Source organism: Argiope bruennichi, chromosome 5 (genome assembly GCF_947563725.1).
Source record: "Argiope bruennichi chromosome 5, qqArgBrue1.1, whole genome shotgun sequence".
Lineage (NCBI taxonomy): Eukaryota > Metazoa > Arthropoda > Arachnida > Araneae > Araneidae > Argiope > Argiope bruennichi.
In genome coordinates this window covers 102,435,655-102,507,743 of record NC_079155.1, presented here as the reverse complement: position 1 = coordinate 102,507,743, position 72,089 = coordinate 102,435,655, and the positions used below count along the sequence as shown (strand labels likewise).

The 72,089-nt window shown below is 30.5% G+C and overlaps 1 protein-coding gene across 2 annotated transcripts; it reads left to right on the top strand.

Moving 5' to 3' along the window:
* Nucleotides 1-43,747: 43,747 nt before the first annotated feature.
* On the top strand, nucleotides 43,748-67,250 carry LOC129969262 (uncharacterized). Of its 2 annotated transcripts, none has more exons than XM_056083735.1 (2): nucleotides 43,748-43,913; nucleotides 63,642-67,250. In XM_056083735.1, exon 2 carries the CDS (start codon nucleotides 63,743-63,745, stop codon nucleotides 64,157-64,159), a length of 417 nt encoding a protein of 138 aa, XP_055939710.1. In that variant the 5' UTR covers nucleotides 43,748-43,913; nucleotides 63,642-63,742; the 3' UTR covers nucleotides 64,160-67,250. The 2 variants fall into 2 exon arrangements, with proteins under 2 accessions (XP_055939710.1, XP_055939711.1); XM_056083736.1 differs by lacking the exon at nucleotides 43,748-43,913 and adding an exon at nucleotides 52,974-53,210.
* Nucleotides 67,251-72,089: the final 4,839 nt, after the last annotated feature.

The following is a 72,089-nucleotide window of genomic DNA, read 5'->3' as shown; positions in this document are numbered from 1 at the left end:
CCAAAGCCGTTTTAGACACTTTTGGACAGATCTAATCCTATTGCACTACTGGACAAGACAACATCAATAATGAGAGCAGTGTTCTTTTAGCTCAGGCAGTAGCTATTTTAAAATCAGTAAATAAAAAGGGATCATTTTGACGAAATCTTTATACCGTCTCTTGCTCAGTACTTGTGGCATAGAACTAAAATGAAAATTTAATTTTTTTTTTTTTTTTTTTTTCGGAAAATGCTTTACTCCAATAAATAAATGGTTTCGAAAAAAAATCAAAATTAAAACTTTAGCTTGAATTGATAAGTCAAACACGCGTTATTTAAATTAACTATAATTAATAATTTTTTATGAATACTGATTAATAACTTTTAATTTAAAGTGTGATTAAAAGAACAGTTATTTGGTGCAAATATTTAAAAAACAATAATAAAAGTATTTGTTAATAAAAAGATCGTGGATTATGGATCTCTATAAAGCTCAAACCGCTTTCATTGTTTCATCAACTATCTAATTCTCTTTCATTGTTGAAAGTTAAAGAAGAAGGGTTTTTTAAAATATTGGTGTAGTTTCCGAGAGGGATAAAAATATTGAAAGAACGCTACTGGGAAATTCAAAAGATAGATGAACCGAGCGTTTGCGTTTTTAATAATGATATGATGTCATGGGATTGATTTCCATTAAATTTATGTGCAGAGTGAGCGAATCGTACGTAAGATAAATAAAATAACGCTGCTTTAATGTCTGATAACTTTCCGGAATCATGAAGTTATTTCTGTATGAATAAAATTAAATATAACCAATATTCTTGACGAACCAACTGGTCTCAGATTTTTCTCATTGGTGAGAAAAGGACTCAATAATATCAGGTTACCCTATATTAACATGGACAATTTAAAAATATATGAAAATTAAAAGATTCAGCCTATAATATTTAAACCTGAGTCTTTGGGAAAATATATATTTACGCTTTAAATTGGCTTATAAAATATTTGTAATAATTATTGCAGAAATTACAAGCTGACTGGTGTCCATTCCCTGTTAGCATAAAATGTCGAATTACGAAATGTCACAACATGCCGGTATCTTCGTGCTATTGGCCGGCAATCAGAATGTCGAACAAAGCAAATTCGTGGAGATAACGGACAATATCTTGTACTAATAGGGTTACAAAGTTCCAAATGCACTATCAACAGAACATACAAAAAAGAAATTAAATTTTTTTAAATATCTGATAATTTGAGGGAATCATAAACATGAAATTATATCTACAGATTTACCGAAATTAAATATAGCAAATATTCCCGGCCAAAAAACTGGGCGCCTAAGTCGACTAGATATTTCCCTCATTGGTAGGAAAAGGTCTCGGAAACATTATATTAACAAGGATAGTTTAAAAACCAATAAAAATTAAAAGGTGCATCCTATAATAGATAAACCAAAGATTTTGAAACTCATTTTAAGAAAGCATATAAAACCCTTTTTTCCAATAATTATTTCAGAAGTTGCAAAATGAAGCAGGGTTAAAATTGAGAAAAATTACTAAAGTTTGACAAATCATTATCTGATTAAATATTTTAAGAACTGATTAATTAAAAATAATCAATAGCAAAAGTGTCACAGTTGCCTAGAAATGGAACCTAATACGGCATTAGCAGATTCATGTCGCATATGTTTAGTAATGCTTGCTTTAAAAAAAAAAAAACAGAATTAGACGCTTTGCTTACTAGACAGGAGCTTAGATTTGATCTCGAGGTCAAAAATTGTTTAATTCCTGAGAGTTGCAGAATTCTTGTAGATTATGCCTGAAGTTTTTGGCAGTGTCTATGTGAATCTTTTAAAGTAATTTTCTTTATTAAATCTTTTTTTTTTTTTCGCCTCACAGGAAAGGAGAAATAAATTCATAATATCTGGCAGTTAACTTCTGGGAAAACTTTGCTGCTTCAAACATTACATTACTTTTAACCGTCACTGTAACTATTGTTGTGATTTGACGTAACAGTAATTTAAAAATCACAATGCTCATTGGGAATTTTTTTGTACGTGGTCCGTACAAAAATTTAATTTTTGTATTTTTTAAAGTTTAATCCCCTGAAAATTTTTATCGATTTCATAACATTTTGCACCTTTTTTTACGCAACTTTGTAATTTACAGTATATGTCTGTGATCAATATTTAAGGAATAAAAGCCGCGGTCAAGGTTTTTGAGACATCCTGTATATACATAAGCATATTTTAAAATTCAATTTAAATCCTACTTAACTTTTAAATTTTTATCTTAATGCAACCCATATTAACTTAATTCTAAAATGTTTTCTTATTCTCTGATCCAATTCCACCTTTTTTTTATTTTAATTAATATTACACGAGCTCTAAAATTGCTGAAATCGACAAGTTCCCACACTCCAAGTGAAGAGATAAAAATCTGTCGATCTAAACAAATTCTTTTAAAAGATCCCTATTATTCTCTTACCTAAATCGACACATGTAAGGAAATCCCTGTCAGAATTTCACAGTATATAATCATGGGGATAAATATTTCGTTGGCTCTTTTCTCTTTCCGCTCTTGTATCGCTTGTGAACGGACGCCAGTTCGTCCGCGCTTCTTGTGCATAAATTATGCCTCCCGGGATGTAATAAAAGCGAAATTAAAAATACAAAGTGTTTTCAACCACGAAACTGCTTTAAAAATATGTGTTTTACATTGTGTATATACAATTACTATGATTTCATAATTTTTCAACTAAAAATTAGCATTATTTAGTAAAATGATAATTTATATGAATTTAATTTCATATTGAACCAAAGAAGAAAAAATTTTAATATTTTGTGATAATTCCTTCATTCCTTTTCCAATCGTTTTAATAATCTAGTCCATCTTCTTATACAATTTAAATGTGCTTTTTCAAGATAATGTATTTATAGAATTTGAATTAAAATTGACTTTTTGGATCTATACTGAAACCTGAATACATATGTAAATGTAGTCAATATTGTTTTTGCATATTGATATTTTCAGAATAGTCATGTCTCCTTTTATTGCATTTATATTAAGAATTTTTGAAAAAATATTTAGCATTTTCACATTTTTATATTAAGTATGATCTGTGATATGATCAGTTTTGAAAAAAAAATTCATACACTTCTTGAAATGTGTATTTTTTTTTTCCGAATGTATATTTGTTGTAATAAATGTACTGGTATTGTTCATATGGTGTCTAAATATGTAATAAATATGTAATCAATATATTGTCTATGTTTCTTAGATTATTTTTTAAAAAATAACGCCGAAAAATATTAGGTATAAGTAACATGAAGGCATGTTAAAAGATATATAACAGGATGTCTATTCTTATCATGGCCCAATAGCTAATTTCTAAGCCGTTGAAGACATGCATATAATTCCAATTGAAAAAGTGCTTTAAATGATAATTAAACTCATGTTTCTTGTTGTTTGAGTCAATAAATGAACTTTTTAAAAAATACGAAATATTTTTATACGATTCTTTTGTATCAATCACACTTAATGAAATATTCTTAAAGCTACAGTTTAAATTAAAAAAATCAATTCTCCTGCGACTAAAACTGGTCAGTTATTAAACATTATTTAGACGAATTTTACAGATAAATTTGGAGATCTTAAGGCACAGAAAAGGAGATTTTAAAGAACTTATTACTTCGACAGAGATCTTAAAGAATATTTTTTTATAATTTTTATTCTTAAAGATGTTTTTTTTTTTTTTTAATTAGTCACTTTTTCCAGAACAAAGATAGCAGTTGAAATTAAAATCCCTGTTTAAAACATTCTAAAGTCGTTATCTTTTTCACATTATTTTGAGGTGATTATTCGGACATTACTCTAATTTAAAATACGACCAATCGAAATACCTTTATCTCGTTGATTTTCACTTGTTTGACTAATGAATTCAAGTATCTGCTTTCTTTCCTTGGCAAAAATGCTGAGGGCTTTTTTCTTCATGGATTTGGCAAACAGCCAAGTTGGGAAATCAAGGATTAAAATTATTTTTTTAATTCTTACTTGATGATTTCGGTATTTTGCTTTTCACCTAAATATTAATAGATTGAATTTAGTTTTGTCAATCAAGTTTGATGAACTACATTTTATTACAATAAAAGAAAATTCTATTTTTAGCCGTATTTGTACATTAAACATAGAGCATTCTTGCTGGATAGCGAGTTTGTAAAAAGGCAAAATTAATAAGCTAATAAAATTGACGAATTCGTTCCTATTTTTACCGCTGGAGGTACTTTCAAAGTTTTAATTTGCGATTTTTCTCAAAATTGGAGAACGAACTTGAAATTGTAAATTAATACGAATTCTATTGGGTTGGCAACTAAGTAATTGCGGATTTCACTCATAGATGGCTTCAGTTGAATTTTTAGGTTTGCAGACGTAGTACAAATGTAAAACACATTTTGTTATTTGATAGTTGACAATGGGGTCAATTCACGGTCACGTGTCAGGTACCAAACAAACCGTTTCTGTTCAATTTTCAACCGTTCTGCGCATGACGGGATGTCTGCCGATAACGTTGATGAAACCATTGTTTAGTAATTGTTACGCAAGCCGATCAACCATTAAAAACTTCTGATTTTTTTTTTTTTTTTGAAGATATTATTTTGAATTATTTTCTCCAAATTTTCGTAGTTATATAATTTTATTTCTTATCTTAAAATTTTAATTAGTATTTTCAATGGAATTATTGTTTTTGCATAATTAATTAACGTCGCTTTTTAATTCGTTTGGTGCTGCTTTATTCTTTCCTTTCCCAAATCCTTTTTTATCTGAAGGATACATTTTGACAAATGACTATGGCAGTGTTTTTTAAAAATTACATATGTTCTTTTTTTACATATTATTTAAATATTATTGAATGTTGAATCTTATAAATATAGTTATTTTTAAAAATAAATTATTACTCTTAGATAAATTAATATTTTAAAGCTTACTAATAAAATTATTGCATTTTTTTTTCTTATGTAATGATTTTTATTAATATTGAAACTTTGATGTTATCAGTTTGCTCAGAGGAAAGAACATGAAATTCAAATTAGTATATATTGAATAAATTATGTTTACAATTTCAAATTATGAAATATAAAAAGTATAGATACCTTTTTTTAAATCTATGCAACTTATGAATCAGTTATTTCATTTTAATTTGTAGAGATCATTAAAGGAAAACAAACAAAATTACACTTTCATATTTTTTATTTACACATTACAAAAAAAATAGAGAGAGAGATAAAATATATATGATAATTATTTGAAAAAATATGATCAAATGGATGTTTCAATGTACTCACTAATACAAAAAACTATTTATCAACATTTATTTTTCTAGACACTTAGAAAAAATATAAACACAGTATGACAAGAATGTCAATGTAAATGATGAAATCAAATTTATTCAACAGAAACATTCTAAATACTAAACAACAGGGGTTGTTTTTTTTATCATGAATAAAAACATGTTGAGCAATATACTTTTAAAGCAGAACATTTATTAATTTTTTTTAAATGTTAAAGTTACATTGATAAAAATCACATTGAATGAATATCATAAAATAAAACATACAATACAGTTAATTTAATAAACAAGAATAAGGTCATGATATATATATATATATATAAAAAGAGAGAGAAGTTAAATAGGATATAAAGATGAGTTGGAAGAAACACTTTTATACTTTTACAGAATTTTATAATTCAAAATTGATATGTTAAAAAAATAGAAAGAAAAAAAAAAGTGAAACATGCATGTAGCAATGAAGTTGGGAATAAAAATTATATAATAAATGTTGATATGGAAATTGATTTTCAATGAAAAGACCTGTATTTATTAAAACAGAAATCACTGAGGTGCACAATGGTATAACATGATATTATGATAACAGTCAATTTCAGTTTAAATACAATAAACTATTGACATTTCATTTTTAACAATAGAAAAGTTATTTGATATAAATTCACTTTGAATCCATCACAAATCTGCAAATGTAATTAGAAAACTAGTAATAATGCTTTCTGGTGTCATCCATTTTGTTATTAGACATGACTACCCAGCAATAACTGAATAACATGAATTACTAAAAGATAAAGAAAACTTTAGGGTTCATAATAAAAAAGTAAAACCTCATAATGCATTTTATTATAATGCCAAAAACTAAAAATCAAATGCAAAAATTATTTGACGTTAATTAATGGTTTTTATACTTAACTGATTTATATACTTAATTAAATGACATGTGTTTTCAACACTTAAATATATATATATTTCTTGTATATAGCATTCAATTTATCAAATTAAGAGCACATTTAATAAAATACATCAATTACATATATATTATAACAGTCAATAAGAAAATTCAATTTTCAGTAGTTAGTAAAGATTTCACTTATTAAATAAATCTTTAAGAAATTTATTCACTTCCACCTAAGTTTAGCATTATAGCAGTTTTTATTTCTGCAGCAGGAGTTTGTGTACTTACATTAATTAAATTTAGATAAGATTTTTTAGAAAATGCAATGTAATATTCATGTAAACCTTTTAAAACCTTCTAAGCATATTCAAAATTATCAGAAATTTCATCAAATGTGAATTAGAAATGCTCTCACGATTTTGTTTGTTTTTGTTGGAAAATCGCTTACTGATTTCTTTTTTTTCGAAGAATTTTTCTAAAAAATTACTGAAACATTTGCAATTACTGGAATTCCATTTACGATTTAATAAATGAACACACACTGAATGAATTCTTCAAAATGATCGAAGCATATCACCGACTTCGAAGGCTTGAAAAAATCTATACCAAAGGTACCAACCCTAGGCAGGATTGTTCAAAGGAAAATAAGAAAACATTTTATCATGATAGTCACTCTTGTGTTTCGCATTAAAGCAACCATCAGCACACCAGTATTTCCTCGTTTAACACATAATAAGAGGAAAGAAAATGACTCAAAAATTATAACTTCAAATGTAAACAAAAAAATCCGCTCCATACTCGGAGGAGAACGTTAATGGCAGACTAATCGACGAAAGCGGTGGGGATGAAACTTAAATGCCATGCGCGGATAGCTCATGACATGTGACTTTTACGTCACATGAATTGACCCCATTCAGCTGTCAATCAGTAAAAAAAGTTTTTTGATGGGTTGCATAGTTTTCGTTTGGTGTTCGTTGAAAAATGGAAAATCAAAAGGAACATTTTCGTCATATTTTGCTTTTTTATTTCTGCAAAGGGAAAAAAGCATCGCAAGCTCATAAAAAATTATGTGCTGTTTATAGTGACGAAGCCTTAAAAGAACGGCAGTGTCAAAATTGGTTTGCCAAATTTCGTTCTGGTGATTTTTCACTCAAAGATGAAAAACGCTCTGGTCATCCAGTTGAAGTTGATGACGACCTAATCAAAGCAATAATCGATTCGGATCGTCACAGTACAACACGTGAGATTGCAGAGAAGCTTCATGTATCACATACATGCATTGAAAAAAAAATCACTTAAAACAACTTGGCTATGTTCAAAAACTCGATACATGGATTCCTCACGAACTGAAAGAAACGCATTAACAGCTGCGATTTACTGTTTGTTTGTTTGTTTCTTATGGCACTTGCCACTGACAAGCCCACTGTTACGAAGACAGCGATTTAAGCCTGAGGGGGACGTCTCTTATTTTTTATAGCAGCGCCAACTAGGGCCAAGAGTACGACTTTGCCACTCGCGCATCACTCATTCGCTTGCACAACCCCTTTTTACAGGAGGGCACATTCACACATCTCACAGATAGAACAACAGAAGAACAACCATCCCCAAACCGGGACTCGAACCCGGGACGCCCAGATCACGGGGAAGACGCGCTACCCCTATGCCAGGACGCCGGCTGCGATTTACTAAAGAAACGTAATGAAAATTATCCATTTTTAAAACGACTGATAACTGGAGATGAAAAATGGGTTGTTTACAACAATATCAAGCGGAAAAGATCGTGGAGCAGGCCCGGTGAACCAAGTCAAACAACATCAAAAGCTGATATTCATCAAAAGAAGGTTTTGTTATCAGTTTGGTAGGATTACAAAGGAATCGTCTACTTTGAACTCTTACCACCCAACCGAACGATCAATTCTGATGTCTACATTGAACAACTAACGAAATTAAACAATGCAGTTGAAGAAAAGCGGCCCGAATTGACAAATCGAAAAGGTGTTGTATTCCATCATGACAATGCAAGGCCACACACATCTTTGGTCACTCGGCAAAAATTATTGGAGCTTGGTTGGGATGTTTTGCCATCTCCATATAGTCCTGACTAGGGATTGCAATACCGGTATACCGGGATACCGAATACCGGTATTTTGAGCCATTTGTACAATTTTGTAATACCGGTATTCACAAGTTTAAATACCGGTTTTTCGGTATTTACTAGAAATTTTTAAAATTTCTCCACTATATGTTCAGGGATCGCGAATATAGCAAAATAGTATACATTTTTGTTTTTATGTCTCCCTAAGAGGCGAAATTAATTAGCTAATTAATGGCTTAATTAATTGCTTAAATCTAAAGTAGAGAAACATGGATTATCCCTGAAAGAAGATATTGTATTCATAACGACTGATGGAGCAACAGTTATGAAAAAAGTTGAAAAGTTGATTGATGCAAAGCAGCAGTTGTGCTATGCACATGGAATTCAATTAGGAGTAATAGATGTATTATACCAAAAAAATAAAGAACAGAAGAATCCAAATACTGTAGATATAGAAATTTCGGATTCCAACTTTGAAGAGAGTAAGAGTGAGAGTGATATTGACAATGAAGATAATGACAATGTAATTGTTGAAGAAGATATTGCTAATGACGATGAAATATTAATCTATCAAGAATTGCTTCCTATAATTTATAAAGATAGAAAAATTGTTAAGATATTTAAACGTTCCCCTGTAACAAAGGATATATTACTAAAATATATACTAACTGAAAATAAAACAGAATATATGTTAATATTAGATTCTAAAACACGTTGGAACAGTTTACTCCTAATGATGGAACGATTTTTGAAACTGAGAAATCCAATCCAAAAAGCAATAATCGACTTAAACCTGTAAATTATTTTTTCAGATAGTGAATTCGACTTAATATCCAGAACTATATCAGCTCTACTTCCAATAAAACTGATTATTGAGGCATTATGTCGGAGAGATTCTAATAACAGCTAATGCAACAATAAATTTCATGTTGCAGTCACTGAAGGAACAGCACACATCACTATCTAAAGATTTATATATTACATTGAAAAGTCGCACAGAAGAAAGGCATACCGAAATAGAAAATGTCTTATGGTATTTACATAATTATAATGATTTTAAAAATGAAAATAAAAAAGAAGAAAAGAAACTAACCAGTTCAAATATGATTAAGTTTAGAGTAAATTTTCTTAAAATTTTTTACCCACAAACCTATCTACATTCAGAAGAATTCGGTTCAGTTATCGAAGATTATGATGTCACTACTGTCGATAGAGAAAAGGAATTGTCTCTTGAAAAAAAATTAGAATGAGCGATAAATAAAAAAAAAAATTCAACGAACCAAAATACAATACAGAAATCAGCTATATCCAAAACCATCCGACAAGAAATCGATTTATTTGAAGATGAGGCATTTAGAGGTAAATACTTGGGAAAAAGTATATCGCGCATTGTTAACAGTACCACCAGCTAGCATAGATGCCGAAAGAGCGTTTTCGACAGCTGGTCATTTTTACACAAAATTACTTTTCAGGCTTAATGACAGTACAATGGATGCATTATGTTTTTTTAAGATCACATTTCAAAAATTTGTAATAGTACCACAGACTGAATAGTGATATTTACACTTTTTTTTGTGATTCAAATAAATAAGATGTTCCTTTACTTTTTTGTGATTATATACTGTTATAACTTATAAGTTACAAATTATTTTTTGTGATATTTAAACTCCCTAACAAAACTGGCAAATAAAACAAAGAAACACCTGTGTTTTCTTTCTTTTTCTAAAATTTCTAACACCGGTATTAAAACCGGTATCCCGGTATTAAGATTTAAACAATACCGAATACCGGTATTGAAATATTGGTCCGGTATTGCAATCCCTAGTCCTGACCTTGCACCATCTGAGTACTTTTTGTTTCGATCTTTACAAAACTTCTTGAATGGTAAAAATTTCAATAATGATGATGATGTCAAATCGTACCTGATTCAGTTTTTTGCTAATAAAAACCAGAAGTTTTATGAACGTGGGATTATGATGCTGCCTGAAAGATGGCAAAAGGTCATTGATCAAAATGGGCAATACATTACAGAATAAAGTTATTTAATTCCATGAAAAAATTGTCTTTGATTTTTTTTTAAAAATCCGCAATTATTTTGTTGCCAACCCAATATAAATCTATAACACCGAATAATTCTATTTCTAAAATTTGTAACACCGAATGTCTGCTTAACTCCTTCCAATAAGAATTAAAATTGAAATATTTTAAAACCAGCGGAAGTGGTTTCCCCAAAACTTTCTTGCATACTGTCTAATGAAGGTATTATCCCAAGAGACGTCTTGTATGGCTTTGATGTACAGCAGTTACGAAATAATAATCTTTGGCGAGATTTAAGAATTTTTGCTGAATCTAACGTAACATTCTTTTCGATATTTTTGGCGTTTAATCTCTGGCAAGCGACTAATAGTATTCGGAAATCGAATTTATATGAAGTGCAAAAGATGGTAAAGCAATGCAGTAATAATTTGCTATCCAATATACAATTCTTTCACCTTGTTTCTATTTGATATAAAATTTTTTAATTTTTTTGATTCACTCTTTTGTATAATACTAAACGATAGCCACAAGACTTTTGTTTAGTTGGTTGGTTGATATAACAGCAATCAACGCATTTATTGTGTTAATACGATTATTTAAAAACTATGCGAAAGGTAAATCTTTCCAAAGGAGGTTATTTCTTCGAGATCTAGCAATTGCCTTTTAAAAAAACCATTAATAGCAACGATCAAAGTATACCGCCGTGCAGAAAATGTGATGAAAACAGACACCTACCAAACTTTATTGGTGCATTCTTTGTGCTAGAGCACTCGATAAATAAATTACTAAGAAATGCCTCCAGTTCATTTGTTTGTAAAAGTCATGTCAATATCATAACAGCAGCAATCTATATCTAAACTTATTATAAAGCACAATGTGTGTAGGTGTATTGGCGCTCTACAAGCCAGTCCGTTTGACCTAGAGCTACCAAATTTGGCATATGTATACCTTGGAGGTCGGGAATATGCACTTAGAAGCGATTTTTTAATTATAATTTTAATTAATTAAACAACCGACGTTTTTCCGCTATAACTTTTGAAAATATTACAGCACAAAATAGGTTTTTACAATATATTGAAGTTCAAAAAATAATCTTCACTGATACTAATGTTTTGACCTGTAAATTAATTTTCTATTTTTAATAAATTTTTAAAAAGATAATTTAATTATATTTTTCAATCATCTATTTCGCACAAAATAAAAATAAAATTTAATCTGCACGAGCATAGTAAAAGTTTAGCTTTTATTAACATGTTGCCATCACATTTACAAAAGCTCTGATTAAAAATATAAGTTAATTACTACTGCAAATTAAATCTAGAAAAACTTTATTATCAGCACGTGACTGTGTGAAATGAAATAAATAGGAAATGTGATATTTTCTAAAAAAATAAATACAAGACAAAGTTTTCTATGATCGTTTGCAATAGCTATATTTATTAAATCAATAAATCAGCTTTATTTAAAGTAAACATGGTTTAATATATACAGGATATCCATTCAAATTCGAAGCCAATAGCTAATTTGTAATTCTTTAGTAATAGACATACATACAGTTTAGTATTGTTAAAATGGTCTAAATGAAATAAATAACTATTTTTTATGTAACTTGATTTAATAAATGCACTGAAGAATTATGAGTTTTAAATTTTTTCATATTTTGCTCTGTGAGTTATATTTAACAAAATATTCTTGAGACACTACTATTTTAAGTAAAAAGAGTTACACCAATCAACTGAATCAATCATTAAAAATTGATTGATTGATGAAAATATGAATATTACTATTCTATAAAAACGTACATTTTTAGACCTTTCCATCCACTATCTTAAAGAAAATATCAGTTCTAGGTCAATCAGTTCTTGGAATGTCTCCAAGGCTGATAATCAGATGAATGTGTGTTTGTATGTCTATATATATTGGTGCTCTACACACTAGACCATATGATCTAGAACTACCACACTTGGCATATACATATATATATATATATATACTTTGGAGGATAAAAAAAGTATACCTAGAGAAAATTTTTGAAATTTTAATTAAATAAAAATTAAACTGAACTTTGGCATTTTTTCATGATAACTTCCGTTATTTAATCATCTTGGAAAGTTCAAAAAGTGATTTTTTTTTTCATTGATACCCATGTTTTAACTTATAAACTTTTTTCCATTTTTAATGAATTCTTTAAAAAAATATTACAATCATATTTTACAGTAATTTACTTCGCACAAAATGAAAGTAAAATTTTACCTGCAAGAGCACGTTAAGAGTGTATCAGTGCGTTGCCATCACCTTGACAAAAACTCGAACTGAATGATTCAATTAACTCTTATTGCAAACGAAATCGTGGAAAGTGTAATGCTCAACAGGTGTTTAACTGGAAGCGTAATGTTATGGAATAAATATAAAATGTGATATTTTCCACATAATTCTAGGGCAGAGATTGCAAATTAGAGAAATATGTAATTCAATGAACAAATTATTCTAAGGCTTCGATAACAATTTGAGTTATGTAAGTATCGAAATATATATTCATTCTTATTCCTTGATTATCAATAGGTACCATAATACATATATAAATGCAACTCTCAAACAGCACCTTTGAATTTTATCACTAAAATTTTCGTTAGAATAATTTGACTCTAATGAAAATGGATTTCAGTTTGTGTTTAACATTTGTTTCATAGTTAAGAAAACAAAGATTGAAATATTTCGTTGTCAAATTAAACAATAGATGGCAGCACCTCTGCAAATTTTAAGTTATGTGCACCATAACGTATATCCTAGAGGTCTTAGAAATTCTTTTTAAAGAATTTATTAGTTCAAAAGCTATTTAAAAAAAATTCAATATATAAAATCATATATATATATATATAAAATTAAAAAAAAATTATAAAACATAAGAGTATTGTAATAAAAACGGGCTCTAACAATTAAAAAAAAATTTAATACACAACCACTTATACAAAACATAACACTTATAATTACACACATTTAGTTAATATTTAAATTTACAAGTTTAACATAAGTAAATCTCGTGGTCGGCAGGTTTCCCATGCCTTCAATCTTGCGGCAAGCCTCGTACTCCGCTGTGCTTTTGATTGGCAAGGAGGTTGGCGCTTGGTTGGCGCACTGGCTTTAATTGAGAATGTTACAGTGTTTCTTTCAGTTTATGAAAAATTCTTAAATAAGCGTTAAGTGCAAAAACAGGCAAAATTTTTAATTCTCCGTATTCAGATAATGCAAAGAGAAAGTATTGTATAGCAAAAAAAAAAAAAAAAAAAAATCTAATTCCAGGTTTTTGACTGACTACATGTGTCAGATTTCGCCGAGCCCGAAAAGCACATTTGTGAAATTATGCCTTCTATCTATCTATCTGTGAGAACGATTACTTAAAAACGCTTTGAAGTAGATGAATGAAATTTGGTACATCACTTTACACTAAATTTGTAGATTTCCATCCCATTTTTAACGAAATCCATTCAGAGGAAGTTTATCTGGCCGGCTACCTGAATATATGTTAGAGTAATAATTACAAAACGAAGAGAGTTAGATGGAAAAAAAATGTACAGATTTATCATATAAAGTGTAAATATGTTTCAAATTGTGAACTAGATCCATTAAGGAGTTGACCACTTATCGGTTTGTACTTTCATAAGCATATAAACAGGTAAGTAACAAGTACACAACTGAAAAACGTCATAACATAAATATATGAAATTTGGTAAGTGATTTTATGACTGCAATTATAGTTCTGTGTCAAATAATTTTGGTTTCACTTAGTTGGAAAAAAAGCTTTACAAAATATAAATTCGGTTTTGGTAATTTTATGCTAACCACATGACCCCCGGGGGGGGCACCTCGGAATGAGGATGAGATGCTTCCGGCATGGTGGTTGGATCTCGCCACCTTGAAGGGTACACTAATAGGTGGGAGATCTGACTCCTCCCATCGATGAGGGGACCTACTTCCTTCGGGGAGGGTTGTACCGTGGCCGGTGATGGCTCTTAGAAATCCGTGTGCCTTCGTGGCGGGTCGGAGAGTCAAATGGCTGACTTATGCTAATCGCATTCCAATATTATTCGTTAAAAACATTCACTAAGACTCGCACTCTAATAGGCATTGTTAGCCAATTGAAATTAACCCATTTACTTGAGAATATGCAAGAAAGTTTCGTGGAAGACCACTACCGCTGGTTATTTATGTTGAGGATAAGAATGGCAATGGATATTCGAAGAATCCTTTACGCAAATTGGAATACAAAAGTTTTAAAATCTGTTACTTCGGCAATTCAATTTTTTTTCCCTGTAAACTCTTGACTTTTCTATTAATAAAATATAAAAATATTGTATATTATTCGTATGTGTTCAGGTTAATTCAAAGTCAGGACTAAGATTCAGAAAAAGTTAATTAATTGTATTCATTAATTAAATAGTCTTTTTGTATTTTCCATGACAGTATCTGAATAATATTTTAAAACAAATAATGCATTCGAAGATTTTAATGCCGTATAAGGTATTCATTTGGAAAATTCTGATGAAAAATTATCATTTTTTTTTAAATGTATATTTTGAACATCTTAGAGGTGAATTATGCTGTTTATTTTGAAGTTTTATAGCACAGTTTTTGCATTCAAAGCGCTATATACTGTTTATTAAAATTACTACTTATTTACTGAAATTGTTTTTAAAATAATTAATTAAAAATACTTATTAAAAATTATTGTTACAACAAAAATTTAATTAATATTAAATAAAAATTATATACAAGATGTTTACTAAAGTCCTCATATTTTTTAGAACGACGGTAGCTATAACCATAAAAGGGATGTAGTACTCGATTAGATCACTTACTGAGACACTTAGCTTAAAATTCCTTTTATCTGGAAAACTGTACGAAGATTAATTACAACTATAAGTTTAGTTATATTAACGTCCCGTCTTAAAGGATCACTAGAGCTATTTTGGGATGAACCTCGCAATTTTGAACCGTGATCAGATAACGTGGACGGCACCTCGGTTGGCACCGTCTTCTCCGATCAACGTCACAACAGCGGGGGAAGTTTGGTCTCGACGGATTTAGTGTGCACCAGGCCGACTTACATGATGTTTCTTCAGTGGAATCGGGTCTCGAACCCGAAATCTTCTGGCTCTATAGCAAAGACATTACCATCAGGCTACCGTGATCCCAATTACAAGCATAAAGCGTCAATAATGAGAAAAAAACTTGCGTATTAAAGAGGGAAATTAATGCATTTGTCATGTTGCATACTGTACAAATTGGCAGATGACATGCTAGTAGAAGTCATCATCATCCTATAATGTCCAACGATATAAGAGGATAAGATTTGCGAACGTTTAATTAACGGATGTTCTATCTATTGTACACATCATTATGCGAAAAGCTTGGTCCATGCGACATGTGATCATCAAATCTGTAATCAACATCAGATGGAACTCTTAAGTATTTTTTAATTAAATCTTCTCGTAGCATCCCTTGCGGTTACGGGCAGCGGTAGCTTGGTGGTAAGGTCTTGGTTTCCGAAAAGAGGGTTTCAGGTTAGAAACCAATCTTTAGGTCAGAAACGAGATGGGGTGCAATCTCAGGTGTCGTCCTTGTCATCTGCCCGCGGCTGAAAATTACGTGGTCCGTCCTGAACTAACCCTAATGTTCCTTTAAAACGGGACGTTAAAATAACTACTCTAAACTAAACATTGCTAGTAGTTACAACGATGTTGGATAGTACGTATGATCACTTAATACATTCAGGATTTTCCGAATGCAGCGTTTTTAGGAAATGTAGTTTACTCGTGTTGTCACAATTTTGTACATTGCGGCCAAACAAATGTAAGCTTTATGAGTTTTCTTATCAGCATTAATGCTCACAGGTCATCTTTTCGCACTAAATCAACCGAAGAAATTCGATATGTGGCAATGATGCCGAAACTGTAAATCGGTCTGAAACTTGGAACTTGATCATCCAATAAGAAGAGAACTTGTTCTTTATTCCCTTAAGCCAAGCACAAAACAAACAATGTTGTAGATATAGAAAAGAAAGGATGTTTTTGTTGTAACAATCTTTCTGTTTTTCTTTATTTATGTACTCATTCTGTTTCATAATAAAGTAGCAGTTGGCGAATTTAATTGCTCCATGATAATAGTAGCAAACGAAAATGAATGTAGAATACAACATTTGCTATAAAAAAAACTAGATTAAACTAAACAATAAATTTTATTATGATTTTTTTTAAATAAGAATGACGTAGATTCAGGAATTTCTATGACGTGAACTGCTGATCTTACGGGGGATCTTCTTCTATTAAAAGAAGTATGTGTAAGTTTTTCAAGTTTTCCACCGAAATCTTTGCATTTACATCTACAAATGTAAATGTAATACTTTTTCATCCACAAATGTAATTTTTTCCAAAGAATCTGTATTTATATAAGATTGATTGACCTTGATAATTATTTTCAGAAGTACGTTTCCAAATTCTTGATATGGTCATTTAGCTATTCTTACATTATTTACTAGTAACATAATTGCAATTTTCTGCAATTCTTCCCCCACCCCCGTTTTTCTTTTGCATTTAGAAGTGGACAATCACAACTCGATCTTTGCTTAAAAACTCTCTTTTTACTTTCTCATACAACAAATCATTGTAATCGTCAAGAAATATATATATATATATATATATATATATATATATATATATATATAGTAAAACACATATTTCAGAAGCAGTTTCGTGGACGAAGAGAAAGAAGACACTTTAAAATTTTTAAAATTAAAATTTAAAAATTTTTGTTTTTTTATATAACTCTCAAACATTTGTTGCTCCACAATTTTTTTTTTTTTTTTTTTGTACAATTTTAAAATATAAAAAAGAAAATCTTTCAGAGACTAACTGTGGTACAACGAAGAAGCAAAAATAAACTCACGCGCAACTTAAAATATTTTATTATTGAACTTAGAAGTTGTGTGACAACTCAACTCTGTTTTGTTGATTTACTTTTGTTCGTGAGATTTGATATACGCGTTATCGTTACTTCTGCTAATCTACGATTTTTATATTTAATGCCATGTAAATATTAAATGTTTATGTCGTCTTACTTTTGATTTACTCATTTTAATAAGAACACGCCTAATGTATGACGCACGGCTTCTTCAGTTTTGCTTTAGTCATTACATAACACTTTGGAAAATAAAATCCATTTCATTTTCTTTAAATCTAGATCGAACATAGTGTTAAATACTCTCTCCCGCTTAAATCGGGATTTGGTTACTTTATATCTATCTGAAAAGTTAAAAAAGATAATTCTCTATTAATTTATTCTTATTTAATATTAATATTTTTTTCTCACTAAAAATCCTATCTAATTAATCTTTTTCTAGAAGAATTTTTATTTATAATAGAAATTTACGGTACAACACTGTTTTTTCGATAAAAGACAACTACTGAAAATTCAAAACTGGAAGGGATAATCTACGGCTTTAGTTACGTCACACAGCCCGCGATAATTTCATAGCAACTTTAACCTCCGCACACCTTGTTTGAAAAACTGTAGATTGTATTATTATTCAACGAATTCTGACCAGGTTTTTCCAGCGCTGTCAAATGAAGTTTTCTCCACATTCTTTAAAGAGCACGTCATTTTATTAATTATCTTCCAAGCGCATTAAACAATCTCTTAAAAGCAGACAGATTGTCCCATTGGAGGACTTTCAAAACCAAACAAAAAAGTGGGCACTCCACCAAAATTCCATCTTTTCGTCCTTTTATGTTTTTGTGCGCCTTTCGCAGCATTTGAGGAAAGCCGCTTTCGCAAACGATAAGTGACTATTCCGGTTCGAGCGCAGACGATTATTGTTGAGAGGGAGGAAGAGGCTCCGGTGCGTGGGCGTGTTTGACTTGACCCCGCGGCCCCTAGGGCGGTGTGCTCGGTCGCGTGCGCTCGAAAGGTTGAAAAAGAAACAAATGGATGCGCGGCTGAGATATCTGTAGGGAGGGATAGAGAGGAAAGGCAGTTTATGCATGCAGACGATTCTTTGAAAAATAATGTTTAAATGAATCGTCTGCACTAAGAGCCCATAAATCTGTTTGCAATGCAAAAATTTATAAAAAAAATAAAATTAATATAGCTAAAAATAAATTAAAAAAAATAAACGGCGTTGATACATGCATTCATCTGTCTGATGAGTTTTTGATGCCTCTAAAAAAATCAGCAGCTGAAAAAAAAAGCTTTAATAGATTAAAAATACTGACTTCAGTAAAAAATTTCACAGACTTACATATACAAAGCTATACAGCAAAAAATAAAAATAAGACATCAATATGCCGCGCATAAAAAAAACAGCTACAAGATCTTTTATGTATCAGAAAGCATAAAACGAATTTTTTCTATACATATTTTTTTCATTATTATTGTGAATTTCCTCAACGTTACCTCTTTATGTTACCAGTTAATACTTTTTAATGTTTCAATAAAAATATAGTTTCACTTTTATCTAACAAAATCTGTAAATGCTTTTTGTATTCCCGGCCGGATTATTAGCACTCTAGCAACTAAGCAGGAGGTCTTAGGATTTTTGTGTATGTGCGTGAAATTTTCTAGTAATTCAATTTTTACAAGAGGTCTATACCGAACTTATTAAAATTAAATTAGAGAAGCATTTAAATTTCTCAAAATTATTAGAGTTTGACTTGTCAGTGTGGCAGCGAAGAAGGTCCTATAAATCACCTGATCAAAGTCTGTGCACTATGCCGAGAACACAGACTCAGGTGGCCAAGAAATTGGATGTCTCTTGAAGTCGAAGAACTCATAAAAATTCCAGTCATTCAATCTTCTATTATGGACATTTTAATTTTGTTTTTAGCTCTCTCCTAATGTAAAAAGTTAACGCCCATTCAATGTATTTTATGCATTTTTAATGCTTCACAACTTAATATATAATGTAAAACGCCATTTTTTTTGTTTGTTTATTCTTTTTGAGTGCCAGTATGCGTTTTCTCTAGAGGGTTCTTTATGATTTGCAAGGGTACAATGTCATCAAGTGTAGTTTTTTCCTTCGTGCTAGGTGGGGTTGCTCTTCGGTGGCCCCATCAAGTTTCCTGCATGGCCTCTGGCTGGGTCGGGTATCCCACAGTATATAACGTCTTAAAATGCTGATACAAGTATAAAATATATTCATTTAAAAAATTCCTTCGTCTAACAAACCGCTCTCGGCAACTGTTTATTTTATCCATCATATTAATAGTATTTAATAATTTGCTACGTCAACCAATCTTAAAACTTACGATTTGATAACTTTTTAGTTAGTTTGATGAATTTAATTGTTGCAAAAGGAAAAAAAAAATAATAAATAAATAAACCACTATTAATAATAAAGATGATTGTGTGTATGTAGGCACTCTATAGGCTAGACCGTTTGACCTAGAGCAAACGAATTTAGCATATATATACTTCAATGAGTGAAAATGTGGACCTCGGAGAGATGTTTTTAAAAATTTTAAATTAAAATCTTTTTTAATTAAAAGATAAGATGAACTTCGTTGTTTTTTCGCGATAACTTCCGAAAATATTCCCGCACAAAAATTATTTTTGCACCGTTTTAAAGTTCAAAAAAGTATCTTTTCAATGATACCAATCTGGTTATTAAAAAATTCTTTAATTTAGATTTAATTGCTTTATAAATAGATTTTTAAACAAATATCAACAATATTTTCAGACTTGTGAATGAAATCGAAATATTTTGATTTTCATCAAACGTTTCATCGCCAAATTGTCTTCCATTTTTGAAAGCTAACGAAGGATTCTTTTTAATATCTTTATAGTTTAAAGGGCAAATAAAACATGTGAAATTACAATACCGTTAAATTTAGATGATGGATGTCTGGACGTCATAGATCTATAATGTCATGGAATTAGCACTCATTAAAAATGTTCATATACATAGAATCAACAGAACGTATGTAGAATTATTAAAATGACATGGCTTTATTGTCTGTCATTTGAAGTAATCATGGACATGAAATGTTATCAATGTTTGGATTGAAATTAGATATGACCAATGCATCTACCGAACCAGCTGGTTTTCAAAGACGATTAGTTTTCAATAAATTTAAAATAAAAATTATGTGTATATTACAAGAATAAATTTCATAGATTATGTGCAACTGAAATTATTTCCATTGTTGCCACTAATAATTCAACTTTATTTATTTATTATTTTTTTGCTGTTGATTATCAAAGATACGAATACTCGGTTTATCTTTCATGCTAAGTTGCGGAATAGGAAAATAAATAAATAGGAAAATATCGCACATGAAATGAGTTAGTATTAAAATTATAATATTTAACATAGTTTATACAGCTAGCTAGTTTGTGGAGTTTATTATAACATATAAAAGAATAACATAATGTTTGGAAAAAAGACAAGTTTAAGACTGTGAAAGAAGATGAACTAAATAAAGCTAATGGAAAATTAGGTTTTTATAATTGCTCTTTATGCATTGTAAAAAGAAATGGAAAAAAATGAATCTGCAAATATTTCTTATTTTAGTTTCAATATAATAGAGAAAAACAGCAGCATTAAAATAAAAGGAAGGGAAATTCAAGGAAACCTCAATATTGCATTTCGTTACAGAATAAAAATAATATTTACTAATTATATTCAAAAATTAATCTTTAAAAAAATTTTACTTTAGAGATTATTTGAATAAGATCAATTCCATTAAATAAAATAATCACTCCAAAAGTTGCATCAATATGCAAGAGTTGAGATTCATTTTTATATCATTTTTTTTAAAGAGGAAAAACATGCTATTTTAAAATGTGATGAAATAATGCGACCATCTAGCTAGGCGTCAAAAACGGCTAGTTTTAGATAAAAATTATAATACATAGCCAAATTATTTTAATTTCAAAGCCTCATTTTGATATTTTTCTTTTTAAAGAATTTCTCAAAGGAATAATCAAATTTTGATTTTGTTATGAAATAATTTGTTGTTAATTTCGACCACGGTTACAACTGATTTAAAAAAAAAAAAAAAAAAAAAACACCCTGAACGGTATTTAATACTCTAAAAAAGTTTCTACAGTGATTTTAGATTACGCATTATGTAATTGTTGACACAGCACCTGTACCTGAGACTTATAAAGATTCCTTAAATATTAAAATGGTTTGATTCAGGACATAAATATAATGACGTTCTAAAGAGAATGATATAACAAAGAGGTCTTACTGCATTTTCATTAAGAAATGCAAAAAAAAAGTATATATATATATGTGTGTGCGTGTGTGTGTACTGATAATTAAAAATCGAACTTAAACTTAATTAATTCCGTAATTTCTAGCTTAATTTAGTCCATATTAATTTCATTCTAAAATATTCTCTTATTTCCTGATCCAATTCCATCTTTTTTATTTAATTAATTCAACACGAGTTCTCAAATTGCTAAAGTCCCCAAGTTCCCACACTCTGAGTGAAGGGATAAAAAATTGTCTAGCTAAGCGAATTCTTTTTAAAAGATACCTAGTTACTCCTACCTAAATCGACACATGTAAAGAAATTCCTATCAAAATCTAACAATATATAACCATGAGGATAAATATTTCGTTAGCTTTTCCTCTTTCTCGTTCTGTGTTGATGTGCTCGTCGCTTGTGCTTGTACATAAATCATGCCTCCCGGGATGGAATAAAATGAAATAAAAAATTCAAGATGTCTTCTCTGTCTTCTGCTATGATTTTGCTTCAAAAAATGTGATATATATATATATATATATATATATATATATATATATTATTTGGCGAGATTAGTCAGTCAGGTATGGTGCCACTGGCATAGGCAGAAAGTTTCTAACGTGCTTAAAGAGCTGACAGAATTAATCTTTCTGTAAAAAAGTATAAGTATTAATTTCAGTGATATAAATAGAGATCAAGGGGGGGGGAATAGAAAGAAATGTATGTATATATATAAAAGACAAGAAAGCATATATTTCAAAAGAAAAGTCAAGATGAGGTCAGGAATTTGAGGCGCACACAAACAACTCAGAAAAATTCCCCGCTACGCCAGCAATTGCATACGTCCGCTGGAAGATTTAATGAAATTTATTTTTTCCCGCGCTGGTAATATCTTAGTTCGGGGGTGTGGAAAGTTGGAGGTCAGAAGCGTACCCGGCGGGAGGGATGGACGACAGTCGCATTTCTAGCCCGAGACGAATTCGCAGGAACGACCCCTGCGGGTGAAAGGTGGCCATCATGACCCCCGTAGACTCGTCGAAAAACGATTTTTTCGTCTAGGCTATGACTAAGAAATTCAAAAGAAAAGTAAAATTAAGAATAACGAATGAAAATTGCTAGACGCACTTTTATGTGATATTGTATTTATACAAGCTCATTTCTAAGATATCTTTTTTCTAAGAAACTTTTTGAAGTTTTGAGATTTTCTTGCACAAGTGATACATTCAGGTAGGATTATTATATACGCAAAGAAGACAATTAGGTTCAGCAATTAGAATGGTTTCTAGAACAATTCAATTTAGAACAATTTGTAGGTTCCAATCAAATTTTGAATAAAATCTGATCAAAAGAAGTCTGCCTGTCCGGCTGTTTGAAATAATTTAGCACGACAACTGCAAAATGAAGAGAGCTAGATAGATAAGATTCAGTACACAGAATTAACATCTATAGTATAGACACCTATGAAATTTTGAGGCAAATCAACGAGGTATTGATCATTTGTCGGTCTGTGCTTTTATAAACATGTAAACGCTGTAACTCAAAGTCGTAATGACGCAAATGTATCAAATTTGGTATCTGATTTTGTAACAATAAGTGTAGTTTTGTGTCAGATTTTTATTTCAAACGGAAAAAACGCGTCTAAAACACAAATTCAATTTTCGAATACTATTAACACATACAGAGATAACACGATAAATTCAGTAGAGATTCTAAATTCCCGTTAAAGATTAATGTTTCGTAACAATTGAACGCTACTGCTAAGTGAGATGTTCTTTGTAAGAACACCTTTATGCGAGAAAGCTTTCGGGAGACCACTCCCGTTGGTTTCTCAACAAAACAATCCGGGGGGAAAATCTATCGTTAACAGAAAAGTAACACGCGAAAAAGTTTTGGGGAGACCACTCCCGTTGGTTTCTCAACAAAACAATCAGGGGGGGGGAATCTATCGTTAACAGAAAAGTAACACGCGAGAAAGTTTTGGGGAGACCACTCCAGTTGGTTTCTCAATAAAACAATCAGGGATAAAAATCTATCGTTAACAGAAAAGTAACAAGCGAGAAAGTTTTGGGGAGACCACTCCTGTTGGCTTCTCAACAAACCAATCAGGGATAAAAATCTATCGTTAACAGAAAAGTAACAAGCGAGAAAGTTTTGGGGAGACCACTCCTGTTGATTTCTCAATAAAACAATCAGGGATAAAAATCGATTGTTAACAGAAAAGTTACATGCGAGAAAGTTTTGGGGAGACCACTCCTGTTGGCTTCTCAACAAACCAATCAGGGATAAAAATCTATCGTTAACAGAAAAGTAACAAGCGAGAAAGTTTTGGGGAGACCACTCCTGTTGATTTCTCAATAAAACAATCAGGGATAAAAATCGATTGTTAACAGAAAAGTTACATGCGAGAAAGTTTTGGGGAGACCACTCCTGTTGGCTTCTCAACAAACCAATCAGGGATACAAATCTATCGTTAACAGAAAAGTAACACACGAGAAAGTTTTGGGGAGACCACTCCTGTTGATTTCTCAATAAAACAATCAGGGATAAAAATCGATCGTTAACAGAAAAGTTACATGCGAGAAAGTTTTGGGGAGACCACTCCTGTTGGCTTCTCAACAAAACAATCAGGGATAAAAACCTATCTTTAACAGAAAATTAACATAGGAGAAAGTTTTGGGGAGACCACTCCCGTTGGTTTCTCAACAAAACAATCAGGGGTGGGGATATATCGTTAACAGAAAAGTAACACGCGAAAAAGTTTTGGGGAGACCACTCCCGTTGGTTTCTCAACAAAACAATCAGGGGAGGGGGGAAATCTATCGTTAACAGAAAAGTAACACGCGAGAAAGTTTTGGGGAGACCACTCCAGTTGGTTTCTCAATAAAACAATTAGGGATAAAAATCTATCGTTAACAGAAAAGTAACAAGCGAGAAAGTTTTGGGGAGACCACTCCTGTTGGTTTCTCAATAAAACAATCAGGTATAAAAATCTATCGTTAACAGAAAAGTTAAATGCGAGAACGTTTTGGGGAGACCACCCCCGTTGGTTTCTCAACAAAACACTCAGGGATAAAAATCTATCGTTAACAGAAAAGTAACACGCGAGAAAGTTTTAGGGAGACCACTCCCGTTGGTTTCTCAACAAAATAATTAAGGATAAGATTCTGTTGTTAACAGAAAAGTAACACGTGAGAAAGTTTGGGGGAGACCACTCCCGTTGGTTTCTCAACAAAACAATCAGGGATAAAAATCTATCGTTAACAGAAAAGTAACATGCGAGAAAGTTTGGGGGAGACCACTCCCGTTGGTTTCTCAACAAAACAATTAGGGATAAAAATCTGTCGTTAACAGAAAAGTAACACGTGAGAAAGTTTTGGGGAGACCACTCCCGTTAGTTTCTCAACAAAATAATCAGGGATAAAAATCTGTCGTTAACAGAAAAGTAACATCGTCGTAAGTGTCGTTAACAGAGACCACTCCCGTTGGTTTCTCAACAAAACAATCAGGGATAAAAATCTATGGTTAAGAGAAAAGTAACAGTTACAGAGAGTAGCAGCAATAAATTAGCAGAAAATGGGCTGGATAAAATTAAAAGCGTCGAAACCCCACATCATATTATTCAAATGCTATTTTAAGGATCATTAATATTAGAAACTTCGTAAAAATATTTAAATTTAAGTATTCAAGCTGGATGACTGTCATAAAATCTACTCCGCGCATTAACCTTATCATTTACTGATCAATCGGAAATCGAAATCTTATCAGTAATTACTGAATGAATGCCAAATCCTTGCTAACTTTGGCTGTGACAGGTACATAATCAATAGTAAAACGTATGAATACTTGCTAATCCTGATAATTTTACAATACAGTAAAGTATATCCAAACTGCACATTCAACAATAAAAAATAGTATTATATAATCATTTTAATAATGTCAAAAGGGATTTTAAAATTAGAGTTTTAAAAGTCTTAGAGAGAGAAATTTTAAACCTCAGTACAATTTTTTTTTGAAATCTTAATTTAATGAATTAAAAATTAACCGAAGTTTTGATGTTTAACCATCATAATCAAAATTTCCGAATATATTACAACACAAATATAATTTTTAAGTCACCGTAAAATGAAATTCCACTTATATCAATTCCATTTTTAGTTATTTAAAAAATATTTTAAGCATATTTGAAACAATATATTTCATCGCTGAAGTGAACTCAAGTCGTTTTCATTAATATTATTAATATATTATAAAAATTTTTTTTCAATTGTTGATAATGAAATTATGAAAATTCTACTTATTTTTTTCCATATTGGATAAGTTTCATCATAAAAAACACTGCCATTTTTCAAAATTTTGTTGTATTTATTGTAAAGATTTAATTTCGGAATGAAGAAATGGTGAAAAATTTTTGACCCCTTTGGCGCGAAAGGATTATTGAATGAAGTGTATTGAAGTGTTTTAAAATATTAATTGTAAATATTGTAACATTTACCCTTTTTTTTCCTCGCATGGTAATTGAAATACCAGCCAGATGTAACGTCACCCACTTCCCTACACATAGTTAAGTGCCTACGGACCGCCATATGAGGATCCTCTTCACCAGTAGAGTCATTGTGTCTGGTTATTTGTTGTATCTAGATAAAGGACCACAGATGTGTGTTTCGTCATTTCAAAGAGATCCATCATATCTTCAAGGGAGAAAAATATCAAAACATCCAGATGTGAAAAAATTTTTCCATTATGAAGGGACTCTTCAAATCTTTGAGAAACGATCAATCATCAGCAACCGTTGTCATTAAGCATCGAAGTCAGGCAGACTTTAGCCGGTGTTAACTGTGAATTGATTATAATTAACATGTATTCGGGAAGGGTTAGATACAAAGAGGAATCACTAACCGACATTCCCACGATGGACTGGAAACCATTGAGGAAGTATTGCTAAGCAGCTATTGAGTGATAAGGAATTCTAGTTCAACATCAGACGCGGAGATCTGACAAAAATAAAATGGAGTTCTTTTGTTTGAAGAGAGAAGAGGAGAGCAGTGAGAGGCGTCGAAGGAGATTCGGAGAGACATCAGTGTTCGAAGAAGGAGTTCCTGATTTTGTGAGAAGCTCCGTGTGATTTGAGTTTCTCTGTTAAAATCCATCCGGTTGGTGGATTTGTGGAGCTGCCCCCCCCCCTTGGAGTAGCCGTTTGAGCTAACAGCCTGTTAGCATTTTTTTGGTTTTGATCGAGAAACTATTTAAACTTTCAACTGTTATGTAATATTTGTAAATAATATTAACCTAGATGAAAAACAAGTTGTTTTTGTGTACATATATAAGGCTGTAAATAAAAGAATTGTTTTGATAAGCTACTCTCTTCTTTGATCGGTCTAGATCAAGATATTACAGGATCGTTTTGATGCTGGTTTCAGTTTCAAACGAAGAGTGCAGGATGTAAGGCAAGCGATTCTCAAAGATGCCCTCCTTGGTTAAAAACAGAACTAGACTCCTCATTAAAAGTGAAACTGGCCGTAAAAAGGCCCATTAGTATAGGATTTGCACAACCCGATAGAGCCGAATATGTTTTGAGAGGATTAAGACATTATTTGCTGACAATCTTAGTGGCAGGACGGCAAAATTCGATCCAGACTTCATATTTCATATTCATCATATTTCTTGTTTACATTTCCTTAATCTTATCTCAAGAAATACACAGAAAATCTTACTTTTATCACTGCACTTGCTTATGTTAGAGTGCAATCTCTTTTTGAACATTGATAACCTGACTACAAATGTAGATAAAAAAAAATAGCAACTCAGCATCAAAAAAATTTGTGCGGTGATTTTTTTTAAGTCGTTGCTATGGCAATGGTGTTGAAATCTCTAAAAGGATTGCAAACTGTAAACATTAAATGAACTATTACTAATTATTGTACAGAATAGAGTCAATTTATGATTACGCGATACACATCATATGCGTAACGCCTAAGATAGAATTTAGAGGATTCACAGTTACCTCCGTCACATTACTACGAGATTACAAAAAATGACACGATTACAGTTGTTGTGACAAGCATATGCTTGATCTAATTTGGTACCTCTTTGATACATATATGTGAAATTAATCTAATTTCAGACATTTAATTTTTTTTTATCAGATTCTGGTGGACTGCCGTAAAACAAAGGGGTCAGTTACAGATTCTATCTAAATCTGTTAACTATTGAGAAAATAATAATAATAATAAGCAAGCAACATAAGACTGTGAAATGATAAAAGCTACAGTGGCGTAGCAGTCAACTCTCAGTTTCAGATCCATAAGTCATCAGATTCGATAACAGCATTTACCAAATATCCGTTATTTATATGAATCTAATGCACATTAAGCAGCGTCCCTACAACCCGTGAGTCTTCAGACAGGGCACACTTTCCCCCCTTTACCCTCTCTTGCGGTTTTCTGGGGTGCTTTGATGTCTGTCCAGTTTACCGACAAATTGCCGGTAATTGTCGGTAACCTCCGTGTGAGCGGAAATAATGCTCAACTACAAATACTTTTTCCTCCGACTGGAGAACCAATTCCAAGAATAATTGTAAACACAATTTCCTTTTCACTACTGCGAACACGTGTAGTTGGAGCGATGCCTCTTCGACAAACACAATCACGTGTTCGAGATACGCGAGTTTGAGTACTGTATATTTTGGCGCATATTGTACTTATGATAAATGGAATGAAATTTGACTTACGAATTTCAATAAACCAGATGGGGTTTTTTCCCCCCTAAGGCGGAGATAAATTTTTTTGTTATGAACTATTCTAGAAACATGCAAAGATAGCAGTTCAAAATAACTGAAATTTTTTTACAATTCGTGGTCAATTATGGTAAGTAATGGTAATATCAAGTGAATCAATTGTCGTGAAATTTTTATGTTCAAAGTTTCTAAACAGAAACATGTCATAAGATGAGCCTAAATAGGAAATGAGATAAGAAATGAAATGTATTATGTTATAAAATAGAAGAAAATAATTCAATTTTTAATTTGCAAATCAATATCTTTTTAATATATTATGTAAGTCATATCATTGACTCTCCGACCCGCCCGAAAGAACGCGGATTTATCTGATTGACCGGACCACCGCGACAGAGCATGGCGAGAGTCCTATGGTTGAGTCCTAAGGGCCATCACCGGCCATGTTTCAACCCTTCCGTAAGGAAGTACCTACCGTCATCGATGGGAGCTAGGGCTGGCCATCTGGAAGATGGACGAATGCTGTGCGCCGGGGCTCCGGGATTGAGAGGGACCGTTATTAAGAATTATAATACCGTTATTAAGAATACCCACCGTTATTAAGAATTAAAATAATGTTCTGAACAATAATAGCGTTTACTTACTGAACGTATACAAGTTTGTTTCCACGTTTCTGGCTGAGCATTGACTGACGTCGTTATTAGGCAATGATCGCAGTGATACCTATAAAAAGAGGGGGGGGGGAGTTCATTTATGAATAAGAAAATCCCCTTCAGACATGTTAAGACAGAGTGGCGCGACTTCTGGGCGCAAGCGAAGGCCAGAAGTTGAAGCTGAGGCTGGGTTCAAATGGACTTGTAAATCATCAGTTATTTCCTTTTTTCTACATCTAATGTAATATTTTTTTAGGCGTGCATCTGTGTATGTTTGTTTATATTAAGTTGTTCAGACAAAAAAAATAAAATGAAGATAAATTAAACTATCAACTTCTAGCAATGTACAGTGCATTATTGCTTCACCGTCCAAGACCGGAATGAAAAGAATTAAGGAAAAAGTTTAAATAGAGCAGCCGGCGGATTTGGAAGTATGCGAAGTTTACAGTGTATATTATAATCTAGTGCAAGTGTGCAAAATATTATTAATATACGGTAAGTAGATTTACAGTCACTTGCCTCACCTAGATCATCATCATCTTCCACTACGTACTACTTTAAAAAAATGCCAAATGGTGAAACCCAATTTCGCAGATGATTAATTTATTCAAAAATCCAAGGCTTGATTTTTTTTGTTGTGTCCTGTTTTCCAAAAGAAGAGGAAATGACCAAACTACACGATTTATACAGTCTGTCAAAAAAGTACTGGGACACCCCACAAGTTCACAGATTTTTATCATAATATTTCACTTAAATATATGAATGAAACTAAGGCAAAGAAATAAATATTATTTTGATATATACAAATCATAATAACTCATACAAAGCTTTCATATTAATGCAATTATGGTTATAATTGAAAATAGAAAAAATCAAATAAAAGAACGTGCTCAAGAAAGCAATGGGACACTTCCCAATAAATAAAGGAAAACAATGCAAACTAAAAAGTTATTATCTGGATGGGTCGCCTTTGTTTTTTATGATCTCTCACAGTCTATTCGTCATGGGTTGGACCAATTTTTTGGAAAATGATCTATCGATTTTTGCCCTCACTTCGACCAAATGTTTTTTTAACTCCTGCTTGTCAGAAACTTGATGTTTATATAGTTTTTCCTGCAAATAATTCCACACATGCTCAATGGGATTAAAGTCTGAACTTTGTGCAGGAATCTTAATAACACTAGGGCAGTGGTAGAGGACCCATTACTTGCAAATATCAGTAATTAGTCTTCTATGATTGGGGTCACTATCTTGATACAATTTAAAATGTCTTGAGATTCCCAGCTTGCTCGCACTTTGTTTTGAATTTTGCTTGGGAATGTAAAGATAGATATGCTTATTCATTGCACAACCAATAAAATGTGAATTCCCGACACTAGTGATTGCCATACAACCCCAGACTATTTGATTTCCATATTTGACAGTAGGTCGTAAATTTTTGACATACATAGCTGTATTTGGTTTCCGCCAAAGGTTTGCTTGCCATCCGATCCGAAAATGTTATTTTTGCTTTCATCAACAAAAATTTCATTTCCCCAAAATTCTTTTGGGTGCTTTACAAACATTTTAGCAAATGCCAGCCTAGCTTGTTAATTTGCTTTGCTGATGTAGGGCTTTCTTTGAGGTATTCTGCCGTGATATTTATGTTTTCTTAAAACACTTCTGACAGTTTCAGGATTTACAGATTTTTCAAACTTACTTTTACATTGCAGAGTCAATTTCACTGCTCTAGTTTTTGGATTAAAGTGAACTTATTTCACAATCCACCTCTTTTCATTGAATGGCCTTTGAATGCCCTGATCTTTGCTTGTTTTGAACACTATTTGCTTTCTTGAACCTGTGAATAATGTTGAAAACAGTAGACATATTCAATTTCAAGATATGTTCTATACAGAGAACTGAATTTCCTTTATTTCCAATGACTTATTACAAGATTTCGTACATCAACCGATATAACTTTGTTTCTTTCCATTTTTTGTATAACCAATCGTATCTACTGAAAATTTTATGTTTAAAATTATAGTCAAAAAATGTGGTAGTAAATAAAATTCTATTCATGAGCTATATATTTGTTGAATTTCTCATTTCAAAAGTGTTCCAATACTTTTTTGACTCCTATTTGCCTTTAAATTATCTTAAAATAGCTAAATCAAATTATAATTCCAATACATCAATAAAAATTTCTTTACAAACTGTTCACCAAATGTTAAAATATTTCTTGATTCAATTTGTTTTTTATTTTAATGTGATTAATAGCTTTGTAAATAGCTTTGTAATTATTCAAGCCAAGTGTCCCAATACTTTCTTGAGTGACTGTAAGTGACTATAATAACTGTAGAAAGCTTCCGACTGTAATCCAAGATCATGAGCGTTCTAGTTGTCATTTTAATTCGTTTATTACTTGAAAGAATTACTAAAGCGACTAAATTTATATTCGACTATTGATAAAACAAATCAAGTTAATATAAGTAAAGAAACGGCACGATTCAAATTACTACATCGAAGAATTGTAGATGGAATTCTATTTTTAGCGTGTAATAATCTTCCACTTCGAGAAACTCACGAAATAATAGGTACGCCTAATAATGGAAATTTTTTAAGTTTAATCGAATTATTAAGTAAATACGATTCTGTGCTAATAAACCATATAAACAAAATAATAAATTCTGAAAATAGAATTGTGCATCATATAGCACATAGGTCACAAGAACAAATTATTTCTGCGTTAGGAAATGAAATCCTCAACAAAATTAAACACGATATAAAAGCAGCCCTGTGTCATAGTATCCAAATGGATTGTACTCCTGATATTTTCCATGAGGAACAAACTTCAATCATTATTAATTATGTACATTTTGAAGAGAAAAGCTTAACTATAAATGAGTCATTTATAGAGTTTATTGAAGTAAAAACTCTATTGGAAAGATTAAATGATTGATTTAGATATTATGAATTGTAGAGAACAAGCATACGACAACGGTAGCAACATGAAAGAGAAATATAAAGATGTACAATCTACAATACTTTCTTTAAACCCGCATAAAATTTATGAGCCTTGCCCGTTACACTCCTTTATTAATTTGTGATGCCGCTTTCAGCAGTATATATTATAAAAAAAACTTGGGGATATTGCAACGCTTATATTGCTTATTTTCTGCATCTACAAAAAAGATGGGAAATTCTACAAAAGCATTTAAACATTACTCTTAAACCATTGTGTGACACTGATTGGGAAACCAAAATAGATTCGTTTAAAACAGCGCATACACAGTTTGAACAAACTTTTAATGCCTTAAAAGAATTTATTGATGTAAGTAACGATAATATAGCGGTATCCGAAGCTAAAAGTTTACTGGACGCAATACAAAAAGTGCCATTTATTTTATGTTTAATAGTATGGTTTGCAATATTGTCCAAGATTAACACTATTACAAGCAAAAACAATTGTTCTTGACTCGGCTTTCAATTTAGTCAATGAAATTAAAACTGAAATCCAAAATTTAAGAACAAAATTTAACACATTTTTAGAGGAAGCAAAAGTGCTAGCACGTAATTTAAACGTTTCAGAACATTTCCTTGCAAAATGAATTCGAAAAAGTAAAAGATTATATTCCGAATTAGCAGAAGACGAAGTTATAAAAAACCCGGTTGAGGAATTAGGTGTTATTTTTTTAACACTGCAATTGATAATGTTATTGTACAAATAGAAAATAGATTTAAAAGTATACGAAATATTATTTCTGATTTTAAATTAATCACCGATATAAAAACTTTAGAAAAATATGAATTAGAGAAATGTTCCAAAAACTTTGTAAAGTTTTATAACAAAGATGTAGATGAAAATCGAATTCAGGAAATTTGTTTGCTACGGGATTTGATTTTGAATGAAAGAGATGTAAATAACGCAGGAGATATTGCAATACAAACTAAAAATAATTATAATGAGTTATTTCTAAACGTATTAACTGTGTTAAAATTTTTCTTTACATTACCAGTTACTATAGCAAGTGCTGAGCGCTCTTTCAGCAAATTAAAATTAATAAATTAATCTTCGGCCAAGCTTGTGTTCATAACGCTTAAATGCACTTGCTATATTAAGCACTGAAAAATAAATTGCAAAAAATTGTAATTTTTCTGAAGTAATTGATGTATTAGCAAAACCAAAATCACGCATTAAATAAATATGTATTTTTTACTTCACAAAAAATTAAGGCCCCAAATGACTTCTTGTACCCAGGCCCCTTTATAGAAAAGGCCGGCTCTGGGAGGAGCCAGACCCCCACCTTTTCATGTACTCTCTAGGGTGGCGAGAACCAACCACCATGCCGGAAGCTTCTCATTCTGGGGGATAATATATAATGTATAAAGATAAATGTTTATTTGGATGTTTTCTATTAAAAATCTTGATGAATTTTTGGTCGTACGTGCTCTTCAAAATAAGAAAAAGATCACTAAAAAATTTTAAAGTTCAAAACTTGATTAAAATATGAACAAGTTTTTGATCTTTTTTAATTATATCTTTCGAAAATATTATCTCAAAAAGTTTGTTCCCACATTATCTGAAAACTTAAAAGATTAACCTTTTTAATGATGCCAGTTTTATTTCTCTATATTTGTTTTCTAATTTTAATAAGTTTTTGAAAAATTAATTTGATATGCAAGCTGTATCAATAATTTTATAATTATAAATAAAATTCAATTTAATTTTATTAATTGAAACCCTTATTCAATTCTTTTATTATGTCAATAAAATTATTAATGACATAATAAAATTTATACCAACACTTATTCTTTTATTATGTCAAATTATTTATATCAATCCTTATTAAATTATGTTTTATTAGTTCGTAGGCTTTTGCCACTATCAAATTAAAAAATATATATAAAATGTTTTCTGTGAACATTAACTTTGAAGTAGAATTTTTATTTACGCTTTTATTTTGTCGTATATATACGTTTTTTTTAATTTGTACTTGCAATAATTTGTAGTAGACAGATTCCATTATTCAATTTTAATAAATTTAGATTAAAATTTTAAATAAATGTATCTCCTCTAAATGGTTTAATAGCAAGTAAAGTCAATAATCTGTTGATCGACAAAGGCGGCTAGCTATATAATAATTCTAAATAACATGTTATTGATACAGCAATGTTCCATTTCCTGTCGCCCACTAGATTTTGATAAGAAAATAACCGGGAAGCTCTGGGTATTCTGCTAGTAAGTTATAAAATAGTTTGTCAAACCTCTAGACTTAACCGCCCTTCTCTGCGCCAACTCCACCTTTCCGATAATGCAAGAACTGCCCTATGTATATGTATCTTCCCTTGTATGAGCTCCAAACCATCATGTAGTACGCCTACCCACAACATTTCGCAGATATTCTCGACACTTTCTTTTTTCCATCGAAATTTCTCATTCCTGTCGTAAAACAAACCACTCAACCCACGCGTCTGCAGGCAATTATTTAATTGGGCGCCCATTCGCAGAAAACGTTGTGTTGGAGCTGAATTATTCACGCCGGTCATATTTCTGTCATTTCCTGCGAAAAAGTTTCGTTCGGGTGTTGGAGACGCGTGGATGTCCCATTTTCAAGTGAGCGCTCGCACGTGCTGCATTTTCGAATGGGGGCCAATCAGGATCGACGACGGGACACTTGTTCAAATAAATAACTCAACGTTGGGTGCCTCGTGTTTAACTGAAAGATTATGCTGAGAAATGAACAAAGTGGGCGGTTTGAACAGCTTCTTTTTATATTGTATAATTGGCTAATTTTTTTTTCCTTTTTTTTTTTTTTCTTTTGCGTCTATTTCTCATCTCTTTCCCCCTTTTTTTAATTCATCCTCGGTGGAATTTGCTACGGAAGACTAGGAATGCAACGGAAATGCTAAGTTACTACTTGCTCCTTGGTGACTCCATTCTGAAAATATGTAACGCGTGTCCGAAAATGTACGCAAGATTAGAATTTGCCACCATCCGTGCAGTAAAGTGTTGGCAATCATATTAAAAAAAATAATAATTTGACGGCTGATAGTTCAGAAGTTAGTAAAAATGGAGTGTTACATGATAGAACAAAGTGATAACGCAAGATTTCAATGAAATATAAAACATAGGAGTTTTTTCCTTTAAATTGTAATAGAGGGCCGCGGTGGCCGGCCTCGGAACCGGAGGATTTCCAATTCGAGACCTGCATGCATCGAAGAACCGTCGTGTAAGTAGAAAAACTGTAGTTTGGTGCACATTAAATTCGTCAGGGCCAAACGTCCTCTCGCTAGTTTAGTGTGTAAGTTTGGAGAGAGAGAGTTGCTAGCTTAGGTGTTGTCCTCGTCATTTGACCGCGGTTCAAAATGACGAGGTCCATCCCAAAATAGCCCAAGTGTTACTTTAAAACGGAACGTTAATATAACTAAGCTAAACTTTAAATTGTTATATTTTTATTGAATTGTAAACTACACAGGATAGGGTTATGTATGGAATAGCACATAGGGCAAATGACCACGTCTTTGTTTGCACATACGCACTCTTTTGTCGAAATTTTTCATGTCCATTCCTCCTTCAATGCACGCTTGCTTGTGGTCCTGTTGGCACAAACCTTTGACTTCAAATAACCCCATAAAAAGAAATCCAATGATGTTAAACCACACGATCTAGGGGCCAATTCTTCGCCAGACTTTCATATTTTTGAAATACTGTTCAACAATCAAAACACATTGATCTAACGTAACACTCCATTTTTAAGGAGTGTTAATTAATCCTAATTACGTTGATCCTAAGCTATCAGCTATCAAATGGTTTTTTAATAGAGTTGCCAACATTTTACTGCACGAAATAGTGGCAAATTCAAATCTTGCGTCAATTTTGGGACACGCTTTATAATCGGGAAAGGAAAATAAAATAAAAATTCACTTATTTGACTTTTAAAAGGCAATGATGATTTACGATTGACTATTTTGATCTTTCACCGAAGTTGTTTAGTTAATAATCGAACATTAAAAAACTGGTCGATCTTCTTTTTTTAAAACTTTTTTGTATATGGTATAAGAATTGAAAGAATTGATATCAACAACAACAACAAAAATCAACCTCGCCATTTTGACAAATCTCTGCGTTTCAGATCTCACTGAGTTCGAAAAACATTTTTGGGTTTACATCTGTCTGTCTGTTCGCAAACATGATAGTTAAAAAATGCTTTGAGCTAGAGAGAAGAAAATTGGAATGTGGCCGCTACATAATATTTGTAACTTCCTCTCAAATTTTAAAAGAAATCCATTCTCAGGAAGTTGTTTTTTGTTTGACTGTCTGTCTGTGCGAGTGCAACCGATTCTGATAACTACAAAAATTATACTGCTAGGGGGATAAAATTTGTTATAGGATTTTAGCATCTAAAATGTGGATCAGAGACAAATTTTAAACCAAATCTATCAAGAGATTGATTTTCTATCTATTTGCTCATACACATCCATGTAAAGAAGATTTAGATAAATGAAATTTGGTATATAATCTTAATGCTAAAATTGTACTTCTGTGTCAAATTTCCATTTATATCTGTCGACGAAAAGGTATTCAAAATGAATACTCGATTTTCTTCATTGTACTACGAAGCGCAAAACGTTCATGTCTGGGACTCGGAAAATTTAACACTCGTGAGTTCACGGCTTTAATAAAGGCCCTTACTTTTTATACGGGGAGGAAAGAAGAAACACAACCCCTTTATTAGGGAATGCGAGAAAGTTTCGGAGAGACATTCCCGTAAGTTTATTAGTCTGTTCTTCGTGAAACTTGTTACGGAGAAAAAGGTTATTACGAAGGAAAATAATAATAAAGACAAGTTATTCAATTTTTAAAACAGGGTGGAACTCATGACTAATTATTTGAGACATTTACCGAAGCAATCTGAAGTATGTAAGAAGCACTCTGAAATATAGTATAAAAAACACATGGTAGATTTCCTGAATTTTTTAAATCTGTATTAATGAGTGAACACTCGTTGGCGCAGAAATGCATCTCATGTTTACAAATAAACGACCCCATACGATTTATCATCGCAATTAAAAATTTGTCATCGTTCCAAATATTGCCGTGTCGAATTTCTCGTGGGCTGCATGGCTGTTTAATGTTACGTTTTATTCGTTGCGATATGAATATTTTAAGTACTGATTTCATCTGATTTCATAATCCAGACTATATCTTTGTATAATAACTAAGCAATTAATGCAATACAAATTTGATTAAACCTACGTCACCAATAAAGGCAGAAAGCTAACAGATAATAGATATATTATCTATATATAATAAATAATAGTAGATAATAGGATATATAATAGATAATATATCTAATCTATATCTATACAGATATAACTATATATATGTAGATCTCTCTCTCTCTCTCTCTCTCTCTCTCTCTATATATATATATATATATATATATATATATATATATATACTTTATTCTAAAATATTCTTTTATTTCGTGATCCAATTCCACTTTCTCTACTTAATAAATTCAAGGTAGGCTTTATAAAATTGCTGAATTGGCTAAACACAGATACTTTCACACACTGCGCGTGAAGAGACAAAATACCACTGATGAGGCAAATTCTTTTTTAAAATCTCCCTGTGTTTTCCCCTACCTTCTCCGCGCGTGTAACGAAAATCCCTATCGAAATCTCGTAATATATTTGCACTCTAAAGAAATATTTTCCCTATCAAAATCATAGGTTATATAAGACCAGGTATAAAATGTCCAAGAGCTTTTTCCTCATTCCTTTTCTGTGTCGTTCTGAGTGCTCATCGCTTGTACATATACCTGCTTCTTCAAAATGAAATAAAACGACGTCACGAAATTAAAAGTATCTTCACTGTCTTCAAACTGCATTCTGCTTCACATAAAATAATGCTTACATATATATATATATATATATATATATATATATATATATATATATATATATATATATATATATATATATTATCAAATAGATATCATTTTTTTTTCAAATGAAAACATGAAATCGAATAATAAAGAAGAATTTGAGTGTATGTGTGTGTGTGTTGGCCCTCTTCAAGACACAGCATTAGACTTGAAACTACCTACTTTAGCCCATATATACCTTGGAAGGTGAGAATGTGCCTCTCAGATCTTTTTAGAATTTTAATTAGAATTTAAATTAAAAATTAAGCTGAATTCTAGGATTTTACCGCGATAATTTTCAGAAATAAGTGTGAATAAACTTCTTCTTCTTATTCCTATAATAAATTTCTATGCTCTGATGTAATTGAAACAGTTTTCGTTTTTATCAAATATTTAATCACTTTATTTTCTTCCGTAGTTAAAAGTAATGCCGTGTTTACACTCGGCGAGTTATAAGCGACATGCGCATAAAGGGATTAATTTATGTTTGCCACAATTTCATAAGATAGATTCAGGCATTCCAGGATTGGCTATAAATTGCCGTGTTGGTGTCCCTGAATTTTTCCTTTTCTCTGCGCATCATATTAAAATTATGGATATTTATACAAAAAATATAGTAAAATAAAAAAAAGGTCAACATACTTAAATTTAGATTACTATAGAAAAAAAAATGGCAAATAAAATGAAACACACACACACACACACACACGCACAACCTCGCATCAGAAAGAAAAAAAGAGCAAAAAATGCCGGAATTGATCTATAAAAAGTGATCAATTTTTTCAAGCCAAAAAGAAAAGTCAAATTCTCCAAACGCATGCGCAGTAAGAAAAAAGTACAATACAACGGCTGTTGTCCCATCGGGGCAATTATTTGCCATCGACCGAACAGCATTTTTCATCCTTTCTACGCATGCGCTCTCTTCATACTGGCCGTCTTATATAGCCGAGTGTAAACCCGTTATAAGGAAGATATATTTTGCTTATTATGTGCGCAGTTTACATGAAGAGAAATTACATTACCTCAAAACACAATGTGAAATTTGCAATAAAATATTGTTAAAACAAATTTTTAATAGCACTAAGATGCCATGAAATTTGATTCCATTAAAAAGCCCATGTACACAACAGATCATATGTAAGAATATTAAATTAGTGCGAATTTGATATTTGTCACAATTTGATGCTTAGGAATTCTTTATTGAAAGAATTACATTATTATAATATCATGTAATATCATAAAAGATAATTGAAATTAAATAAAATCAGTAATTACGACAAACCAGCAATTTCAAAATTCACCCTGAATGTTCATTGCATTCATTTTTTTACAACTGCATATGCATTTATTATCAAACGAGTTAACTGTTAATAAATTAAGTAAGTCCTTTCTATTACAAGTAACTCGTTTCCCAGTCAAAAATAAGAATGTTTGACAATTATTCTCTTCAAACAAAATTAAACGTCCTGTTGAGTCATATTCAGAAACAGCACTTTTCGTTTTATCTTCTTTACAGAGCATTAATTAAACGAGGTACAGAACGCTGGAAGGAGATATGAAGATGAGCTAAAGTGGGTTGCATCCTTTTTCGAAAACTTGTAAATCGTTTTAACGGAAAACAGCCCAAGGAAAACGACTTCAAGAAGAAGCTTTGGATTGAGGTCACACACAGAGCGTTGCTTTGGAATTAAGTCAGTCAAATATGAAAATGTCTCTCGAATTCAAGCTGAAATGCGGATATTTATCGTTTTCTGTCATTTTCGATGCCAATGTGAAAATTAAAATTCATATCTAAAATTCCGAGGACGTCTATTTTTATTTCAACTATAAAAATGATGAAGTTTGCGAAGGAAAATCATGGTTGTTGGTTTAGATGCTATCAATATTTTAATGAAATAATTTCTTATTGCTATAGATTATAATAAATACAATTATAATAATTATAGTAAATAATTATACCTTAAATACTGTCAATTTCTAGTGATGATTAAAGCTATTCTTTTAATGAAAAATATTGATAACGTACATAAAATTTTAATATCTCAGATATTCAAAATCAGCTTACCATTTAATGAAATTCAGCTTTTTATTCATTAAATATAAATTTTCTTCATTAATCAAATTTTATTCTTTAATAAATTCTTCTTTTGCCTCAGTATTAAATATTCTGTAATGAGTGTCAAATATTTTATTCTTTACATTTCAATAAAACAAAAATTATTTATAGTACTAAAAATCAAATTAAATTAAAGTAAAGGAACATGACTTTTATAAGTAAAATCAAACATATGAAAAATAATCAAGCAAGAATTGTAACTCATTTCACCGTTTCAAAAATAAATGTTGAACTGCTATACACTAAATGTTGCCAATCACAGGATAGGAATAGATTGATAGACAATCAGTCGATTAAGAGATTCAGTCTAACATCGGAGCAATTTTCGGAATTATATCTGTGTGTCTGTGATTACTATAACTGAAAAACACACAAAAAAAGTTCAAAGAAAGGAATCCGATTTGCAGTTTTTGTATCAAAATTAAAGATTTCCATTAAACTTTGAACAAAATCCATTAAACCATCCAACTTTCTAAAGGGCCATTTGAAAATATTGAGAATATATATACGCATGTACTTATACTCTTCGATTTGTTTAAAGTTAAGCTTTAAAGTAATAGTAGGATGTCCCATAAGTTTCTTTCCCATTTCTAATATGAATACACAATATTTACTGTTCAAGATATTATTTATTTTGTTATATAAAAACCTTTTTGCTCTGTTACCTTCTTCCATCTCTCAGGAAGCTTCATTATGCCTTCTTTCCAAAATTATGTTTTGGACAAGAAATAATCCTCGAGGTGCGCTTTTATTTCGCTGATGGATTTAAAGCTCTTGTCGTGAAGAGAATTTTTTAAGGACAGAAAGAAGTAATAATCAGATGGAGCGAGATCTGGAGAGTATGCAGGATGCGGTAATAAATCCCTATATAATAAATCCCAATCAAGATGTAAGAGCTTCTCTCTTACGACTAATACAATATGTGGTCTCGCGTTGTCATGATGAAAAACAACACCTCGTCGGTTCAGTAATCCTGACCGTTTTTTTTTTTTTTTTTTTTCATATGGCAGCTTTTAATTGATCCAGTTGATGACAGTATTTCGCAGAATTTATTGTTTTACTTTGAAGAAGGAGCTAGTAAAAAATTACGCCTTTCCAATCCCACCAAATGGACAAAACAACTTCTTTTGAGCTGTAGTCCCAGCTTTGCGACAGTTGAAGGCCTATTGTCCTTACACCAAGTGCATTTTTCTATTCACATTTTCATATAAAATCAAAATTTCGTTTCCAGTGACAAGTCTCTTTAAGAATGGATCCATAGCACGATTAGAAAGAAACCTTTGGTACACCCTAATATAAATTCGTATTGTAATGATTTTATTAATTGTAATCTGTTACATAATTAGTGCATTATATAATTCTATAATTATTCCTTTTAATTTTCCTTTAATGCATTTTGAAATGCGCAAGTGCATTATAACAGGGGTATAATCAACTGTATTTCAATATTCTTTTATAAAAGAAAATTCAAGTAATTTTTTCTTAGTTAGCAAAATATTTTTGAATATTACCACCGAATAAATAATTTTTATTTTTATCATAACAGCCAACGAAACAAAAATAATCAATTCAAAGTTAAATATTGAAATATTAGAAACGGAAAAGAAATAATGGATCATATAAAGAAAATAGAAATAATGGATCATGTATTTAATATTTCAATTAATATAATCTATGTATTCTTCATTTTTCTAAAATTTATTATTATTCCCTAGAAGAACCAGTTTCTTGCAAATCATTTTCTCTTTTCTTTTTAATAATTTTTTTAAAAAACTTTTTGAAGTGATATACAAAAGTGGAAATAACTAATTTGCTTTTTTAAATAAATCTAAAATAACTCTAAATAACTTTACACAGTTAACTTTTAAATTGAAGAATCCGTACCAAATCGGATTTATTCTGATACTATTTAAGATTTCACGATACCACTAACTAATTAAATAACTTTTTTATTAATTATTTAATATAAGGTGGGTTGCGATATCGATGTGGGCGTTCATAGACACTTATGAACTGATATTTTGAGGCATCTGTCTACCTACGGAGACAAATTTTTGAAAAAATCCCTCTAATGAGTTATTTCAGCTCATTTTCTGGACCAATGTGATTGCAAATAATGAAAAATATTGATCAAGAAATTTTGTACAAATTGAGATTCTGTAAAATTCGTCAATTTGGGTAAAAAAATTATGAAAATTGCAACAAAAAGCAAAATTGTCTATAAAAAATCCTATTGCATGCATTCCAATTATTTTTATACACAACATACTTACAACTATAGTGAAGGGACTGAACTAGAATCTAAAAAATAAGTGCATTTTCAAGAGAATTATAATTTATCGAGTATTTCTGCATTAAAAATTTAACAAAATTTGTTGTTGAAAATTACATTAGTAGTAATTGTAGAATTAAAACAAACACAGATTTGGAAATCCAAATAAATGGGTTTTGAAATAAAACAATAAAAAAATGTGTGAATTTCAACCAATTTAGCCTAGATAATTTTTCCAAATTAAAAAATTAACTAATCAATTTAAATTTATTTATTGCCGACTAAGGACGGTATTCTGACAATAATATATTTTGAAATGTCGGCATAACGTGGTTGGTGGGGGGTTGGATTCGTATCCCTTAGGTTGTGAGTTCCAGCTCTACCAGCCGAAGGCTTTCCGTAAATATGGAGGCTGGTGTATGTATAAACATGTCGTAGCGACAAAGTCCCCCAAATCGAAACAATACCACTGGGGGTATTGAATCAGAGGTGATCGTTCTCTGATTCAGGTCTAAATTACAATTTGTGAATGAAATGTATGAACAAAGTCCGCCTCGTGAAAAGGGCTGTGATGCATGAGTAGCTAAGGCGCACTTTTGGCCCTAGATGGAGCTACTAAAACAAGAGGCACTGAAACTCGGCTTAAAATCGCTGACTTCGTCAACGGGATTGTCTGTGACAAGTGCCATATGCAACAAAAATAACATTTATTTTGAGGTATTTATAATTTTAGAAATGTGCTCTAAAAAAGGATTTTTATATTTTTCAATCCCTTGCATTTTCATTTTTAAAACTAAAATCTGGAAAATTTATTTTTCTTTTTTGAAAGAAGTCAGAAATAACTGTAGAAATTCAAAGCCAAAAGACAAAATAAATGAGAAAACCGAAAGCCATTCATTGTTTCATACCGAAAACCGCAACTTGAGCCAATTTATCTTACTTCCAGATTAGAGTTTTTAAAGCCTGAATTCCATCTTGAATTAAATAATTTTATTTCCCGACAATATCAATAAAGTACTTAAAACAGAAAAGTGATTTTAGTAATTTGTGTTGTTCAAGGAGGCTCTAGACACAATAAAATGCATTCAGTCTTCACAAATTCATGTTGGCGACTTTCGATTTCAGTGTAGCAGAAAGAAGGAGAAGGGATTTTAACTTTATTTGTTGATTTCCTTGTTTAGCCTTTTCTTTCATAATTCTTGTCAAATCATCCGTCATTGCGACAAAAATATAGATGTATGAATGTTCGCACGAGTTGACCTTGAAATGTGAAATAAATATTCAAAGATAAAACTCGCTTCCAGAAATGGTTCAGCTCTAGAAAAACACACACACACCAATAAACAAGCAAACACACAATCAGACATTTTCACTATTGTGTTTTCGGATTCTAAGTTGAATGGATTCCGATGTTTAGAAATTGAACGCTGGGTGCAATCGTTATCTCTTTCGTTCGGAAATTGATAAAATCTCGATTGCCATTTGGAGTGTTTCTACGCACCCAGAGAAACCAGTTAGCACCGTTCGCAGTCAGTTTCGAGACACTTCTAGATACAACGAAATATGAAAATGCAAGTCTTGTCGCGGCTTGGAACTTTGAAAAGTACCGAGGACGGTATGACTTGATGGTCCAGTAACAGTAAGAAAATTTAAATTCCTTTTTCAAAAGTATCTTCTATCTTATTATTTCTATTTTGATCAGCGTTTATTTCTTTATTGTTGATTAGCATTTTCTAGAGAATGTAGAGATAAAAATAATATATATATTTTTTATTATTAAATAACGTATATTTTTAGTTAACCACACTAGCCGTCTTTCGCGACCAGCTGGTGGTTCGCCAAAAATATTAATTGGGTTTATTTCAATCGCACAACTTGATACTCATGCTCCTCTTAAGAAGATGAGTATCAATACTTATAGCATTGATTATTGATTTGACAGATATTTTATAACCTTACATATATTGCATTCTATTCATTATGTTTATGAACCATCTCAATGAAATCAAGTCCCATGACATCACAGAGCTATTAAAAACGTAAATGTCCGGTTCGTCTATCTTCTAATTTTCACACCACTACAATTTCACTTTCTTATTCCTCTTAAATTACACAGATATAGAAAAGAATCTTTCTTCTCTTATTTATAACAACGGAAGAAAATCACGTGAATTAATTCGTGAGGAAACAATAAAAAGATTTGAATTTCAGTGTGACAATGAAATATATTGTTGAAAATTAAAAAAAAAAATAGGTGTACTTGAAATATTTAAGAAAGAAGAAGAATTTAGAAAAAGTTTGGACGCCATTAATTAGTTAATTAAAATTTAAAGAAAGCGCTTTATATTTTTACCTTGTTAACTATGTATATGCCAAGTGTTGTAAACCTAAGTCAAAATTATCGAGAGCCTCAAATCACACACACATATATTCTCTTTATTACTTAAGATTAGATTATAACTTAAATGGAAAAAATCGATATCTCTTAAAATATCGTTTATTTCTTTATTGTCGATTAGCATTTTCTTGAGAATATAGAGATAAAAATAATATATATATATATATATATTATTGTTAAATAACGTATATTTTTAGTTAACCACACTAGCCGTCTTTCGCGACCAGCTGGTGGTTCGCCAAAAGAAAAGTTTGGACGCCATTAATTAGTTAATTAAAATTTAAAGAAAGCGCTTTATATTTTTACCTTGTTAACTATGTATATGCCAAGTGTTGTAAACCTAAGTCAAAATTATCGAGAGCCTCAAATCACACACACATATATTCTCTTTATTACTTAAGATTAGATTATAACTTAAATGGAAAAAATCGATATCTCTTAAAATATGAAGCTTGTTTCATTTTAAAGAGAAATATTAAAAGCTTTTTCATGCCAAATATTTCAAGTTAATTTTCTGAACTTAGTACCTGATATTTGATTTGTTACAATTTGACCAGAACTAAACAGTTATTATTTTAATCATTATTATTTTCATGGGAAAGTCCTTACACAAAAAGAAGTGCTCAAACCTTGAAGAAAAAAAAACTAATCCAATCTTTACTTCTAACCGGGCCGCGGTAGGCTGGTGGCAAAGTCTCGGCTTCGAAACCAGAGGGTTTCATCTTCAAGACCCGATTCCACCGCAGAACCGTCGTGCAAGCGGGTCTGGTACACGTTAAATCCGTCGAAGCCAAACGTCTTCGTACTAGTGTGATGTGGAAGCTTGGAGAGGCGGATGCCAGCTCAGACATCTTCTCGTCATCTGACCGTGGTTCAAAATAGCCCAAGTGTTGCTTTAAAGCTGGACGTTAACATAACTTAACTAAATTCTACTTCTAACAACATGATGAAAAAGTCACACAGAAAGGAATGATTTTAAACGGAAGTAATTCTCAAGTTTGATTTCAGAAAATGGCATTGGCGTATTTAGGAATTTTTCGTCCATAGCAGTGTATATTACGAAATGCTTCTTTTAGAAAACTCGGTCAATTTAGTTTTACATATTAATACTCTTGCATTGGACCAACACGTAAATTATTCATTTTAGATTAATTTACTTTTTAATTTAGTTTGTTAAAATAAATTTATTTCTGCAGATTTGTTACTAGCAGCTTTAGGTGATTAACGTTCGCTAAAATTTTCAATTAAATATTTTATATAACTTAGTCTCTAAATAGCTTCTTCAGCAAAATATTTAAGCTTCAAATTTTGATAGTTATATAATTCATTATATTATAGAAATCTTATTCTGTTTTGTTCATTGTATAATGAATTTCTCTTATTTTCTGTCAGCTCCCGTAAAATATTTGAATTTTAAATTAAAGTAGAAGTGATTAAACTACAATTAATACAAAATAAAAAACATTTTTCGCTGAATCAAGCATTTATATATATATATATATATATATATATATATATAAATCCTAATTAATTTCCTAACTTTTATCTTAATTTAGCCCATATTAACTTCATTTTAAAATGTTCTCTTATTACCTGATCCAATTCCACCTTTTTTGTTTAATTAATGCTACATTCTCACGCTCCGAGCGAAGAGATAAAAACTTGTCGATCTAAACAAATTCTTTTAAAAGATTCCTATAATTTCCTTACCTAAATCGACACGTGTAAAGAAATCCCTGTCAGAATCTCACAGCATATAATCATGGGGATAAATAATTGGTTGGTTCTTTTCTCTTTCCGATCTGTGGATCGACATGCCTCATTGCTTTTTTCTTGTACATAAATTATCCCTCCAGGGATTTATATATATATATATTAAAATTTTATTGTACTTGAACTGTAGATTTTAATTTCATATATAATGCTAAAAATCGCATCCATTTTTAAACACTGGAGTTTTTTCTGCAATATAATCCCATTGCATCAAAAACTGAAGATCAAAAATGTTTTATTGAATAAGTCAGTAAGAACAAGAACAAGTCATTTAAGATATTTAATTAAAAATTAAACAACCATTAATCTCTTTTCGAACCAGCTGGTCGCTAAAGGGAATTATTTATAAAATACAAATAACATAAATAAATGGCAACAAAATGTAATTGGTTTAAAAGGAGAAATTGATTAACTATTTATTAATTCTTAGTAATTAAAGTGTTCTTGTAGTCATACTCATATTCCTTCCCTTTCTTTTTCTTACGAAGACATTTGTTAAAATTTAACTTGCATTGCAAATTGAAAACGATACACTCCATTCGACGAGTCTGATTTTGAACATAAATACTTGAAACTTAAGTAGAATGCAAACAACCCAAATCTGCGTTATCTTGAAAGTAAAGACCTTTTTATCGCCATTTTCTTCCTAAGAAAACCGCGGTTTATACATTGGTGCGTTCAACATTTTGATATTCAGACATATGATATTGAAGTGGGTCAAAACATTTTTGTCCGTGAGCCATGATTATTCGTCATTAAGCTTTTATAATACATTTAAAAATGATTCTCAATCTTTGTTAACCTTTTGAGCCCCAACGGGACATATATGTCCCGCTGATATTTTTAAATCATTCAAATGGATAAATAAGCGGGAAATTTATTGAAGTGCATGTCCCAATGGTTTTCTGCGTTTACATTCATATGTTAGTGTAATTTTTAACCACATCTTAGTAATAAAGAAACCCGAATGAAAACTGTATGTGCCATGAATAAAGTTGCAGTCAGCAAAAATTATTTTACAGTGTATCATACATGGAAATATCATGAATAATGTTGGATATCTAATTGGTAAGAATTTTCTAGCAATAAAATTGTTTTAAAACATTATAAAAATTAGAGACTCAACTTTTCCTTGTATTTTATATGGTCACCTCAACCCCAATGGGACGCCTGTGTCTTGTTTAAAAAGACCACTGCGGCACATATGACCCGCCTCAAAAAATGTTTTATTACTATAGTTAATTTTTGTTTTTATTTTATCAGAATATAGCTATTTATACTTTATTTGACTCATTACAACCCTAAATTATCTTAATTTTGGAAGAAAAAAGGTATTGAAAGGGTTAAATAACATATAGCAAACACGTGAAAAGTAAAGTATAAAAAAACGTAAAAAGATTATGCATTAAAATGAAAATAAGAAACAACAATTTATTGAAATAACAAATATAATTACAATTACAAATAAGAAACCACAAAAACAATTATTACAAAAATAAAATACATATTTTAGAAGTAGGTGCAGATACATAGCAAATTATTTTTAGTTTCACATTTCTCTAACTTGGCGAAAAAAGAGCTTCCTCTAATTAACATTTCTCTGATTATTATGATTTTTAAATAAATTGAACTGTTAATTAATGTATAACAAAAATTCTGTGGTCAAAACATTTCTCCTTATTTTGATAAGTCTTCGTGTTTTTGTGAGTTCATTCTCTTGACTTCAGTAAAAAGCAGCTCCTTAAAGTTGAAGATCTGATTTGATTATTAAATGTTATAACTGATAGATAAAATTTTATTTACAGCTTTTGATTAGATTTAAAATCGGATAGTTAAGATTTTCAGAGAGCAACGCACGGAAAGACCAAACAAACATGAACAGATATTAAAAAAAAAGAGAAGAATTTCATCTGATATCACACTCACATATATCGATTCATATCTTTGTTCTTTTAAAAGAAAAATTTGAATCCTTGGAAATAAAAAAAAAAATTAAATAAAAAAGAATGTTTGCAAAAAAAAAAAAAAAAGTAAACTTTGCTGTTATTTTGTTAAATAAAAAAATATTTATTTGTTTTATGAAAATATCTATTTTGATTTTATATTATCATTTAGACATTTTTAAAATAAGAATATCCTTGAATTTACGATTTCAAAATATGACTCCATCAGCGAGTGAATTATTATATAAGTAAATGTAGAACTGATAAATGCTATTCTATTTATAAATATAATGTAGGTAGATGTCACGTGACTCTCCAATCACGTGATAATTGCGAAAAGTAATTGCGGATGCTACAGAATATCTAATAAATAGCACATTGTCTTGCTTTGTGATGTGTTGCTTACACAAAGAACGTAGGCCGCGGTGGCCTGGTGGTAAGGTCTCGGCTCGGAGCCGGAGGGTTTCAGGTTCGAGACCCTATTCCACCGAAGAACCGTCGTGTCTGTTGCACGTTAAATCTGTCATGACCAAACGTCCTCCTGCTGGTGTGGTGTGATGTGGAGAGGGGGGTGCCAGCTCAGGTGTCGCCCTCGTCATCTGACCGCGGTTCAAAATGACGAGGTCCGTCCCAAAATAGCCCTTGTGTTGCTTCAAACGGGAAGTTAATATAACTAAACTAAACTAAACTACACAATAAACGTTGTTTTGCTTTGTGATGTGTTATGATTTTGCAAGCCACAATAAACATTGTTCATCGGATTTAAAAATTAAATTGGCGTGATATGTACATGAGATGTGCATCATGTGTGTATAAATATATAGAAAATATAGTTTTGTTATAGAAAACTTTGAAGAAAATAATATATTTTCTGTCCGACAGACTAACAAACAAGAAATCATTTACGGAAGGAAAATAAGTAAAACAAAAAATATGAATGATATTACCATAATATTTTTCTTTAATATTTAAATCATTTTGATCAGCAATGCCAATAAAAACAGATGGAACCGAAAAAAAGTAAACAATGCCAACGTGAGCAACTAAAAATTTCATAAATATCATTTTCTTTGAAAATCCATAACACATCCAATATATAAAAATGAATTTTTGTTTCTTTGTACCTAATGCGCCGCCGTACCGTTCAAGCGATTAAGATACAACTTTGCCATCTTATTGCTGGCACTGGCGCGGTGGTTATAGGCATAGTACAATTATTATATCTCCTCTTTTCAAAAAGTAGAATAAATATTATTTATACTTCTCCTTTATATATCATTCAATTTCCATGAATGTATTCATTGTCAACAAGAAAATAAATATCACTCTTTCTATCATTCCTAATTAAACAAAATAGCTAATTTAAACTTCAAACGATATTTTAAAAAAATATTTCTTCTGTGGCAACAACGCGCAGGCTGCCAGCTAGTATTATATACAAAATAGTATGATGAAAGTGTGTTTATGAAACTTATTATATATATTAGTTATTCTTTTTACTATTTTCAATTATTCTTTTGTGTTGATACAAATAATTTTGTTTTCAAAACAGAGATTTGAGATATTTTACATTAGTAAAAGTATTTTAGAGTTACGACTTGTTTGCAAATCTTTTTATGTTGACCCTACTTACAATAGCATGATCAATTTTGACTCAGCTATATAATGGAGGACCAAGTCTAAAATATGAATTTTACGGTGTAGTTACTTCTACAAAATGTTTCAAAAATTGAGATGCTACATTTCTTCAAAATTATTTATTGCATTCTAAGCCATTTATTATGCTACTAATTACTACTAATTAAAATTAACAATCCAATTTGTATATATTTTCCGATAGGGAAACATGATTCCGTAAAATGCAGCACGGTCACGAATGTGAAAATGCTTGTATTTAGTAACTAAATATGAATCACAAATAGATAGTCTCTTTATTGTTCATAGTTTTACTGCATAGAAATTTGTCCTTATTATAGCTTAGCTTCAAATTTTAATTTGTAGTTAAAGAAATATTTAAGAACAATTCCTAAATTTCTTTAGAATACTTTTTATAATAGGGGTTAGTACAAGTAAAAAGAGACATAACAAAATAAAATTTGATTAAGAAAATAGAACTATGATAAGTGAAACACAGCCAAAGAAATATTACAGTGCAACGAAACTATTCTCCTTGAACAACTTCATTTGCCTGCGTCCTGGTCTAGGGGTAGCGCGTCTTCCCCGTGATCTGAGCGCCCCGAGTTCGTGTCTTGGTTCGGGCATGGTTGTTCTTTACTCTGTGCTCCATCTGTGAGGTGTGTGAAAGAGCTCCTCTTGCAAAAAGAGTGTCATCTTCATATGAGCAAGAAGTCAGACATCTACCCTATGGTGCGCAGGGGCTTTTACCCTCAGAAGCTACTGCACAAACTCGGCTTAAACCGCTGATTTGTCAATCGCTGAGAGGGTTTGTCTATGGCAAGTGCCGTAAGTAACAACTTCACTTAAAATTTAGAATACTTTTCGTTTTCTTTGGAATCGATGTGATGAATTATTTTAAATTTCCATGGAATACATCGGAAGTCTTTACCAACAAGCGATAGTTATCTTGCCTGAAAACTACTGCGTCGAGTCCCGGTTCGGGCATGGCTGTTCTTCTTCCGTTCTATCTGTAAGATGTGTGAATGTGCCCCCCTGTAAAGAAGGGTTGTGCAAGCGAATGTGATGCGTGAGTAGCAAAAACTTACGCTTGGCCTTAGTTGGCGCTACGAAAAACAAGAGACGCTCTCTCTCGGCTTAAAATCGCTGCATTCAGAATCAGTGAGCTTGTCCATGGCAAGTGCCATCAGAAAAGAAATATGGAGCTAGAAAGTTTGACGTATCTCCATGTTTTAGACCTCCCTGAGATCTAAAACATGGAGATAGATCTAGATTGATGAAATGTGTTGTTGGTCTTAATACTAAATCTGTTGATATCAAATTTTGTTTTAATCTGCTCAAGTTTTAAACGAAATTTATTCATAGGAAGTCTGTACGTCCGGTTCTTGGATTATTACGGGGTGGACGTGCTTAGAGGAAACCATGAAGCGAAGTTATTTCTATTTCAGTCAACGACTCATCATTGCTACTGATTTATATTAGATTTCTCTTGCATAAAATTCTGAAAGTTTCACTTCTTGAAGTAAAGCTACTAGAACCATAATCACAGCTTCGTTTGGGCACGTCTTATAGATTTAAAAAGAAATTTCAAATATTAAACTGTACCAATATTTTTTTTTCAGAGACTAACTATATTCCACATTGCTTAAAATGTATTAATATATGTTCAGATAAATTTAAATTTAATTAAATTTCTGGTCTAATTTCGCACTTGAACCTACTAACATCCTAATTCCACTTATCAGAATTCCCCGAGCTGGAAAATTCATTGTTAGAATTGCATTTATCTTTTGTGAATAAGACGATCAAGAAATAATAATAATAAAAATATACAATAACAAGACGGATGAAATTCAGTATGCAATCTTTACATTAAAATTGTAAATTTTGATTTAAAAAAAAACCGTATATCTGTTTGTGCGTTCGAATGTAAATCAACATAACTAGATCAAAAATAGAATAAGCTGTATAGATGAACTATGCCTTACAGTTTTATCACAATAATCGCGAATTTTTACCAAATATTGATTGTCCGTCTGTCTGGCAATTTGCAAGCGTTAGAATGAGATAACTGAAAAGCACTTCAAGGTAGATTGAATTAATTTCCTGATGTGGTTTTGACATCAAGAGTGTGGATTTTAACAAATTTTGAACTCATTTGAATGGATGGCTGTAACCCAAAATGCATATCCAACTTTCTTCATCATATGTCAAAGCTAAACCCAAAACGTGCCATACTGTAATGGAGTTGAGGGAAGTTTCTAGTTTAGTTATATTAACGTCCCGTTTTAAAGCAACACTAGAGCTATTTTGGGGCGGACATCGAAATGTTGAACCGCGATCAGATGACGAGGACGACACCTGGCTGGCACCTCCCTCTCCATACTTCCACATCACACCACACTAGCGGGAGGACGTTTGGCCCCGACGGATTTAACGTGCCCCAGAACCTCTTACACTACGATTCTTCGATGAAACCCTCCGGCTCCGAAGCAAAAGACCTTATCATCAGACCACTGGCCCTGAGTTGAGGGTAGATTACTCCCACCGGCTCGATACACATTTGATATTTTTCATTCATCAAGAATTTAAAAAAAAAAAAAACTTTAAAAGATACAGATTCTCCTAATCTGTCCACCCCTCCGTTGTAACCGTAGCAGACATAACCTCCTCCAAAGCTGGAACAGTTTGATATTCTGGCATTAATCCAAGAAAAGTAAGAACGGAAATGCAGATTGAATTATTTCATCACAAACAAAAATAGTAAAATCACATTTCGAAAAGCATGATCGAATCGATAATTAAATATCAAGGGAGCATCGGGCTATGTTCCGCGTCCGTCGCTGATTCTGTTATCAAGCGGTTCATTATACCTTGAAAAAAAAAAAGAAAAAAAGAGAGAGATAACTGAGGACGTGTGACAGCGCCAGGAAAAAAATATCACAGTACGCTTTTCCTTCTTTGGGAGATTTAGAACTCAAAATTTTCAACTCTAAAACAGAGTTGGGAGTCACGTAATATGCGTCTGATAGATAAAGTGCATGGTTTCAAAAATTCGCCAACTTCAGCATCTATGTGATGTGTGTCAAATTACGGATATTATCGGAAAATTATCTTTTGTAGACCTTTCTTTTGGTAATGTGTGTTTAAAGATACTGGGTGAATGGTGACGATATTTTGCTATTAGGTGAAGTATTATTACTTTTTTTTTTTACCTGATTAGATGAACATTTTTGTGTTTACATCGATGCATCATTTCATTTAATCGTAAAAACTTTGAGATAATAAGTGTTTTCCAAATCAATGAATTAAAAACAAATTCTCATTTTTATATACCTATTATTATATATTATATTATTTATATTTACTATATAAATATTATTTATATTACATAGTATACTATATGATATATAAGCTAAATTATTACATATTACATATATTATATTACAAGCTATATTATTTATATTTATCAGTATGTCTAGGTTTATTAGATGTTAATGATATAATGAAAAACCGGAACAAAAAGATAACTTCTACTAGAATGCGTAAAAGATAAAAATATTTTCTTCCTTTTATCTTTAACTTTATTATTTTTTATTATAAATATTATAGAATCATAAAATCAATTTCTCTTAAATCTACTATCAGATGTTATCGCCTATATGAAATCAAAATTTAATTCAATCAATCAATTGATTTATAAATAAGATTTGGAAGTATCAAAACTTCATATTATCATTGAGAACCCAGTACACATAAAATTCTAGTGTATCAAGAAACGAATGCAAAAACTGTCACAAACTTTGCACTTCAAAAAGATGAAAGAAAGCTAGTTAAAATAATGTGTATAAAAAAAAAATAGTTTTTTTTTTTTTTTTAATAACCTGTGTTTTGAACCTACAGTAAACTCCCGATTATCCGCGGAATTGGGTGGCGCGGCCGCCGCGGATAACAAAAATCGCGGATAATCCGAAAAAAGCTAAAAACGGGTATAGCAAAAGAGAAAACAGTAAGACTAAACTTTGAAAAATCGTTTCATGTACAATAAAACGTAAAATAAACAGCAGGAAATGTTTAACTAAAGCTTAGTATATCACTCAAAACTAACCTAAAAAGCGTTTTGTTAATGAAAACAGAAAAGTGCTTTGTACTTACGAGAGGTGTCAAGAATACACAGAAAAATTAATATATATGTACTGTTTTAATACTGTAATGTATTATGTAATTACAAAAGCATAACTGTAAAACTACACCTTTTTGAAGAAATCAGTCATTTGTATTTGCTTCTTGCTTTGGAAGCATTTTCTCTTTGCTTGGAAGAAAAGAAAAAAAAAAAAAAAAACTTAGTGCGGCAGGCGCGGATAACCCGCCCGCGGATAATCGGGAGTCTACTGTAGTTATTAAATAGAAGATAAAGAAATTTCTTTTTTCTTCAACTTATATTTTAAACGAGGAATAATTTATAAAATATGTTGGTTGCTTAAATGATTTATATTTAATTTATAATTTTAGTTCAAATTAAAACGAATTTCTATAAAACTAGTAATTAATGAATACAATATATGAGTGTATGAGGTAGTTAAAAATAGAAGACGATAAAAAGTAAAACAAATAAATGCAGTTTAGTGCATAATTCGAATACAGTATTTAACAAAATAATTAAAATAATGAAGAAATAAAAAGAAAGTAAAGACACATACCCATGTAACAAAATATCAAAGAAACATAGAAACTGATGATTATTTATACATTTAGTGGTTTATTAACATATCTGTTATTTCTAGAAATTTTCTTTTCAATATCTTGCATTGGGCTGTTTTTCTTCTGTATTTAACAATTTACCATTTAGAATTATCAAGTTTTTTTTTAATTACCATTACATTTTTCCTTTATGAACAGTTGAAATTGTTTAACGAAATTTTACTGTTCTGATTTTGCCAAATAAACCATAGAACAAATGTCACATCTCAAATTACTTGGCGAGTTTTGCTAAATTGATTTAATCAGAAATGTTTCTTAATAATTTAAGAAATTATTGTTATTATTATTTTAAATTTCACTCGTTCTCGGCATTTTAACCGTGTTTTACTTCCTGTAGATTAACAAAATCAAAGGCCAGACAGACACTGAATTATTTAAAGTTTATTTTCGCCTTTATCAGAAACAGGTTTAATCAAACTATTAACGTTATTGTCAAATCATATTCTGTAGGTTTAAAATTGATGCAATAGTTTTTTTTTTATTTGATTATTTTGAATGTATTTAGTTTGGTTTAATTATATAATTATAATAGTTTTTAAAAAACAGTTTAAATTATATAATTAAAATAATATTAAATTCATGGTTATATTACTAGACAAGTAGATACATTCAGCGCTTTGTTGACATTTTTTTAATGCTTTTTTTTACATTATCTTATATTTTCCGGTAATCCGAACTGAGAAAGCGCTCCAGCGTCCTGACATAGAAGTAGCGCGTCTTCCCCGGGATTTGGGCGTCCCGGGTTCGAGTCCCGGTTTGGGCATGGTTGTTCTTTCGTTGTTCTATCTGTGAGATGTGTGAATGTGCCCCCCTGTAAGAAGGGGTTGTGCCAGCGAATGAGTGATGCGTGAGTAGCTAAGTCGTACTCTTGGCCCTAATTGGCTCTATTATAAAAACGAAAGACGCTCCCCCTCAGGCTTAAAATTGCTGTCTTCAAGCAGCGGGCTTGTCAGTGGCAAGTGCCATAAGAAACAACGAGATTGCGTTCTGATTCCGCTTTTCTACCAGAAATCTTATACGAGTACCTGAACGAAAACATTAATGAAGTAAGGCATGATACAAACTGAGTGTCATAATATTACAGAATACGGTTATTTTATAAGAGATAAACTATAGTAAATGAATTCAACAAATAAGGAAGAAAACCAGCGAGAGTGGTTTCCCGAAACGTTTTCACATTACTGCTCTCTAATGAACATGCTTGTTATTATGCCATAATAAATGCAATTGTCTTATATTGTATGCCATTGACGAGCAGTAGGTATGAAAGAGCCTACTAGTGTAAGATAGTCGAAGTTTTCAATTGCTGATAATAACACAAAAGTATCAAAACCAAATATTCGTTTTTTTCTCCGTTTTGCTATTAAATCCTCGACCTATTAAAATTAGAATTTGACATTGAACTTCAACTGTAATCAAGTAATCATTTATCGAATTCGATATTGCGTTTTATAGTTATCGAGGTTATATGTTTATGAAAATATCGCCCAACAGACAGTTAATCCCATGATTGATTTGGTCCCAAAGTTATATATCTATAATTTAGATATTAAATCTGTGTACCAAATATTGTTCATCTAGTTCTCCCCGTTTTGTAATTCGTTTCGTTTAAATTTAGATACGATTCGTTTAAATCTAGAATTCGAATTTTTTGACAATCCCAATACAATGTATGCTTTACAATTATATGTATTGCTCTTTGTATGCTTTATATACAAGAAAGTAAAAAACTCTTAAATATGTTTTATTGTAGGTTTGTTGAATATATTATAAAGTTTCTTGATCTAATTATTGGTTGAGAATGTTTAGTGATTCGCACTATAAAGGAAGAAAGCTTTTATTGTATTAAAGGTATTTAATTTTTCTTGCGCCCCACTGGAATAATGCGCTTTTACTATTTAGCAGGTGTAATCACACGCTTTTATATCGCTTTTGCATTAGCAACATGGATAAAATGAATTAATTAATCTGAATTAAATGAATAATTTTAAACAAATTGTGTATGTGTGTGTGTGTGTGTGTGTGTGTGTGTGTAATGGTATCTCTAAATCTAAATTAAACTCTAATAAATGCCCGAAGTTTTTTCTTAATTTAGTCCATATTGAATTCATTCTAAAATGTTCATTTTGTTTCCTGATCCAATTCCATCTTTTGTTATTTAATTAATGCGTCACGAGCTCTATAAAAATACTTAAATCTGCACTTTCACACGCTCCGAGAGAAGGGATAAAAAACTATCAAGCCAAGCAAATACTTTCAAAAGGTTCCTATAATTCCCTTACCTAAATTGACATTTATAAAGAAATCTTTATCAGAATCTCATAATACATAATAACAGGGGATAAATATTTCCGTCTCTTTTCGCTTTTATCGCTTGTGAACGGACATCAGTTCGCCCTCGCTTATTGTGCATAAATTATGCCTCTCGGGATAGAAGAAAGCAAAGTTAAAAATTCAAAGTGTCTTCTCTCTATTCGGTTTAGAAACTGCTTACAAAAATATGTGTTTACTTTGTATATATATATATGTAAACATAATTTTTTAAACAGAGGCCGAAGAGAGAAGACACTTTCAAATTTTAAACTTCGTTTTTATTCCATCCAGGGAGGTATAATTTATGTACCAGCAGGAGCGACGAGGTACATCAACACAGAACAACACAAGAAAGAAAAGAGGAAAAACTAATGAAATATTTATCTCCGTGATTATATAATGTGAAATTTGATAGGGATTCTTTACACGTGTCTATTTAGGTAAGGGAATCATAGGTATATTTTTAAAAGAATTCACTTAGGTTGACCATTTTTTATCCCTTCACTCGGAGTGTGGGAACTTGTAGACTTCAGCAATTTTAGAATTTGTGTTGAATTAATAAAATAAAAAATGGTAGAATTGGATCAGGAAACAAAGAGAACATTGTTGAATAAAGTCAATATGGGCTAAATTAAGCTAAAAATTAAGAAATTAATTAAGTTTAAATTAGAATATAAAATATCATTACATTTATATATATATATATATATATATATATATAACCAATCTTAAGTAAGAAAAAGTTTGAAAACGAAACTAAAATGAAAACGAAACAAAAACAGTTTCGAAATCGCAACTAAAATTTATAACCTATTTAAACTAAAACCAAAAAAAGAACTTCATAGTATTTAGAGAGCGCAATTGCAGCTACTTCTAAAACACAGATGAATTGATACAAAAGTATTAGAATCAAGTTAATAGGAAAAACAAAAAATCAAAAAAAATTAAACCAAAAAAATTATAAAAAATATAAAAAAAGAATCCGGCCTGAAGACTTTTTCAAGGGTCACCCTCAGGCAGGGATTCAAAGAAAGGGATTTTTTCTGTGAGGAAAAACAGACATTGTCTAAAAATGATTCCTCGTGACCCGAAAATCCCCTGAAATTATGCTCAAGAGATATACCATTTTAACAGAAAGGAAATACAAAATAACAAATTAGAAAAAAAGAACCACAACAAAGTAAAAATACAATAAAAACAATAACAAAAAAACAAAAACAGCATTAAAATTAAAATTAAAAACGAAAAGGCCAGTACATACCACTAACAGTCAAGAAAACTTTAAACCATTGATTGTGATTCCCTGTTTTTAAAAAACTAGCGGTAAATTATGTAAACAGATGTAGGCACCCAGCGCCATCTATTGAGTAATCCAATATGCAAGGAAAGTTCTATTTTTATTTAAGCCAAAGGATTAATCCCAAACCATACCTTGTTTAATTAAAAAATTGACATTTCAGTAATTTCTAGGAAATTCATTTTTAATTAAATTTTTAAGGAGGTTGTTTGATGCTTCAATATAAGAATTTTTATTATTGCAAACTCTTTTGATCCTGTTAACTTGTGAGAAAATTAGATTTTTGAAAATTTTAGAGTTTAGATTGCAATGGTAGTTACATAGTTTTGTTATTTTAAAGTTGAAATCATCCCTTTTATCGTATATACCAACTATTGTTTTATCATTAGCAATTTCGATTTTTAAATCCAGAAAGGTAGCCTCAAGTTGATTTTTATTTGTATCTTTTAGAATTAAATCTTTTGGATAGCAATTAGTAATAATATTAGTATTGTCGAAGTTAATCAAAAGTAGGTCATCAATATATCTCCACCCGTTTATTAAATTATATTTAATTATTTTTTTCTCATAGTAATGCAGGAAAATATTAGCTAAAGCACTTGAGAAAGCTGTTCCCATTGGAATGCCCTTGACTTGTAATAAAAATTAATACCATTAAACACGTAATTTTCAGTAATATTAAAATTACATAACTGAAGCCAGTTATTTTTAGGAATGATATTTTCATTTAAATATTCGTCATATATAAAAGTGCAGACCTTTATTAATTTTTCACGAGGTAGATTAGTGTATAAATTTTCGAAATCAAAAGTATTAAGTTTATTAATGTTGTTATCTTTAAGAAAATCCAATACTTCTTTGTTACTAGAAATAATAAAGTTGTCTTCATTTTTTATTTTGTCCAGGATAATTTTTAAGTATTTAAAGAAATGTTTACCCGTATAGTAATTATAACTGCCAGTGCTACAGGTTACGAATCTGAATTTTAATGGATTTTTATGAAATTTAACTGTTGGGAATAAATAAGGATAGTTAAGAGAGCAAGTCTTAGTTTTGGTTTTTTTTGCGAAAGCTAGCATTCTTTTATCTAATTCCTTTTTCCCGGTGTTCTTTAACATATAAGTTGCATTAGAGTTATATTCATTAATTAAAAGTTCTTTATAATAATATTTACAAATTAAACAGAAATTATTTGCTGATTTATCTATTACTGTAATAACAAATTTTTCTTTTAAATTTTTTTATTTCGTTTTTTAATGTTTTACTAAAATAAATCCCACGTTCTTTAGATCTAATTGGCCTGCGGAAGGTTTCGGGGAATGGAAAGTGAGAATTTTAAAGGAAATTAAACTAAAAATGAATACTGATTTTGACAGATCTAAAGAACGTGGGATTTATTTTAGTAAAACATTAAAAAACGAAATAAAAAAATACATAATTACCGCTAGTTTTTTAAAAACAGGGAATCACAATCAATAGTTTAAAGTTTTCTTGACTGTTAGTGGTATGTACTGGCCTTTTCGTTTTTAATTTTTAATTTTAGTGCTATTGTTTGTTTTTATTGTTATTTTTGTTATTGTATTTTTACTTTGTTGTGGTTAATTTCTTCTTATTTGTTGTTTTATATTTCCTTTCTGTTAAAATGGTATATCTCTTGAGCATAATTTCAGGGGATTTTCGGGTCACGAGGAATCATTTTTAGACAATGTCTATTTTTCCTCACAGAAAAAATCCCTTTCTTTGAATCCCTGCCTGAGGGTGACCCTTGAAAAAGTCTTCAGGCCGGATTCTTTTTTTATATTTTTTATAATTTTTTTGGTTTAATTTTTTTTTTTGATTTTTTGTTTTTCCTATTAACTTGATTCTAATACTTTTGTATATATATATATATATATATATATATATATATATATATATATATATATATATATATATATATATATATATATATATATATATGAATTGGTGTGCTATAAATTAATGCGAGTGCAAATTAAAAGAGTGTATATATTGCTAAATAAGAACCAAAATGAAAATCCTACTTGTTCGGTAGTGTAGTGATAAGATAAAAATGACAATTTTTTTGAGTTTGCAAATATCTTTTTTTGTGAGATAATAATTTTCGATGATATGAACAATTTCCATGGGCAAGTTATAGCGATTAGATATCTGGGGTTCTTGGTAAACACATTTATTGCCACGACCCATGCCTGATATTCGAACTATCTATATCTAATTAGATTGCAGGTATGAATCACAGGTGATTCACGCTTCAGTCAACAAGTCAACTTATTTTGACGTTCGATTAAAACTTATATTTGATACCTCTTTCTATCATCTTGATTTATTTTTCATCACCTTTCTTCTTACTGAATGGAGTTTTCGGCGAACTCTTTCCCGAGGACTTCATATAATATTTTGCAGCTCTGTTAACTAGCAAAGCGAAGTGTTGAATTAAGCGCAGCTGCGAAAACATTCAGTGAAGCAGTCTAAAGCATTTGCGCAGGGCGTTTGTTTACAGTTGATTGTTGCCATTTGGCAATAAGTAATAATACCAATTTCTGTGCTATGCACGTTAGCGATATATATATATATATATATATATATATATATATATATATATATATATATATATATATATATATATATATATATATATATATATATATATATATAATGCTATCATTCTTCCTTTTTTTTTTAATCTGGGCCTTTTCTTAATTTTTTATCATTGGTTCTCAATTTGTGACTTATTTTGGAGAAAACTAAATAAAAGATGAAAATAAAGACATAAGGAAAAAGACAAAAAAGTTTTTACAAATTGTTATTGTAATCGAATGTAAAAAGACGCAATTATTAATGAAAAAACTCCAAATGAATGAAGATCCCATTAAATAGGTAAACACAACAAAACTATCTTAATATGTCGTGCCTTCCAACAGAGTTCATCTTAGTTTTGAGGCCAATTCATTCTTATCATTTTGATGTAAAAAAAATGTCTTCATCGTCTATTCGCCATCTTTGGCAAACAATTGGTTTGACAGAATTATTATTAGCATAAAATTTCAATTGAATCTTTCGTAAGTAACCTATTCTTATGTCTTCCTCAACAAAATATTTCTGAATTTCAAATTTTGATAGCCGTATAGTGTACTATTTTAGGAACTTTACGCATCAATGTGCTGCGAGGATTCTTAATTTTCTGTCATCTCGAATAAAATGTATGCTTTAATTTGAAAAAGAAAGTGATTAAGCTTCATCCAATCCAACAACATGCTTGGTGAATCGAAGACGTTCGTAAAAAAATATATGAGAACATAAGGAGATTGTTTATATGCTCTACATTATAGATTTTATGATTTGCATAACATAACAGAAAATTCTTCAGTAAATATTTCTCTGGTTCGTTAAAAAACATTTAAATTTACAACAATAGGGAAACAAAATGCCAAGCTAAAATAAGAATGTTCTGAAAATGTTTCAAATGTGCAAACAGTAAAAATATTCAGCATTGCTTAGTTCTGAAATTAAAACCAACTGTAATTAAAATCAAAAGTAAAAGTAAACATAGTAATCAAAAATTTTATTATAAGCATGCCTGACGCGGGGAAGATAATAGATTAAGTCCAGATCCAGATCAACAAAAATGAAAAAAAAAAAAAAAAAAAAAAATGCTACAAATATTTTCGGAAGTTATCGCGGAAAAAATCAAAATGTTGTGTGTTTTTTTATCAAAACTTTAATTAATATTAGTTAAGCTTTTTTACTGTCTACAGTAAACATATGATAGCTCTAAATCAAACAGTCTTGCCTGTAGAGCTTAAACACGCAAGCAGTAAGTCACATAACACATTCATCTTTATTATATTGTTTTCTTTGAACTTGTATCTGTACGCCTTACAACCGATTGCTCTTCTTTCAAGCGAACTAAAAATATTTGCTTTTATTGAAATCGTAAATGAATTTGGCAACAATTTAAATGCGCACGACAGGAGATTTTTTTTAGGTTTCTCTTCTTCTTTTAAATATGCTCTAAAAACATTGAAGGATTTTTATCTATGCTGTCATAATATTGGGAAAAAATCCTGTTAAGGATATAAATTCAGTTACTGTGATTTAAAAATCAAACAGTCAGGGAAAGAAGACTAATAAAACGTTCCTGAACATAGATTAAAATTACTTGAAAACTTGAGGGGGGAAAAACTCTACATGAATTATTGAAACCAAAGTAGTCACTTTAATTTCTAACTGTTCTTATGAATGATTTAAAATATTGAAATCTACATAGCAAAAAGAATTACATTTTACATTCTATAATAAGAATTCAGAAAGCAGAAATATACATATATTTCTGCTATTTGGATTTAAGGAAGATTATTGTAATGTAAGTATTGTAATGATCTCTAATTCCTAAGTTTTGTTTCATAATAATTAGAATTTTAAATAGCATTAATATAATAGTCATTATATGCATAATAATATAAGATTTTTACCGAATGATTACATGTTTGTGAAAATATTGACTGTCAGACGGTCAACTTTTTGATAAATATGGTTGAAAATTTTATAAAAACCTATATTTTAGATATTAAACCTGTATATATAATTTCATCTGTCGAGCTCTTTAGGTTTTTTTAGTAAATGCACAGAACACTCGAGACTTCCTCTGAATAGATTTCGTTCAAAAATCTACACAAATCTACAGATTTGTTTAAAAAAAATCATTTACTAAATTTCCCCATTCTAGTTCAAAGTATTTTTGAGTTATGATGCCCAAAACGAAAAAATTCGTCAAAATTTCGAATTCGAACTTTTTAACATCTACAATAAACACTGTTTATATTTTGTACACTAGAAAGCAAAACTGAATATAAAATATAATCAAAAATTAAATATATTCTATTATATTGTAAGATTGAATTGATTCTTTCTCGCAGTGCGGTAGGGCTTGATTCTGGCTCATTTCTTACTTTTGTAATTTTATTTTGAAGTAGTTTCTTGAACGTCATATAAAAGTACATTTACTTAATCTATATGCTATTTTTGTATTAATTGTTGAAAATTCCGAAGTACGATGCAAAGAGGGACCGAATTCCAAAAAAATGACTGGGCAGGAGTGAGGTAGAAAGTTGTTCTGATAATCAGAAAATAAATTTGGTTTTTAAAATTTGTTTCTCAAATTCTCAAAGATCACTTATTTTTTATATTTTAATTCCTTTCTCAAAAATATTTTAATATTCCTTGCAGGTCTTTCCGTTTCCTGACGGAGAAATCTTTGACGAAGAACTCGAAAGCAAAAGGCATTCAAGATTACGTTCCTCATCCCCTCCCATCTCTTCGATTCCGAAATGGCGGCTGAATCGTACCCCGTCGCAGCCGCATTCGCTGTTCTGCTCATCTTCCTCTTCATAGTCCTTCTCATCACGTGGTGCTGCAAGCAGTTCGCTCGTCCCAAAGAGGCATGCGTCACCCTCATACCTCAAACAGTGCCCCAGCATGAAAGGTACATCAGCACCATCGACGTGCAGACTGGCTTGCCAGTCATCGTGGATTTGTCTGCAATAGCCAGTTCTAGAAACCAAATCAGAATAATGGCTGCCAGACGTGCATCGTCACCTTGTCCCATCAACACCCGCAGCAATACCACGCTGTATGGTTCCATTGCACGTGATCCACCGGGGTTGACGTCGAGTTGTGAAGTTCTGGCTAGAACACCACCACCGCCATATTCGGAAGTTGCTGCACAGCAGCCCCCCAGGCAGTGATTTGCATCTGTGGCAATTGCAATTCATGAAATATGAAAGTGTATTAAAGTTTGACAACCAAAAAAAAATGATCTAGTCTTGCTCACCTTAGAATATTTTTCAAGTTGAAATCTATATACTAATCGTAATCTCAGGATAATCAAATTCACCGCAGATTGTGAGTGAATTTGATTATCCTGAGCCTTGCTCATGATTTTTTTGTGTGTGAGTCGCAAAGTTCTGGCTAGAACACCACCGTTGCCATATTCGGAAGTTGTTGCACAGCAGTCCAGGCAGTGATTTGCATCTGTGGTAATTGCAATCCAAGAAGTTCATAAAAATGTATTAAAGTTTAACAACCAAAAAAAAAGTAATAATCTAGTCTTGTTCACCTTAGAATATTTTTCAAGTTGGAATTCATATACTAATGTCTCAGATTGTGAGTGAATTTGTTTATCCTGGGCCTTTCTCAAGATTCTTTTTGTGTGAGTTTTTGTGATTATGTAGTTACTATTGAGGTAACTTTAATGTTCCATGGCATTTTGCATTCTGTGTCTATAAACTTGCTGCATCTACCTCCATGCGGCGCTGCATATTATATATGATTATTGCATCGAAATCAAGATACTATCGCCATTGATCGACAGCGTTTAGAAATCATTACATTACGCTCTAAGTTACGATGCAGTAGAGTCATTTAGATAAATAAATATATATATATAGCTTCATTTCATTGTGATTTTATAATGTAAGGAATTCAAATTGGTTTTAAGTACAAAAATATATATTCTTGAATTATGAACAAAATAGTGCTTACTTAAACAGATTCTAATTAATTACATATATAACAAATCTATCTCAGTGCTTTACATTATTATACATGTTCCAGATAGCACTTGTTATAGCTAGTTAGTGGAAAATTGATTAATTTGCTGAATTAGAAATAGTTCCAAGAACAGAAATGCACAATATAATTTTTTTTTTAATTAGAACATTCATTAAAAATTTATTCACCATTTTTCCGAAACTAAAACAAATATTGTCATATTTACAATTTTTTATTTGCAAATTTATGTGTTTTTAACGTGTTAAATTGCTCACGCTCATAATTTTCCAAAATTTAACAAATTTTTCCATTTGGATCACACGGTGTAACTTCTAATAAAATTATGATACAATAAATCAAATTATATCCATTTGAACAATCAGAGAAATAAAAAAATTTATTATTCGAAGTTTATTTAAACAGAACTTATCATTAGAAAACACTGTAGAAAGGAAAATAAATAATAAGATTATCTATAATTCGTGCAAGTGAATATTCTGCTTCAAGAATTAAGTAGATATTCGTCAAGACTACTGGTTCGTAGTAAAAGAATGAATGCAGTTATTCGTCTGAGCAGATAATTGCATTTTGAATGTATTTATAAAGTAATAAATATACTGACATAGAATTTAAAATATAATTATTTAGGCTTGTATATTTAAAGCAAGCATCAAGTCAAACATCGACTATTACACAGAGAAAAAGAACTTGTGAACCGTTATATGTCATTGAGGTTGATACTGGTTGAAATCTTCAGCCATTGACAGAACGGGTGCCTCGGCATAAATTAAGAGAACATAACAGCTATTAAATTTTTAAAATCAGATGAAAAGCAAGGCATGACTGTAGTGAAGATGATCATCTTTTAAACGTAGAAAACTTTCAAAAAATAATTAATGGGCTAAATAATATGTATGATACAAAGTCAAATTTTGTGACTTAAAAATCAACTTATGAAACACTAAAAATAGCATATTTCAGAATTTTGTATGTAATGAATGTTGCTTATTCTTTTTAAACAAAATGCTGATTATTAATACGCCATAAATTTTATTTTTCTCCAACAGAAAAATACGGAACAAGTATCTAGACAAATTAAAGAAACAATTTTGTTATGCATAAATTCGTCTCATTCCATAATTGTGCAATTTTTCCATTTCATCAATAAATCCATTTCTTATTTTAATACAATAAAGTTTACTTAAAAACTGAGATTTTATAGGACATGTTATAAGAAATTAAATTTTAAAATTATTTTTAAAGAGATTATTATTACCGCAACTTACGTCTATCTTAAGAATATCAAAATAAATAATTCTTTCTATGAAAAAATATCCCACTTACAAATCACAGTATGATCTAAATATAATAATTTTATTTTAAGTGTTGAACTAACTTCACGTTCTACTATTATTAGGACTATTAATTGTTGAATAAAGTTGCATTTTTAGGATAGATTTTTGTAATAGACAGGATTGTTTGTGCGGTCTATTGATTCAAATCATGACGTCATCTGATTTTCAGAATTGATACGAATTTTGGATTTTCTATTGAAATATTTTGACCTGTAAAAAAGTAATAATAAAAAGCAAATCTGTAATTCAAATCAATATTAATATTTATTTTGCAGAATAAATAAATGAAGCCAATTAATGCTTAAACAATACTCATAACCTCACAGCACTGAGTAAGACAGCGTGAAGTATTGAATTTTAGAAAACATACGCAATGACATTTGTTATGAGAGAATGATCCCGAATTAATTGATTTCATTAAATTATCCGATTGAATCTACTTTAATAAGGGAAAAATGTATTTAGTGTTTTGCTTTCAATTAGATTTAATAAAGATTAGAAAAGGACTTAAAGTAGCGGCCCATTTCCTTTCTTTCTTTTCTTTTTTTTTTCAAATATAAGTATTCTATGAATAAAAAATAAATTGCTCAAAATGGCTGACGTCATGACGTCATTATAGCTTTCCAGCGAAGAAACATATTTGATAGCATGAACATTCCTGTTGGTTTATTAGTAAGAACTGCAACTAAACGAATGTAAGAAAAGATTAGATTATATAAATGACGTATTTTTACATTCTCTATTCTATCCTTTGTATGCAACAGTAAGAAAAAATGTTATTATATCACGTTTACATTACTGTAAGAAAATTGAATTGAATATTCATTTTTCATTCAGAAAGATGTACTATATTTATGTGTGAATAGAACGATAAGTCTTTCGTCTCTATACCATTATTTGTATTAAGAGAAAATAAAGGTTGGAATAAGAATATCTAGTTGTGACTTTTCTTGGTACGCATTAAAACAGCATTATTTATAATAGATGTTCAACAAGCCAATTCTGGATATTACTATTCTGGATATTTAAAGAAACAATAAAAGATTACATAAATAAGAAACTGTAAAAGGATACGTAATGTTATAAAATATGATACCCTTTATTCGAAACATCGATTTCTGAATCAGAATTCAACAAGTGCCATTTCTATTAGCAACTGAAATGCAAATCGATGCACTTTGTGTTAGAGAATTATTCTAATATATACTTTTTTCTATTTGGATGATATTCTAAATAATTTGCACTTCATCGAAATTTACTGAAAAATTTACTGAGAAATTTACAAAATTCCTGAGAAATTTACAAAATTAATTAAAATTCGTGTGATTTAGCCGCATTATATCCGATAGTTTATAGAAATTAATTTATCCTCTTAAAAGATAATAAATAATTTTTAATACTCAGCTAATCATAAAATTTCTTTTATCCATTTATTACAGTCAAATTCTCTTTTATTTATTAAAAGAATGATTTGATTTCAATTATGCTCAATTCTGACAGCTACTATTAATTTAATATTATGTGACCTTGCGAACTCCATAGGTTTATTTTTCAATCCAAACATTTTCTTCATGCTGGGCATTTTCTAACACCATTAAATTTGAACTACAATTCATTTTTACATATATATATGTATATATATATTTCCGAAGAACAAAATGAAAATTAATTTTGGTAAACTCATATGTTTTGTAAATTTTGAGGGAATGTTTGCTAACTCAAAAAATAAAATCATACACATAAAGCTGTTTACCGATATTTCAATGAGGTATTAGCTACGCAAATATGCTTTACATGAAAACTATTTATTCTCTCCCCAAAAATCTATGACCAGAAAATCTTGTCGGTCTAAAGCATTCGTTTCAGTGCCTGCAAATAAACAGGAAAAAGGACGATGACATTCTAAATAAAAAAGTAAAAACTCCGTCATTTTATTCTCCCTACCCCTCCCTGTCGCTTCTTATAACAAACACTGAGAATATATCGTTTGACAAAGCAGTCACATAAGACGAAGAGTCAACATTCGCTTTCACTATCCCCTGCCTTCTGTAGACTTTCTACTAAGAATAGCAACAAATATTTCCTAGTAGAATGGCGGCCAATAATCCTGCTGGTTTTTCAGCTGTCATAACGGCTAGTTCGGATTGTATACTTTTTTTTTCTTTTCTTTTTTTCACTCGCTCCAAATTCCGATTAATTCTGGAAGAGAAAACGCGCCATTTTTTTTTCTGCTTCTTTTTTTATTATTATTATTGCTATTCAGCTGGAACTTAATGCATGAATGGAACAATAAGACCATGGCTGGTCGCTTCGATTTACCATAAAATTCTTATTTATGTGTGGAAGTTTTGTAAAGGTCAATGAATTCATTTCGCTTCGAACAACAAATATAGATCGAATTTCCGGCCCTTTTCAACTGAAAAAATAAATGTAAAAGAATTTTTCTAATACGTTAGTACTTGAAAAATTTATCGTCTGCTAATTTGTTGTAAAAAGACTTTGCCACTTTTTCTAAAATAATAGCAAATAAATAAAGATTTCTTTAAGCAATATCTACACTTATAAAAAGAAATGTTTGTGTATCTGTTTGCGTGCCATTCTTCTTAAGAATATTTAAATTTTAAAATAAAATTTCTGCATTCTGCTTTCATGTCCAGACAAATCTATCACACTTATAGCCAAGAAATTTGATACAGAGATGCACCTCGAAGCACGAATTTTAATATTAAACATTAAAAAAAATATTTAATATTTTGTGTTGTTTTGGGTGATTTTCCGCGCGTATTTGCCTATAGTATGGATTCTAATGACTAGAAAAAAAATCTTTACAAATCTTATCAAAAAGCAAACAATTGTCATTCTAAAGAAATTTGTATTGGATTTCTGAAATAACTTACTGAATTTTAAGAATTTTTTTTTAATTGGTCACTTTTCTAAGAATATTTAAATTTAAAAATAAAAGTTTTGCATTCTACTTCAATAATTTTTCTCGAATTTTTTAGTCGGTATTATTCTAACATTTCTTTCTAATTTAAAACAATTACAACAATCAAACAATTCTCCCGCAAGAATGATTTGGCATATTGCCAAACTGGATTATCTATGTGTTTGAATCGGCGATAATTCTGAAATAATATCAATTAAAATTTGTATTATAAAGTAGCATAGGCTTGTAAAAATACTCTTCAACTTCTGGTGCAATATTCCGTTCTGTTTCAAATATTAATTGAATTTAAAACCAGGATGCATGAAGATGTTATTGCAAAATTTAGCTCCAACAAAAGGAGTTTGCGAGTGTGTGAAGGAATTGACTTAATTGTAACCGAATTACAAGAAAACATTAGAGTTTAAGACTTATTATAATTATATAAATATTAATAAATCTTATTATTTATTTTACATTATTATTTTTGTTATCACTTATTAAGTTAAAAGATTGTTTTACAAATTGACGAAAAATTTAATCATCAATTTAATTCTGTGAAATTCAGAAGCTTTAAAGTGTCGAGAAGATCTTTCATTTCATTATCGCAGATACTGAAAAGTTATCTAATAAAAAAAAATATAAAAATTTGTGAAAATTTGCAACAAAAAATAAAATTTACGAAAGTTTTAATTTTCACTTTTCTGGATGCAGATGCATCTAAAATAAACAAATATTATAACATTGAAAAAAGCTGGAAAGTGTTTTTTATAACATTGAAAAAAGTTGGAAAATGTTTTTTTTTATCTCCACTAGAGTATCTAAATCAAAACTAATGCTTTCTAAAATTAAATCCTCACCAGAACACTTTGTAATCACCTTTTCCAATTATTTCTTGTTCCCAATAATTCGTTTAGCTATAGCACAAAATAATGAGAAATAATTTAATTCATATTTGCTCCAACTTCTTTCAAGAATTATCAAGACATGGAATACTGAGGAGGTATTTTCGGGGGGATAGGAGTGGAAAATGTTAATAAGTTAGAGACATATATCTATTCTGGGAAATAAAAAAATATATAACAACACGAGGAGGCAAGTCATAATGTTAATTATATGAATGAAAATTCCCAAATTTTCATTAAAAAAATTAAATGTTTATAATAAATGTGATAAAATTCAAATTTGCTTATTGTATTTCTATCAGCGTCTCTGGATATACTATTCTGTTTTCACTTTCAAATTTTTAATTGGAAATTATTTCATTTTTTAATACACTAATAAAAGAATGTTTTAAGGTTGTTTTTTTTATTGCTATCTACATTATTTTCTTTTTCTTTTTTTTTCTCTTTGAATATTTGGATTGTAACAAATTACAACCCAAGTTGTAGAATATAGAATGCTAGAAAATGCACTACTGGAAAAGACAATAGGTATTTCTAAGCATTTAACAGCTATAGGGGGAGCTCCAAGAAATTAAATAATTTCACCCTTTAAAATCTGGAGTTCAGTTGTATATAATATTGACAATAAACATTTAAAATTGATTTTCTTGCACTGCCACAAAAAATAAAAAACAAATAGAATCATATTTAGAATTATTAAGCTAAATATAAAACTAAATAGAAACACATCGTAAACTTTGCCGTTCTGCTATTATCATAACACCTTATGGTAATATATTATGTTGAAATTTAATTAATAGTATTGCAAACAAATACCCTGGACTTGTATGCTTAACTTTAATTTGACTATTTAGATTCATTTAATTGTGAGAATCATGGCAGCACATTCTAAAGTAAAAATTTTTTTTCCGTATAAAATTTTCTAGATTCTTTTATTTTTTATTTAAATATCTCAGAAATACTGCACTTCCCATCAAACGCATTTGTTGTTAACCTTCAAAAAAAAAAAAGAAAGAAAGAAAGAATAAGAAATAAAAAGCTGTTCGTGGTAGAATTTTAATTATCATCCTGGGAAAAACTACACACCAGAGCAGTTCGCAGATCACGTGGAAAAAAAACTTGTGAGATAAAACAAAACTTTTAGATTTGTTTTTCTTTTCAGACATCCCACCCTTTCCTTTTTTTAAAACTATAATAAGTATTGAATGCATTTTAATCGGTATAGACATTCATTGTCTAAAAATCTATCTGTTTAAAATTATTTGAAAACATATTTTTAAAATGTTTTTATTTTCTTAAATGAAAAAAAAAACTGTATCTAGATATATAACTAGCTTATAACAAAAGAAATCAAGGAAAAATTGAAATAAGTCAATAAAATTTTTCAATTTTTGTTTCATTTATATTACTCTAAATGTTATTTAGTGAAGAAAATGAAACAATTTTTTTTATTATAGGTAACTGGTCTTGTTTTACGAGTAATATCATATCATTCATAGTTATTATCATTTAATATCGTCAAAATCTAATATCTGACAGTAAATGTAAGAATTTTTTGGTTAAATCAAAATGTACATTGGAAATTTTAAAATTTGAATACTCCTCTAAACTGTAAAATTTGATTTTTTGATAATTATGAAAAAAAATCTGTCTATGTATTTTGCATATGAGAAAATCAAAAGTGCTCAAAGGCAGTCGGCAAATAAATCGAACTTTATTCGAATGCACTGGCTTGTGGAACAACTATTTTTCTTAGTATATTTGAGTCAGAAATATATCCCTGTCTCTATATCCGTGACGTCATGTGGAGTCAATTCACTTCATCACTATTACACATAAATATGCACTATCCTATGTTATAAATCAAACTTTAGAATATGAATAATTAAAACTGAAGCTTTCCCTTAATTTGGTTTGAAATATCAGTATGTCATTTAATTAA

What these genes read in the sequence shown, in the direction of transcription:
- LOC129969262 (XM_056083735.1), top strand. Translation starts at nt 63,743, where the DNA reads ATGGCGGCTGAATCGTACCCCGTCGCAGCCGCATTCGCTGTTCTGCTC.